Source organism: Girardinichthys multiradiatus, chromosome 13 (genome assembly GCF_021462225.1).
Source record: "Girardinichthys multiradiatus isolate DD_20200921_A chromosome 13, DD_fGirMul_XY1, whole genome shotgun sequence".
NCBI lineage: Eukaryota > Metazoa > Chordata > Actinopteri > Cyprinodontiformes > Goodeidae > Girardinichthys > Girardinichthys multiradiatus.
Window position 1 is genome coordinate 6767064 of NC_061806.1, and position 66939 is coordinate 6834002.

The following is a 66939-nucleotide window of genomic DNA, read 5'->3' on the forward strand; positions in this document are numbered from 1 at the left end:
CTTCCTGCTGTCTCGATCTTTTACCCACAGCTTTCCTTAAGAAACTTTGCCTGTAATAACATCTGATTTAACACAAATAATAAACACGTCTCTTTTGTTAGGTGTTTTCCCCCAGGCCCTAAAAACAGCAATTATCAAACCTCTATTGGAAAAAGAGCAACTTGGACAAGCTGCTACTACAGAACTACAGGCCTATATCAAACCTATAATCAGTAAGATTATTGAAAAAGCTGTGTTTCAGCAGTTAAACAACTTCCTAACAACAACCAACCGCTTCGATGTCTTCCAGTCAGGCTTCCGTGCTCACCACAGTACAGAGACTGCTCTTGTCAAGGTGTTCAATGACATCTGTATAAATGCAGACTGTGAAAGAACCACAGTGCTGGTATTATTGGACCTTAGTGCAGCATTCGACACTGTTGATCACTCCATTTTATTAGAGTGCCTGGAAAACTGGGTCGGCCTTTCTGGTACAGCACTCAACTGGTTTAAATCCTACTTGAAGGACAGGGACTTTTTTGTGTCAGTAGGTAACTTTACATCAGAGAGCACAAAAATCACATGTGGCGTTCCCCAAGGGTCCATCTTAGGGCCCCTCCTATTCAATATCTACATGCTCCCCCTAACTCAGATTTTAATAAGCAACAACGTAAGTTATCATAACTATGCAGACGACACACAGCTATACGTTACGATGTCACCAGGTGACCATGAACCCATTCAAGCGCTGGGTAAATGCTTAGAAGAAATCAATGCATGGATGGGCCAAAATGTTCTTCAGCTGAATCAGAACAAAACTGAAGTAATAATCTTTGGACCAAATTAAGAGCGTTTAAAAGTTAGCACACAGCTTCAGTTAATACAGCTAGAAACCATCAGTCAGGCTCGAAACCTGGATGTAGTGATGGACTCAGACCTGAACCTTCAGAGGCACATAAAGGTAGTAATTAGGTCGGCCTTCTATCACCTAAAGAACATCTCCAGGATTAAATGACTAATGTTTCAGCGGGACCGTGAAAAACTAATTCATGCGTTCATCTTTAGTAGAATTGATTACTGCAACGGTGTCTTCACAGGTCTGCCTAAAAAGTCTATCAGACAGCTGCAGTTGATTCAAAACACTGCTGCCCGTGTCCTCACTAGAACTAAGAAAGTGGAGCACATCACCCTGGTTCTAAAGTCCCTACACTGGCTCCCTGTAGCTCAGAGAATAGAGTTTAAAATACTTCTGTTAGTCTATAAATCACTGAATGGCTTAGCACCAAAATACATTACAGACTTGTTGTCAGTGTATCAACCACCCAGACCTCTCAGGTCATCTCGCTCAAATCTACTCTGCATACCCAAAACCAGAACTAAACATGGAGAAGCAGCTTTTAGTTCTTATGCTCCACTAATCTGGAATAAACTGCCAGAAAACTGTAAAAGCGCCAAAACCCTAAGTTGCTTTAAATCAAGATTAAAAACTTATTTGTTTAGAGTGGCCTTTGACTGTGCCATCTAGGCATGATTATTTGCGTTTCAGTCCAATTTTTCTTTAATTTTCTTGTCCATCATTCTATTCTATTCTATTTATTTTATTTTACTTTTTTAAATTACCTGTTGTTTGATTTTATCATTTGATTTGTTTTTCTGTGTCTGTATCTGTGTTTATTTGCTTTGTGATTGTATTGTAATTGTATGTACAGCACTTTGAGTGTCTCGTTGCTGAAATGCGCTATATAAATAAACTTACCTTACCTTACCTTAGAGAACTTCCAGCTAATCATTTATTGTCTCATTCCCATACAAGGGTGAGCGATATCACTGCCTACTTTTGAAAATGATTGGGAATGGCTATGGACTACAAGTATTTCGCTGTCGCGCCGGGTATGCTGCCGTATTCCGATCTACCGAAAGTAACAAAAATTACACTGTGAAGGCGATGAATGATAAAACTGAAGTGGTAAAAATGGTGGCACTAAAATCAAGACAGTGAATGAAAATGTGCAATGTTAAATCTAATACACTAAAAGATAAATCTAAAGTGATAAAAGTGGAGGTGCTGAATCAAGGCAGTGAATTAAAACAGGCAACATTAAATTTGATAACCTTAATATTTATAACATTAATATTTACCATGTTATCATTTTAATGACTTCCAAATTCACAGATTTTAATTTTCACATAGGCGATATTAATTACAATTTCAAATTAATTTTTGTTACTTTGACCCCTCACACCTTTCAGTGAAACTGAAAGGTTGACTAACCAGATCATTAAACCCCTTGGTCCTGTCCCCCCAGCCCCAGAAAGGTTTGAACCAATAACCCCCCCGACTTTCTGGAGTAGACTGTATGCCAGCCACTCTTGGACAAATCCCCATGACTAGGTGTTGACACTTTATTCACTGTCCGATTCTCCATGAGAAGTCCTCACTGTGACTCTTTGTGGAAATAACAATTGGACATGCACAGTGTAAAAAATAAAAACAAAACCCCAACCAGTATTCTTCAAGGAACTCCGCACTAACAGTGTGTCCACAGTGCAGATGTAACCAGAAGTCCAACACCACCAGTGGTTGGCTCCAGCCGACCAGTCACCAGGTCACGGCACCAGTTTTGTAGCGTAGTTGATTCTGCATTGTGTCTTGCGAGAATAATAGCCAAACAACAGCTGACATGAAGGCACATTTAATGCTCCTGCATTAAGGTACCCCTCTAGGATATGGAAAAAGCCAAGTTACCTGAATGAATATGTAACGGATGAGGAAATTGAAGACCAAGTATTGACAAATATTGATTATTGTTACAGACTTCTATGTGATGTACCTCTAACATTTGAAGAAGCTGTACATTCCCAAACTTCAAAAGAATGGAAAGGAGCAATAGATGAAGAAATGTTATCGCTTAGAGAAAACAACACATTTACTCTTACAACCCTTCCTGAAGGCAAGCAGGTAGTGGAAGGAAAATGGGTTTATGCTGTGAAAAAGAATGCGGATGGAACTGATAACTTCAAAGCTAGACTCGTGGCAAAGGGGTATAGTCAGAAGAAGGGTCCCGATTATGAAGAGACTTTCTCTCCTTCTGTAAATTTAACTAGCATTAGAGTTCTGATGCAGAAAGCAGCACAGAAAAACCTTATCCTCCACCAAATGGATGTTAAAACCGCTTATCTTCATGCACCTATAGACTACAAAATATACCTGGAACAACCAGAAGGTTATAAAGAGGAATCAAATGACAATGAACAGCTGTTGTGTAAATTGAACAGATCATTATACGGTCTGAAACAGGCTGGGAGAAATTGGAACAATACCCTGCATGATTACTTGTGTGAAAACAATTTTGTACAAAATCCAGCAGATTACTGTGTGTACACCAAGCAGGCAGTAAATGATAAGGTCATACTTGTAGTATGGGTGGACGATCTGATCATCGCTGCTACTGATGAAAAAGTATTGAATGATGTCGAAGAGGTTCTAACGGCGAGGTTCAAAATGAAGGACTTGGGAAAACTGAGATATTTTCTTGGTATCGATTTTGAACAGAGTGAAAAGTGTGTAAAATGTCTCAAACAAGGTATGTAAAGAAAATACTCCAGAGGTTTGATATGCAGGACTGCAAACCTAGAGCTACGCCTTGTGAACAAAAACTGGACTATAATGATGATACAGAAAAAATGGCCAATGTCAGAAAATACAGAGAAGCTGTTGGCAGTCTTATTTATTTGACTACCTGTACAAGACCTGACTGAAGTGTTGTTGTGAGTAAGCTGTCACAGTATTTTGCAGAACCTACAGAGGAACAATGGACTACTGTGAAAAATGTGTTAAGGTATCTCAAAGGTACTTCTGAAAAGAAGCTATGTTACAAAAAATGTGAAGAGGAGAATCTCGGATCACATGCATACAGTGATGCTGATTGGGCAGCCGATGTTGATGATCGTCGTAGCACAACTGGTTATTTTATCAGTTTTGCGAAAAAGGGCCACTGATTTCATGGAAGACTAAAAAGCAGCCTACAGTCACATTGTCCACATACGAGGCTGAATATAAGGCTTTAGCTGCAACCATTCAAGAGTGTTTATATTTGATGCAGCTACTTAAGAGTATAGACTGTTTTGAATATGCATCAACTAAGGTTGATGAAGATGACCCGGGTTCTATAGCAATTGCTAAGAAGCCTGTGAAGAGACAGCGTTGTAAACATGTTGACATAAAGTACCACTTTGTCAGATCAACTGTGAAAAATGGAAAAGTCTGTTTGAGCTATTGTCCCAACGGACCAGATGGTTGCAGACATGACCAAGCCTGCAACACATTTAAGTTGATCAAGTATGAACATTTTGTTTTCGGAATGTAATAACATGATCATTTTGTTCATGAAGTTAACAACCTCAGAGCAACTGGGGGTCTTAAGGTTTATGCTCCCAGTTGTATAAATATGTGTAAGCTTTTATTTCCATAATTCAGTATAGGAGGTGATATGTTAATTGAATAACCAATGAAGCCTGTTGTTGTTCTGTGACGTGTGGTAGTTAATAAAATGGAGTGAGTGCAGAAGGAATTTCTCCCCTTCTCCACTCTAAGCTTAAGTTCGAGTCTGTATGAAGTTATTTCTTCATCAGATAAAGATCGAATAGCGGGTCAAACTACTGCTGTGAAGTTAAATCTGCTAACAGAAACACAAAGTTCAAGTTTACAGTTGTGGTTTATTCTTTATGAATACAATATGCTATAACAGTTTGTGAATACAATTTATTTTCTATGAGAATATGAATTTACTGGTGATGTTAACCCTAGCACCGAGGCTTCAAAGCACGCTTCAAACCCGACAGGGTAGTTATGGTGAAGCAGTAGGCCAGAGCTTGCTTCATGTGACGTCCCTGATGTGTCACATTCGGGGTTTGAGGCGGACCACAGTGCAGACAAGAGCTGGGAAGCAGCATGTAAAAGGAAGGCTTCATCTTTATTCAAAAGGTCTTCCAAAAACATTGCCAAAATCATAGCATAAGTCATAGCAGCACTTGACATGAGTTGAGCTGACAACTTACATGAAACTCAGAGCAGGAGCGAAGCACAAACTGAACATAGTTATGGTAGGGAACGGGGTAGGGAACGGAGTAATGAACGGAAGGAACCAGCAAAGAACGATGATAACCAGAGAGCTTATAAACAGAGTGAAGTGGAGTATGGACCAATGAGACTGAGAGGCAGGAAATCAGAGGAGATAGGAATCAGGTATGGACCAGGCTGCAGAGAACTGAGAGAATATGAATAGTTGCTATGGTGACCAGACTAGAAAACAAGGGAACACGAGAGGACCTAGACTATAACATAACCAAAAGGAAACTGACTTTAAAAACAAAACTATGAGTAAGGACTGAATAACAAAACTCAGGGAAACAGAACTAAATGAAACTATGGACAGAGATAAATAACTAAAAGAAACATAAGAACCTAGAATAATCATTAACTAAAGTAAACTGAGAACTAAAGGAAATAGAAGAAACACCACAACCTAATAAATAACAAGGAACCCATAAAGAAACCCTGACCGCACAAATAAACAAACCTAAACCAACACTGACTGAAGTAACTGGAAAGGAAACAAAGAATGTGAGAACTAAAATATGTACAAACCAAAAGTAAACATTAACTAAAGCTAATCTATAAGGAAGAGCTGGAACTATAGAAACTAAACCGAGGAACTAAACTAGGAAAGAACTACACCACAGAAGGGGAACCAAAAGACAAGAGGAGGAACAGGAAAAAATAAACTAATAAACTAGAAGAGTGGAAAGAGAACAAATACCTAACCATAAATAAACACAGATACTAAATGAGAAACTAAACTAGAGAATCCAAGGAAGACAAAGAACTATAATAATAATAATAATAACAATAAGAAAACCATACAAAGTAATAAGAAAGCAACCACTAACAAACTAAGAACGAGAGGAGAGAAAACAAAAAAAAAACACTAGGAGGCAGTAGAAGGAACAAAGCTATCAAGGGCAAAAGGAAATAAACAAACAAACAAACATGAGTCCAAAATGTCGCACCCCAACACGATGACGTGTGAACCACTTCACTGCTTCATTTATTGCGTTAAAAAGTTTATATATGTCAATGTTGTTAATATATGCTCTTGGTCCGTCAAGATGACGGACCAAGAGATGGCGCTAGTGCTGCTGCTTCTTCTTCTGCTGGTGGTACTGCATGCCGTCACCTACTATACATCATTGTATAACTCCATCCTTACCATCCACTATATTCTATGTTTTAGTTGTGTATTTCATAAAAATAAGAAGAATGCTTTATTTATAATACTCCCCACACCGTCCCCCTCCCTCACCTGTCCCTTATATTCCTTTTAGACTGAATTATCTCCCATTACTTTTTTCGTTTGCTGGTGGTGACGAGTGTGACAGCGCATGCGCAACGCGAATCGACTAACTGTGCTCGACTAACCTGCCTGAGATCACGTGACGCCAAGTCGCTGATGTAAATTCGTATTCTCATAGAAAAGAGATCGTATTCACAAACTGTTATGGCATATTCTATTCATAAAGAATAAACCACAACTGTAAACTTGAACTTTGTGTTTGTAATTTCTTGAAGCTGTAAGATTTTATTTTGTATTCTTATAGAGAAAATATACAATACCTCTTTTGGATTTTACTTATGCACAACTATTGACTAAAATGCACACATTTCCGTCTTTACATACACATTGTTTTTGACAGCGTTCTTAAGAAAGGTAATGAGTTCCAAATTAACTGAAGTGTAGTGGATCATTACAAACGAAGATGGAACCTGAGGACAAGAGGGATGAAGGAGATAATATGGGGAAACATTCGGCAGGACCTGATTCAACTCCTGGGGAAGATTGTTCCAGAAATCGGCTGGGTGGACGGATAAATATGTTGATACTGTTCATGGGCTGGGGAAGATAGCGGAGAACTGAACCCGCCAGATTACTGCACAGTTTACCAAGCGGCATCATAGAGATGGCATATGGAAGATGACCAAAACCTAACCGGTTTGCGAGTCCTCTGGTGTCCAATCTGACGAGGGATCTGACGAAGGAGGAGCGGCTGGAGTGAGAGGAAGTGTGGCCACAGATTGTTCAGGTGAGAAAGGCTCCGCGGCCCCTTCAGATACATTAACGGCCATCGCATTTATGCCTAGGACTAAAAGAATTTGAAGGTATTGTCTAAAGAAGCTGCTGAAGATAGTTTTACAACGCGGGGGAAATTTGTTTTAGTTTAGATAGTAGAGGGACGTACACACTATTCATTTTCTACTTAAAAAAGAAGTTAAAACGTATTTACTTAAATATTTTGTCTTTTGTTGTATATTCTGTTATTATCTTAAGCTGTTACCGTTTAAACAGTATTGCTAATGCTTGAACAAATCTGTCTTATATTTCTTTGAATGCTCAGGACAATGTGAAAAGAAAAGCATTGTTTTATTTTGTAAAGGGCAAGGGGTACACTGCATTTTCTGCAAGAAACTCACTCATGTGACACAGACACCAACTTATGGTCAAACCAGTGGGGAGAATACATCTTGTTCAGCCACGGCTCTAATCGTTCTGGAAAGGTTGTTACCTGTAAAGTTGATAAGCACGATTCCTGGATGACAGTTGTGTTAAATGTTATTTCTGAACATAAGGTAATATAGAATTCAGATTTAACTGTGGTTATAACCTGACACCAGATGACGGGCTAGACAGATGTTCCTGTAGATGCTCTATTCAGAACTTGAATCTTACTTTATTTGAATTCATAAATTCCAATAGTCTCATAGATGTATGGAGAGACAAAAATCTTGGTGTTTGTCAGTTCACATGGATCAAACCAAACAGTAGCATCAAATCTAGGATAGATTTATGGTAAACCAAACCAGTTGTAGTCAGAGATATTTCACGTTTCCATCTCTTTTGCTCTTTTAACAGACCACTGTATTTTATTCCTTAAAAGAATCCCGACTAATTGGAATAAATAATTAAAAATATTGGAAATTTAACACTGATTTATTAAAGGATGAGGGATATGTCTGAATAAGAATCATATAAATAATTAAAATTGATTAAAAAATAAACAACAAGAAATTGTACAAAATAATTATCAGACTATAGGCAGCATTAGTAAAAGATGGAAATATTTAAAATTCAAGGTGTGTGAATCCTCAATTACAAAACATAAATACTTTATCTAGTATATGATCTCGGAATAATCGACGAGTCACTGGAAAACGATAAGAAACTACAACCATTAAGAGAAACAAAGTGTATCCACTCTCTAAAGTTGTGCACATTTATTTTTAAACAGAATCCTAAGTTAAAACAAGACAAGGTCGAATACAGCATTCCTGATACCATACGTGGTGGAAAAGAGATACAAAGATTTTTTCTTTAAAATTCCGTAGGTTCAACTGTTAACTCGGCCATGGCAATATTTAATGCAGGTCGAACCCCCTTTATCTCTTTGCCCCCATTTCCTGTCTGCCTAATTTGAAAAAATACTGTAAAAATAAAGGCCACTAGAGCCGCAAAAACAAAAAAAACAAACTAAGTTTATTGTGGCAGGCATTAGTACAAATTGATTTTTAAGTTTCACCACTTGATAGTGCCAAAGGTTAACTAAGCAATTTATCTGACCTTAAATATCCTTTTTTCCTTCATGAGCTGGTACGGAGCAAAACTGGAATGTTGTTTATTTGTGTCTTCTTTGTGTATATTAATAGTGGAACCCATAATGTACAATTATTATTATGTGTCGTGAAATGAAGAGGGCGAAAAAATGCTGATTTCGCTACCCAATTTTTAATTTTTGTTCTAGTTTGATTCTTGTAATGGGACAGCTGTATAATCAACTTATTTATTTTTAGGTTTTGCAGGTCACAATACTCAGGAGTTGATGATTTTTCTGGACAGGTTAATGAAGAGTCGTCCCACAATATATTGTCTGCTGATGTGAGCAACAACTAAACATATTCTTCTCCTAGGTGAAGAAGGCCTAAAAAGGTAGCTAGGAGAAGCCTGACAAATGGGAAGATTGGGGTTGGAGGATGAAAACAGTGTGTTTGAGCACGGTGTGACAGGAATGAAAAGGTGCAAGGTCTGAATGATGTTTTGATATGAGCCACATGAGTGAAAGGTTCATGAATCGAATGGTATGTTTTAATTTCTGTGAGCTCATTATTTGTTTTGGGTTTTGATTCATAGTTGTTTTAGGATAACCGATGAACGTTTTGGAGTGCACCAACATTTGTTTTTTCTGTAATGTCGGTGTTTATAATATGTGTTCTAATCCTTGCAAGTTGAAACAATTTTCTGGGTTTTAGTTTCAGAGGGTGACAACTTAAATTTCTTATGGATTTTCTTAAGGTGAAATTGGATCTAAATTCTCTTTGGGGTGAGAACAACACCCAATAGAACCTCTCATTGTGCCATAGGTTTCTGATTGAATAATTTGATGTTAAAAGATTTGGCCGCCCAATCTTCTTTAAGAGGGGAATCCGAAGCCGGTACGTGTTGTGTGTCTTAAGTGTTTGTCTAAATTTCTGCTGTCTCAACATTTGTCTTAAATGTTTGTCTGACTAACCTTTAAACTTCAGATTGAAAAATAGTGATAATAATCCTAGGATGGAAACAGGAAAATGGAGAAATTGGGGTAATGACTGGTTACAGTGATCAGATGTTTAATAGGAATGAATAACTAAATGATGGTATGATTGAGGTTTTCCAGAATATGAAAATTACTTTTATCTAGTATTGAGGGTAGATGTAACGGGGAAAGACAATAAAAGTCTAATTTAGGTGGATGTAATCACATTATTAACGGGCCTGAAAAGTTGTTTTTCCAAAAAACTAGCCACCTTCATGGAAAATTATGAGATCATTTTGTTCTCGGGATGATTTCAAAAATTATTATGAAAATGAATGGTTTGGACATATCTAACACTGACTAGGGATTAAAGGACTATAAATTATCAATTGATTGGTCGGAAATAAATATAATTCTGGTTAAAGGTGAGAGGATGACGCTATTAGATTATTCATATATAACAGTTGACATTTTCACCAGCTGGGTTGAGAGAGCTGAAAGCAGAATCAGAGACCAATTGGCTAAGCATTTGTGCTGATACCATCATTACATGACTGGAGGGGCTGCCTTGGTGATGTGTTTTATGATATTATCACCCGCTGAACGCATGGGTTTAACACCACATGAGCTGCTGACAGGAAGAACTGTGCAAGTCTGGATTCCGAGTGAGAGGAATTAATAAATTAAGCTTCACAATTGTAATCTCGCTGTGAAGTTTTTGTTTCATAACACACAGGAGGCACTGAACAAAGAACCAAGGGGAGAAACCTTGGAACAAATTGCACCTGGGGGCAGATACACAGAAAGGTGTTCCACAGATTTTGGAAGGACCCCAGGTGGATTGGACCTTTTTATAGAGGTAAGCTCCACCACATACAGTATGAAGGTTTGGTTGGATAAGTGTCAAACAAAGGGAGAGCCTTCCTCTAAAAGAAACCTGAGAGAAATTAGAAAGGAGCTGAGGAAGTACATGTGAATAGGTTCAGTTGGAGATCTTTGGACCTAGGGGCTTGATTACTTCATAAGAGGAATCGTCATAAAGGAGTAAATACTAAAAGTTCTATTTGTTGAGTTTAAAGGAGCGTGTGCCAGTAAACCTGAAAGAAGGTCCCTGCTTTGTAACCTGGTGGAATGAAAATCAGAGGAGGAAGAAGGATTTCTGAAGTGTGAATAATCACAAACAAATGTGTATTTCTGTGCGTCAGTAAATACTTGAGGAACAGTTTGCGTGAGGGGTTAAAGGAGTGCTCAACTATAGGTCAATATGAACAACTTCATGAAGAAAAAATTGTAAATTCCTGTTTGCTTCTGAGTTACTTTTTCATAGATACAGTTGTTTGCAACTTAGATTGTAGATTAGTTTGATATGAGGTCTTGGATGCTATTTGTTGTTGGACCTTTTAAAGTGATCATTCTAGGGAGTGGCTGCATGTTGACTGAACAGGAAAGATGTGCCCTGGTTACCCTCTCCATCCAGGATGCCCTGACACCGACTGGCCCACTTTGTCAGGGGGACTTTTTCAGAAAACGTAGTTTTTCTATTTGTCACATTTGTCACGGACGGCTCTTTAGCTTACACTGACTGTCCTTTACTGAAATCCACACTTCCAGATCCAAGAAAAGGAGCACCCATATGGATCAAAGAATTTCTGACGGCGGTTAGTGGATAGGAAATGGCAATTGGTGATGTGAGAACTTGCTTAGCAGCTCACCTAGAGCAGCATGACATACTTAACATAGAGGTGACTGCAATGACCTGACATTGTCTACCCCTTTAGCTCCCGTGTCACAACAGTTTTGGGCTGGCTTTAGGACAGCTTTTCCTGTTAGAACGAAAAACTCTGACACAAATCATCTGATCCAAACCAGTTTATGATGGATGACAACAATCCATGTGTTTGGTGGGGACATGCTGTGCATGGACAGCTCTCAGCACCGTCTTAGTTTCTTTTCAACAATAGAACAGCTTTGGGTGTGTTCCTAGCAAAAATATGGAAAGGTGTGTAATATTATTGGAGAGGCTTGTTCTTTTATTCCCAACCATATAGCACCTGAGGGATCACTCATGAAGGCCCTAAGAGGATTTTAACCATTGTCATTAAAATTAAAATCGCGCTCAGGAGTTGATGAACCCTGTGTTTTAATTGACTCATTTAAGGTATCGCCCCTAATGACGACAACCAATCAGCAACCACGGTTACGCCCCCTTGGACACACCCCCTGCTTGACCACGTCTCCTGCCCACATGGCCCCCCACCGGAAGTCCCGCCCTCACCGGAAGTCCCGCCCACCTGTCAAAATGTTTGATGAAAGGGTGCACTTAAATTCTCTCATGCACATATAGCTTTGATGGGGTTTGATTTATGTCCACTAGGCATGTCACCTGTTGCTTAGACACCACCAAGAGTCTACCAGAAAGATGGCATTCTGCCTTTGGGTGGAGGTTGGACCACGTGACAGCTGGAAGATTTCCTGGTCATATATAGGTTTAGCACACACTCACAGAGTTGGGAGATTCTTTCTGGGGGGAGGGTTACCTGGTTGCAGGTGTTCCACAGCCTACTCAGTGCCTGGGGGGTTAACTAGTTTTAAATGGTGAGGTGGCTTTAAATGACACCTCATCAGGGAGATTGTTATTAATAACCTTGCTTACTATTACTTATAGATGAGCTTTCGCACACAGACCAGAATGATAAAGTAGGAATGCTAATGATTTCACTTTTCTTTGATTAGGATAATAATCCTCAGTGACATACAGTTTGACATAAAGTTTAGTGCATTGGGTTGATTGTGATACATACTGTAATAGGAGCGATTAGATTGCTGCAGCCACACTTAGATTTAGGGTTGGACACCTGCTATTACACACTCTATCAGATAGACACCAGAATGGTGACACATAGTCTACTGAAACACTGAGTGAGTGTACATCTCTTGGAAGGAGTACCAGACATAATAACCATGTGTGACCTTCTTTCGGGGCTGTTTTGTCACTTCAATCACTGAGCGGTTTAAGGATGGGAGCCATCAGCACGGATCTCTGTAAACATTCCGCTCCCTTATTTAGAACAAAAGTGTTAAGAGTATAGAACAGTTTGAGAGTCATTCATTTTAAGAGAAAGTAATTGTAAGTAGAGGTGACGCTTCTGGGGAAAATAATTTGGGGAGATCCGAGGCGTCTGTCCAACAACAGGGTGCAGTAGCTCGGACGCAGTTCCACTTTATGCAGACCACATTTGAATGATTTAAGAAAACTCTGAACATATATTATTACACTGTGCATTGTATTCGCAGGAAAGGGGAAGGTTATTCGATAAAGTCAGGGGAGCAGGGCACTCTTAAAAATTTTTAAAAGATGTCGGATTAATATAATAACTAGAAACGTGATGTTGAACACTCTTGTACAGTAGGTGGCGGTATGCACCTCAAAGTTGTTTGCAATCCGCCATAATTCGAGAGAAGAAGAATTAAAAAAAAGAAGAAGAAGACGACGTCTCTTTGTGTGCTAACCACGTATTGGGTGCTCTTCATACATTAAATCTGTTTAAAGCAGTTCTCTGTTTTTTTTTAATTTAATATTCAAGACGTCGTACGCAATGAGGTAATTGTGATTAAATTCTCATCGGATAGTTGATGGTTTAGGAGCAGTTTGTTTACCTGATCTTGGTATATGTGTTTTGGTGGCCCAGCTTGCTTTAGCTGCCGCAGCTGAAGGCTAACATGAAGTTAGCGGCGATGTATGAAGCTGCTTGAAGCTAGAGATACTCCTGAGAAAAGAATCAGTTATCATTGATCCTTTGTTTTAGGCTGTTCGGCTGTTTATCTGTAGGTCTTCCATCTGGGCAATATGGGCACATCTTTTTTGGGTAACGTTTGTTGACATTGCTTGTTAAAGTAGTTTTTAGCCGAAAAAATGAATTCCCCTTTTTTTCTTTTTTAAAAAAAAGTTCTAAACAGAATTAGCTTAATGACAGCCGTTTTCTTAAAGTGAGCTGCCATGATTTCTTTATGTCTAATGTTGAGGTCAAATAATTCCACCAGATATAATAATACAGCCTCAACACCCCAGTCCGGATGTCGTGAGAAAGAACAGATGTAGAGCAGGAAATTAAGATTAACACAAGTTTAATTTGGTAAATGATGGTGCGAACTGAACTAATAGTATGAAAGTAAATGCTTTTAATTCTCAACACTAACATCACAGCGTGTGTTCGCTGTAGATCTGTCCCTAACATGTTTCTGTCTAAATACAGAGGAGACCGCGGCAGGGGCCGAGGGGGCCGCTTTGGGGGCCGTGGAGGACTGGTTCAGGGGTGAGTGTGTTGTAAAATAACAAGCGGCAGTCACTATAGTCAATAACTACAACTTTACATTATAAATATCCTTAAAAAAACAGTGAACTGAATCAGATACACTGAAATGCTGAAGGTTTGCACCAGACATTTTAAGCTCATGTAAAGTCGGACAAAGGGTGAAGCAGTGGCAACGCAGTGAAGTTAGTTTTAGAGATAGCCCAAATGTTTTATTTATTATTTTGGCAAGCCAAATAAAAATGGTTTCTTTAGTGGAATGAAGGGCTGGAAAGATGGCAGAACAGAGCAGGTTCATGAAAGAGTGAACATGTTAAGAGAAGCTCTCAGCATAATTAGAATAAATAAATAAACGTGTTCTTAGGATCTTACTATTTTAATAAGATCTAATAAAATCATATACCAGTTTCCTTTTATGAAATGTAAGGAATTATGATCACGGAGCCTCAGAAGTGGAACCCTTTTTTTGAGTGTGTAAAATTTAAAAAGGTTGCTTATGTAGATCAGAAAAGAAGCACATTTATTAACCCATAGTAAACATTGTTTCTCTGAATTTAAGAACAACTATGTCAGACAGAATGAGCAGAAATTATGAAGAAGGTTATTCTAAATATCCCAAAACATGACATTATCTACTTCAGCAATTTTTTTCAATAACTCCTAAATTGTTTCTCTTCATCCTTCACTTTAACTATTAAAATGGAAACAAACAAGTAAAATTACTGTAAACGTTTTTTGTTAGATTAACAATAATTTACATTGTATCAAAAATTGGTACAACATGTCCTATATTGTTTTAATTTGAAATTACTTATAAACTGAATGGGTGTTTTATGAAAATTAAACTATTTTGGGCTTGGCCAAAGCCCCCAATGTTTCAAGACCCAAAAACACCCCTGTGTTCCAAAGACTAGCAACCCATTGTTGCTAGTCTTTGGAAGATGTGCTCTGATGTTTACTTCTGCTGCGAATCCAAAACCACTAATTCTTATTTCTTCTCTACTGTTCAGGTACCGACCATTTGTCCCACACATCCCGTTTGATTTTTATGTGGTAAGTTATGATATTGTCACATGAGGTGCTTTGTGATAAGGAACAATATAATTTAAGAATATTTAAATGTAGATTGCAAAGCTAGTTGTTTTAGATGTGGAAGGGTTCTTTCTAATGTCTTAACATCTTGACATCCTGGGTTACCATATCATTTAGTTGTGTGATTACCATTAATCACACAATAATAACTGTCTTCTCCAACAGTAACAATAGGCTGTTAGTTGAGGCAATGATAAGCTGCTGTAAGTACTGAAGCAGATTTTTGTTTGCCACCAGTGTGAGATGGCGTTCCCCAGAGTAAAGCCTATGCCTGATGAGACTGCTTTCAGTGAATGTCTGCTGAAAAGAAACCAGGACCTGAGCCCCACACCCGCAGAGCAGGTCCGCCCTCTTACTGTACTATTGTACTTTTTAATCAAACATTATTCTGTCTATTAATAATTTCGGTTTCCTGTTCTTTTTCCACCGTAGTCCTCTATCTTGTCTTTAGTTACAAAGATCAATAATGTCATCGACAACCTGATTGTAGCACCTGGGAACTTTGAAGTGGTAAGTCACATATCTTACATTTAGACCAGTTGCATTTTCCAAAAAGTAAGTATAAAGTCCTGATGCCATAAACAACAATTTACTTATGATCTTAATAATCGCTATGCTTTATTTAATAGCAAATTGAAGAGGTCCGTCAGGTCGGCTCATACAAGAAAGGCACCATGACAACAGGACATAATGTTGCTGACTTGGTTGTCATCCTCAAGATCCTCCCAACATGTGTGTAAAGGTTATAATAAAGGAAATTAATATTGTAATTAAACCTTAAAGCCAGTCCTCGTTGATGATTCAGTTTGTGTCACTGCTTTTGTGGTCACCTGAGTCATTTAGTCTTGTTTTCTACACAGTCTGGAATTTGATTAAGTATTTTCCAGGTCTCTATATATGGAAAAATATTTGCATTTCCACACTTTATCCTATTGTCTAAATGTTGTATCTATCTTTGGCTATTTCTCTATTAATCCATCTGTTAGTCTGGCTCTGGAAAAGTATGAAATTTTGACAAGAAATATGTTTCACCCTAAGGCATTGATGATCCAACATTTTGCTGGTTTTAGCTAATGAAGCGTGGGGAGAAATAAAAGTGATGGATTAGTTTAGTCGACAAAATTTCCGTGCTTTATACGATCCTTTAATTAACTTCATATGGTAATCAAGAGTTTCTTTGGAAATCCATTGGTAATTTGATATAAGTTTGTGTGTTTTAATCTTTAACAGTGGAGGCAGTAGCTTCTCTTGGGAACAAAGTTGTGGAGACCCTTCGCACCCAGGACCCTACAGAAGGTAAAGTCAGTGGGAAAGCATGAGAAGATTGTATTCAGTCACTGTCTTTGCCTACAGTCCTTTCCCAGGGTTTTTATGACATTTCAAAGAAGTTGTAGTGAAGTCAGGAAGCTCATGTTAACACCACTGTAACAATCTGATCAGATTTTTCTTACATATAAAATTCTCAATGGATTCTAATAGAGATAAAATAAAGAACGCCTTGAAGCACCTTAAAAGCTAAGAACTTTAAGAATTGTGGTGTGTCAGTATAGATAAAGGCTGGCCTAAAAATGATATTCCAAAATGTGTGTGTGTGTGTGTATAATACACTGCTCAAAAAAATAAAGGGAACACTTAAACAACACAGTATAACTCCAAGTAAATCAAATGTCTGTGAAATCAAACTGTCCACTTAGGAAGCAACACTGATTGACAATCAATTTCACATGCTGTTGTGCAAATGGAATAGACAACGGGGAAATCTTTGGCGATTAGCAAGACACACTCAATAAAGGAGTAGTTCTGCAGGTGGGGACCACAGACCACTTCTCAGTACCTATGCTTTCAGGCTGATGTTTTGGTCACTTGAAAGTTGGTGGTGCTTTCAAACTCGTGGTTTCATGAGACGGACTCTACAACCCACACAAGTGGCTCAGCCAGGATGGCACATCAATGCGAGCTGTGGCAAGAAGGTTTGCTGTGTCTGTCAGCATAGTGTCCAGAGCCTGGAGGTTCTACCAGGAGACAAGCCAGTACAGCAGGAGACGTGGAGGAGACCGTAGGAGGGCAATAACCCAGCAGCAGGACCGCTACCTCCGCTTTTATGCAAGGAGGAATAGGAGCACTGCCAGAGCCCTGAAAAATGACCTCCAGCAGGCCACTAATGTGCATGTGTCTGCACAAACGGTTAGAAGCCGACTCCATGAGGATGGTATGAGGGCCCAACATCCACAACTGGGGGTTGAGCTCACAGTCCAACATCGTGCAGGACGCTTGGCATTTGCCAGAGAACACCAGGATTGGCAAATTCACCACTGCCGCCCTGTGCTCTTCACAGATGAAAGCAGGTTCACACTGAGCACATGTGACAGACGTGACATATATATATATATATATATATATATATATGTACATGTATATATGTATACATGTACATGTATATATGTATATATGTACATGTATATATGTATATATGTACATGTATATATGTATATATGTACATGTATATATGTGTATATATGTATATATATATATATATACACACACATATGTGTGTGTGTGTATATTTAATATCCCTAGCCACACTGAGCCATCTGTCGATCTCCCACTCCATTCTTCCCCTCACTCATGAACAAGACCCCCCCAAGATACTTGAACTCCTCCACTTGAGGCAGGAACTCCCCTCCAACTTTAAGAGGGCAAGCCACCCTTTTCTGGTTGAGAACCATGGCCTATAGAACTATAAAAATCAACTTGGCTCCTTGTTTATGAACTCGGCTTCTCTATTTGGTGCCTTTATATCCATGTTGGCTTCAGCCATGCAGCCTCCAATAGTGTCCTGAGTTTCCTAACTTGTTTTTACCTTTTTTTTAAATTATTCAACAAACTAGCCAAGAACCGATGCAAATTTAAATGAGCTCGCATCTCTCTCCTCTACGATGACTTGGGAAAAAAGTCCTGGTTGTTTAAACTCTTGTTTATAGAATCACCCCTCAATTATTATTTTTTTTGTAATTAAGTCCTTTGTTTACTGATTAAACATATGTAACCCAACACTCTGTAACTCTGGTCAGGCTATTTAATTTTTTTCTGCTGATGCCAGAATTGGGCCGCTCACTTGAAACAAACTGTGTGCTCAGTTTATACTCTTAGTAGCATTAGGGAAAACAAAGCTCCCTGCTATTTATATTTTTAAGGGTAAAGATGCTAAGGAATATTTAAATCAGTTTTAGCGATCAAGTGTTTTTATATCCCATGTAGCATAAATGTTCATTTTTGACTTAACTATCTAAATATTATCCTGTCCACTTTAAATGAAATACTGTCACCTACTGCCAGATGGAATGCAAATACTTTATTGTACAATACTGAGAATAATGGTTAATTTTCTAGCATATACTGCGTCAGTTAAGAGTTTTATTTCCTAAAACACCGAAGTATAATTTTTGTGTTATTGCTTTTTATCGTGGATAAAGCTTAAACTAGCCCTGTGAACGTTTTGGCCAGGTTTTAGTAAATTGTTGTTTTAACACTGTAAATGTCTTGCCTGACCGTGTGTCTGTTTTCAGTGCTGTCCATGCTGACCAATGAGACGGGCTTTGAGATTAGTTCATCTGATGCTACCGTTAAGATTCTCATCACCACCGTGCCACCCAATCTGCGCAAGCTTGACCCAGAACTGCACTGTATGACTATATTTAAGACTGAACACTAGACTAACATAAATTATGACACAAACGGTTCATGTCCAACACATGTCTGTGAGGGCGACTACCTTGAGCCATGGCGTTGGAAATGAATGTGGTTCAATCCAAGTTGGCACCTTGCTGCTTATAATTGGGATACAATGTTTGTGCTTAATAATTTTAAGCAATTAGTTCTTTTTATCATTTTCATTAAGAAGAAAACATGCCTAAATTTGTATGTTTCTATAAATTTGCAAAAATCTGTGCCAGTAGGGTATAAAATTTGTCAATAATTGAAGACAGTTTCACACAGTATACCTTTAAATTTATTGTTTTTTTTTCATGGATGTACCCTGGTAAATGTGTTTAATAAAAATTAAATGTTCCTTGTCTCCTTAGTGGACATCAAGGTGCTACAGAGCGCCCTCGCTGCCATCCGTCATGCTCGCTGGTTTGAGGAGAATGCCTCTCAGTCAACGTGAGAGCATTTCTTGCTGCTGTATCCTGTTGCTGTGCTGGCTCTTGAATTTCACCACCACTCAACTGACTTTCCTCTTTGTTTCTAATTGCTAGAGTCAAAGTATTGATCCGCCTCCTAAAAGACCTCAGGGCCCGTTTCCCTGGCTTTGAACCTCTAACTCCATGGATCCTGGACCTGCTCGTAAGTTCCATTGAGCTGATATTTATCTATAAGGTGTATTGTTCAAAACATATCCAGTAGTACATGTAGACCAATGAACAATTATGTCACAGACTCGGCCTGTGAAATTTAGCCATACGAGAACATACATGTAGGGGTGGCTGATATAAACTTAAAGTTTTATCACAATATTTTGGGGTACTATTGTGATACTGATAAAAGTAATGATAAACTATAAGTTGTTTTCAGTTTTTGGCATGTTTAGGAGTCATAGGAGTGTGAGAGGCAAGGTAGATTCAACTGGCTTTATTCATACTTGAATGATAAACAAGCCGCCTGTCAAGTGGCAGCAGTGCTCAAACAAATCAGCAGGCTTCCTGTACCTAGGGTGACCAGATATCAAAAAACCGAATGCATATGAGGGACATTGTGGGACACATTACCAACACTATGATGAAGTCATAAATTTTAATTTAACAAAGATCTCAAATTACATTATTCAATCTCTGCCTGTTAGTGCACAACAACAAATTAGCACAAGTTTAAAAAAGCTTTTAAAGTTTACCACTGGTAATCTTAGGCTGCTACCTTGTATGTCTGGCAGGCATCTCTGGGTTTGAGTAAAAATTAGTTCATAGATCAGCAGGTGGCTTTTTCAGCTGTGCATTTCTTGTGCAACTCACTTCACATCGTGTGAAATTGGAAAAATAACTTCACAAAAATCAGAGATCACCATTCACGAAGACGAAGTAACAAAGCGAGCTTGGCAATAGAAAGGACTTACGCTTAAGGGGAAAAGAGTAATAATGGACCAGTATTATGCCTCGGATGTGCTGTGAAGGCGACGTGAATACACTGAAGTAAAGTGGGTCCTCAGAGAAGAGAAGATCAAATTCCAGACCCCATTCCCGACCAAGCTGAGGGCATATTATGTAGATAATACAGCTGTCTACAATTCGGCGGTGGAAGCGACAAAAGACATGGCGAGTTGAGGCTTCTCAGTCACTGTCATTAAGCCTCCCCAAATATGGGCGGACATGATCAAACTTACTATGTGTACCAAACCGAAAGAGATGGACAAGGGGAATCCAAAGAACGTATTGCGGGAGGAATATAAGAAGAAACTGGGCGCCTTCAGATGGGAATAATAGGCAAAACTAAAATAGGCAACATGTCAATGGCTCAGGAAAGTTAAGTATGGGAGAAAGGATCAGATGGGACACTTGTATCCCATTTTTGTTGAAGAGCTTTGGAGTCGGGGGATCACAAAAAAGAAGTGCACACTAAATGCACTGCATTAATCAGGTAACATCACCAAAGGGCCCTTCCCAACCCGAGAGTTGTGAAGGCCTCCCTCAAAGTCACTCACCAACTATTACACCCTGGTTGATGATAAGACCAAGATAAAAGAAGTCTTTTATAAGTGGGCTTGTGTTAGACCGATTTACAAAGTTAAATGTTCAGAATGTTCAGTGTTTTTCTTTGTTTGAGTGGCAAATAGGGGTCATTTGTCATACTTGATCATGATGTTAATCTATAACTCATTGCGTTGTCAGCACTGATAAGAATCATAACATACAATGTAAAAGGAGTTCTCAATCCAATAAAAAGGGCTAATATATTAGGGAAAATGAAAAAAGAAAAGGCAGAAGAGCTATTCCTTCAGGAAACGCATCTCTCTGAGACAGAGAATAACAAATTGATAAGACGAGGCTTTAGTCGGGTATTCAGTGCATCACATAAATCAGGACGTAAAAGGGGGTAGCAACTTTAATTTCTAAAAAAGTGGTATTTGAAAAAGTTTCTGAACATAAAGATAAGGAAGGTAGATACAGCATGGTGATAGGCAGACTCGAAGGACAGGAAATTACCTTTATCAACAACTTTTTATAAGTGCATTTTTGACATGATAACGAAAGCACGCGGTACTGTAATCTGTGGTGGTGACTTTAATGCAAGATTGAATCCACCCGAAGAACCATCTAAACAAATTATATCTAATAATAATAATATTGGGAAAAAGTGAAAGTTAAGAGAATGTTAAAGTAGTTGGGGATAAGTAATGTTTGGCGTAAACTAAATCCCAGAAAAGTGGACTACATTTTACTCGGCAGCCCATCGTTCCTATTCAAGAATAGATTATTTTTCCATATACAACAAGGATGTAGGTGGAGTGGAAAAATGCCACATTGGGCCGATTGATCTTTCAGATCATTGCCCTCTTAATATAGAAATAGATGTTAATAAAACAAAGACTCCATTGTTCTGGAGAATTACCACAGGCATACTCAAGGGGAAAATTAAAGATGAGGTAAGACAAGATATTAAAACATATATACAAGACAATGACAAGTCTCTACTGTAATTTTATAGGATGCCTGTAAAGCAGTCTTTAAGAGGCAAAATAATTGCAAAATCAGCCCTTCTAAAAAAAAAAACTAGACAAAAAAAAAATATCCTTGAAAATAAACTGGCCGAATTAGAGGGGAAAAAATAAAAACAAGGCGGATCCAGAAACTTAACAGAAAATGGAAAAGTCAAAGATGAAATAAACCAAGAATTACAGACAAAATAAACTGCTATTCCTAAAACAGAGCTACTATAAAATAGGTCCTAAATCAACAAAGCGTTTAGCCTATAAATTCCAAAAACAAGAGGAAAGAGTTATATACAAAATCAGAAAACAAAATACTAAAGAAGTTACCTATAAAGGTAAAGAAATAAGAGAATGCTTTAAAAAATCCTACCAAAGATTATATGCTTTAAAAGAACAAGAAGTCAATGAACCCAATTTATTATTAAATAAATTGTTGTTACTTACCATATCAACTGAACAAAACAAAGTTCTGACCAAAAATACATCAGCTCAAGTATTAGAAAAAGTTGTAAATAATTTAAATTTAACAAATCACCAGGAGCTGATGGATTCAATACTGAATGGTATAAAACCTACCTGAAAGAGCTCTTCCCCCATTCTTTTAAGAACATTTAACTGGGTTATGAACGAGGGTCTGACTCCACCTTCCTGGAAGGAGACAATAATCACTGGTACAATAATCACTGGTAAAGACAAATTGGATTCTTCAAAGTATCGCCCAATCAGTTTACTTAATCAGGACTACAAAATATTTACCTCCATATTAGCTAAAAGATTGGAACATATACTTCGAGAGATAATAAACCTAGATCAGACAGTATTTATTAAGGAGAGATGGACCAGGGGCAATATTAGAAGAACATTACATGTGATCAACCATATTAAGACAGATACACAAGCAATCATACTGGGGTTAGACACACAAAAAGTGTTTGATACCGTGCAAACTGGAACGAAATTGAGTGTGAGAGTGATGATATCCCCATACAAGGGGCAATTGGTAACATAGATTTAATTAAAGACTTGAAGGAACTTAATCAGTGCACAGAAACGGCACTTAGGACTTGATCAAAACTGAAAAAAAATATATATATATATTTTGTACCAATCAGATGGATATCTTACGATCAAAATTTGACCCCTAACAAAACTGACAGCAACTTTAAAAAAAAAAAAAAAAGGTCTGAGAATGGCCTGGTGAAATATAATGATCTTTACCATAAAGGCTGCCGGAGCAACTTTCAAGAATTAAAACAGAAATATAGCCTTGACAATAAAGACCTTTTCCATTTCTTACAAATTAGACACTACTTAGAAATAACATACAGAGTTGAACCGGACAGGCCTTTCCTAAATATTTTAAATATCTTTCTCTAAAGTCATAACAGTCAGTTTTCATGAACAAATTGATATCAAGGATATATAATGCATTACAAAACATGGAGGGAGACGATACTGGAAGAGGATTACACGCTTCTTTTAAACACCAGCCCAGACGGCCACAAATGCTGATAAATCATGCTGTAGGTCATGTGGGTCTAAACAAGCTGATCATTTTCATGTCTTTTGGAAATGTACCATGTTACTTTCCTACTGGGGCAAAATCAAGGAGTGTTCTCATAAAGTCCACCATCATCTCCACAGTCTTGAGTGGATTAAGTTCCAAGTGGTTCTGACAACACCAGTGTACCAGCCGATCCACCTCCTGCCTGTATGCAGGCTCATCACTGTCCTGGATCAGTCCAATAACAGTGGTGTCGCCTAAAAACTTCAGGAGTTTCACAGATGGGTCCGCTGAGGTTCAGTCATTTGTGTAGAGAGAGAAGAGGAGTGATCCTTGATCCACTGACAGGCCGGGACTTTTAAGTTGGATAAACTTCTGGTGGAGGATATCTGGGTTGAAAGTGTTAAAGGCCGTTCCGAAATCCACAAACAGGATTCTGGCGTACATCCCTGGGTGGTCTGGGTGGTTCAGAATGAAGTGTAGTCCCAAGTTGACAGCATCATCTGCCGACCTGTCTCGGTAGGCAAACTGCAGGGGGTCCAGCAGGGGGCCTGTGATGTCCTTCAGGTGCCTTAACGCCAGTCACTCAAAGGATTTCATGACCACAGATGTCAGGCCGACAGGCGTATTATCATTTAATCCTGTGATGGTAGGTTTCTTGGGTACTGGGGTGATGGTGGAGAGTTTGAAGTGGGAGGGAACCTCACACAGCTCCTCACACAGTGACTTGTTGAAGATCTAAAAGAAGATGGGTGCCAGTTGGTCGGCGCAGGCTCTCAGGCATGATGGGAGACAGGCAGGGGGTCTGAAGGTAGGGGGCTGGTTGCTGCATGGCAAGAATTTGTGTCTGAATGGGATGTGGAGGAGTTGGGTTGAGGTGTAAACTGCTGCTTTTCATACTTGCAGTAGAAGTCATTCAGCTGATTTGCCAGGTGAGGATTCTGTTTAGAGACGAAATCCACTGGTCCCCGAACCTCCAAATCCACTGGTCCTGCTGGCCCCCTCTAGCCAAGACCTACAGCATGCGATGGGGCGGTTCGCAGCCGAGTGTGAAGCGGCTGGGATGAAGATCAGCTCCTCCAAGTCCGAGACCATGGTTCTCGACCGGAAAAGGGTGGCTTTTCCTCTTCAGGTTGGAGGGGAGTTCCTGGATCAAGTGGAGGAGTTCAAGTATCTCGGGGTCTTGTTCATGAGTGAGGGGAAAATGGAGCGGGAGATCGACAGACGGATCAGTGCGGATTCCGCAGTAAAGGGGGGCACTATGCCGGTCCGTTGTGGTGAAGAGAGAGCTGAGCCGAAAAGCGAAGCTCTCGATTTACCGGTCGGTCTACGTTCCTCCCCTCACCTATGGCCATGAACTTGGGGTCATGACCGAAAGAACGAGATCCCGGATAAAAGCGGCTGAAATGAGCTTCCTCTGTTGGGTGGCCGGGCACTCCCTTAGAGATAGGGTGAGGAGCTCGGCCATCCGGGAGGGGCTCGGAGTAGAGCCGCTGCTCCTCCACATCGAGAGGAGCCAGTTGAGGTGTCTCGGGCATCTATATTGGATGCCTCCTGGACGCCTTCCTCGGGATGGGTTCCAGGCACGTCCCACCGGGAGGAGGCCCAGGGGACGGCCCAGGACACGCTGGAGGGAATATGTCTCTTGGCTGGCCTGGGGACGCCTTGGGCTCCCCCCAGAGGAGCCGAAGGAGGTGTCTGGGGAGAGGGGCGTCTCTGCTGAGTCTGCTGCCTCCGCGACCCGGTCCTGGATAAAGCGGAAGACAACGACGACGAGTACGGATTCTGTTTAGGGTTGGGGGAATGGCTTCTGTAGGCAGTCAGGTTTTTCAAACCATTTCAAACAGCAGACGTGTCTCCGTGTGAGCAGCTTTTCTTTAGCTTCCCACTGTAGCTTCTCTTCACTGCTTTGATCTCCTTGGTCAGTTTTTTCCTCCGCTGTCAGAGCATCGAAAGCACATCGGCTCTCTTCCCTCTCTGCTGTCTTCGGCGGTATAGCTCGTAGAGAGCTGCTGCTCCACTTGCCAGGATATTTGTGAAGCTTTCGTCAAGGAGTGATGGTAAAAAAGTGCCAAGAGAAGACTGTCTGATGTTCAGAAGTTCCTCTCTGCTGAAAGAGATCACCAAATGGTGCCAGAAAGCACCACCAAAACACGCAGAAAATGAGAGCAAAGCTGCGAGGCTGCCATCAGCAGAGCCATCTGGTATCTATCATGGACATGGTCACAATCATGCTAGATGAGAAAATTGCCAAAACACTGAATACTGTCCCTCTCTCCAATGACAGTGTCGGTAGAAGTATAACGGACATTTCAGACGACCTCCAAGAACAACTCACAGAATATCTGACAGACAATTGTTTTTCCTTGCAAATGGACGAGGCCACTGACAGCAATACACTGTTTATTGCCTATGTCCATTTTGGAAGTCAGGATCAGTGTGTGAAGACTTGCTCTTTTGTAAATATGTGAAAGCAAGAGTTACAGACTCTCCAATGAGCTCTTTAATCTGCTGGATGGTTACATAAATGAGCATGGACTGAAGTGGGAAAACTGTGTCTGAGTTTGCAGTGATAGTGCGCAGACCATGGCAAGGTCAAGTAATGGGCTGCTAGCCCTTATCAGGGGGTCTCTGTAAATGCAAAGTGGACTCACTGTATCATACATAGGGAAGCACTTGCATTACGGCAGCTCAGCCCAGAGCTAAATGAGGTTTTAACTGACATCACCAGCGTTATCAAATTCATTAAAACAAGGCCACTGAAAGCAAGACTCTTCTCTGCTATATGTGAGGACATGGGTGCGGACCAAGGTTGTGCTGTTTCACAGTGAATCATGGTAGCGGTCCTGAGGAAATGTTTTGTCACGAGTGTATGAACTTAGAGATTAAATCAGTTTTTTTTGGAGCAGGAGCACATGAATGTAAGAGCAACTAAGTTTGGTGATGAACAATTTCTGCTGAAACTGCCTACCACAGTGATATATTTGGAAAGCTAAATGAACTAAATCTACAGCTTTAAGACAGAGACAAGCACCTCCCTGACCTCATGGACAAAATCAGTGCCTTCACTCTCGTACGCTGGAGACGTGGAATAGGCGACTTGACCAGGGAATTGCTACTCCATTTGAGGAAATGAATGAGTTTGCTGGACTTAACGACGATGAGGGTACCACAGTGATTCCATGTCTGAAACAGCACATCTTAACACTAAATGGATTTAAAAAAAATATACTTTCCTAATGACAGCTCTAAGTTTGACTGGGTGAGGGATCCCTTTAGTGTGACACCTCCTTCTGAATTCAGATCTGCAGAAGAGGACCAGCTGATTGACCTGTCTTCTGACTCCACCCTGAGGCTGAGGTTTACTTCCCAGAAACGTAGTGAGTTCAGGCTGGGTGTGGCAAGGGGGTATCCATTCACTGGATGGAAAGCTATGAACATTTTACTACCTTTTGCAACATACTGTCTCTGTGAAGTAGGCTTTTAACCTGTTTCTGCACTAAAAACAAAATACAGATCCCAGCATAAAATTGAGCAAGAGTTAAGAGTATCAATATCAAATTTGAAGCCCAGATTTGAAAGGATGTGCAGTGCAAAAAGGGCTCATAGGAGCCACAAAACACACCAAGAAGCCTCCTAAATCTTTGCACATCACTTTTTGTTCTTGAAGATTTACTGTGCTTTTGGCCAGAGTGATTTTTCAAATAAAAGAGATACATTTGACTAGGTTGAAGTTGCATAAGTTGTAAAAAATAATGTGAAGATTAATTGCTTTTAAAAATGCTCAATGTAATGTTGACAGTTTGAAGTGTTTCAGGATTCAAGTGCCTTTTACTGTGTTCTGGATATGTTTAGGGTAGAGGTCTCCAACCTTGGTCCTCAGGACCTACAGTCCTGCATGTTTTAGGCGTGTCTTTGCTCCAGCACACCCGAACCAATGATGGTATCGCCTCCTTAGCAGCCATCAAGTGCTGCAGAGGCCTGTAAATTACCCATTTATGGAAGTCAGGACAGGGGTCATGAGGACCAGAGTTAAAGACTTCTGTTTTAGGGAAATGCAAATGTTAGGCACTTGAGCCTACACTCAACGGCCACTTTATTAGGTACACCTATCCAACTGCTCCTTAACGCAAATTTCTAATCAGCCAATTGCATGGCAGCAACTCAATGTACAGGTCCTTCTCAAAATATTAGCATATTGTGATAAAGTTAATTATTTTCCATAATGTCATAATGAAAATTTAACATTCATATATTTTAGATTTATTGCACACTAACTGAAATATTTCAGGTCTTTTATTGTCTTAATACAGATGATTTTGGCATACAGCTCATGAAAACCCAAAATTCCTATCTCACAAAATTAGCATATCATTAAAAGGGTCTCTAAACGAGCTATGAACCTAATCATCTGAATCAACGAGTTAACTCTAAACACCTGCAAAAGATTCCTGAGGCCTTTAAAACTCCCAGCCTGGTTCATCACTCAAAACCCCAATCATGGGTAAGACTGCCGACCTGACTGCTGTCCAGAAGGCCACTATTGACACCCTCAAGCAAGAGGGTAAGACACAGAAAGAAATTTCTGAACGAACAGGCTGTTCCCAGAGTGCTGTATCAAGGCACCTCAGTGGGAAGTCTGTGGGAAGGAAAAAGTGTGGCAGAAAACGCTGCACAACGAGAAGAGGTGACCGGACCCTGAGGAAGATTGTGGAGAAGGGCCAATTCCAGACCTTGGGGGACCCGCGGAAGCAGTGGACTGAGTCTGGAGTAGAAACATCCAGAGCCACCGTGTGCAGGAAATGGGCTACAGGTGCCGCATTCCCCAGGTCAAGCCACTTTTGAACCAGAAACAGCGGCAGAAGCGCCTGACCTGGGCTACAGAGAAGCAGCACTGGACTGTTGCTCAGTGGTCCAAAGTACTTTTTTCGGATGAAAGCAAATTCTGCATGTCATTTGGAAATCAAGGTGCCAGAGACTGGAGGAAGACTGGGGAGAAGGAAATGCCAAAATGCCTGAAGTCCAGTGTCAAGTACCCACAGTCAGTGATGGTCTGGGGTGCCGTGTCAGCTGCTGGTGTTGGTCCACTGTGTTTTATCAAGGGCAGGGTCAATGCAGCTAGCTATCAGGAGATTTTGGAGCACTTCATGCTTCCATCTGCTGAAAAGCTTTATGGAGATGAAGATTTCATTTTTCAGCACGACCTGGCACCTGCTCACAGTGCCAAAACCACTGGTAAATGGTTTACTGACCATGGTATCACTGTGCTCAATTGGCCTGCCAACTCTCCTGACCTGAACCCCATAGAGAATCTGTGGGATATTGTGAAGAGAACGTTGAGAGACTCAAGACCCAACACTCTGGATGAGCTAAAGGCCGCTATCGAAACATACTGGGCCTCCATAAGACCTCAGCAGTGCCACAGGCTGATTGCCTCCATTCTACGCCGCATTGAAGCAGTCATTTCTGCCAAAGGATTCCCGACCAAGTATTGAGTGCATAACTGTACATGATTATTTGAAGGTTGACGTTTTTTGTATTAAAAACACTTTTCTTTTATTGGTCGGATGAAATATGCAAATTTTGTGAGATAGAAATTTTGGGTTTTCATGAGCTGTATGCCAAAATCATCCGTATTAAGACAATAAAAGACCTGAAATATTTCAGTTAGTGTGCAATGAATCTAAAATATATGAATGTTAAATTTTCATCATGACATTATGGGAAATAATGAACTTTATCACAATATGCTAATATTTTGAGAAGGACCTGTATTTAGGCATGTAGACATGGTCTGCAGTTCAAACCGAGCATCTGAATGGGGAAGAAAGGTGATTTAAGTGACTTTGAATGTGGCATGATTGTTGGTGCCAGACGGGCTGGTCTGAGTATTTCATAAACTGGTGATCTGCTGGGATTTTCACGCACTACCATCTCTAGGGTTTATAGAGAATGGTCCGAAAAAGAGAAAATATCCAGTGAGCGGCAGTTCTGTGGGCGCAAATGCCTTGTTGATGCCAGAGGTCAGAGGAGAATGGCCAGACTGATTCGAGCTGATATAAAGGCAACAGTAACTCAAATAACGACTCGTTACAACCAAGGCATGCAGAAGAGCATCTCTGAATGCACAACACGTCGAACCTTGAGGCAGATGGGCTACAGCAGCAGAAGACCACACCAGGTGCCACTCCTGTCAGCTAAGAACAGGAAACTGAGGCTACAATTTGAACAGGCTCACCAAAATTGGACAATAGAAGATTGGAAAAACATTGCCTGGTCTGATGAGTCTCAATTTCTGCTGTGACATTCAGATGGTAGGGTCAGAATTTGGTGTCTACAACATGAAAACATGGATCCATCCTGCCTTGTATCAACGCTTCAGGCTGGTGGTGGTGGTGTAATGGTGTGGGGGATATTTTCTCGGCACACTTTGGGCCCCTTAGTACCAATTGAGCATCCTGTCAATACCACAGCCTACCTGAGTATTGTTGCTGACCATGTCCATCCCTTTATGACCACAGTGTACCCATCTTCTGATGGTTACTTCCAGCAGGATAACGCGCCATGTCATCAAGCACGAATCATCTCAGACTGGTTTCTTGAACATGACAATGAGTTCACTGGACTCAAATGGCCTCCACAGTCACCAGATCTCAATCCAATAGAGCACCTTTGGGATGTGGTGGAACGGGAGATTTGCATCATGGATGTGCAGCCGACAAATCTGCAGCATCTGTGTGATGCTATCATGTCAATATGGACCAAACTCTCTGAGGAATGTTTCCAGTACCTTGTTGAATCTATGCCACGAAGGATTAAGGGAGTTCTGAAGGCAAAAGGGGGTCCAACCCGGTACTAGCAAGGTGTACCTAATAAAGTGGCCGGTGAGTGTATCTTCACAAGCTAAAATATAACTGGTGCTAAATTTTGCACAAAAAATGTCATATACTTTGTGAAAGAGAAAGAACTGATGGAGCAAGGGTCTAGTGTTTACAATGCTTAAAAAAGATTTGAATATTATTACAAATGCACTCCTAGTGATTGATTTGCGCATTTTTTCTTTGCTATGTGAATCAAACTGTTTTACTAATACAAATGGAGTTAACTGAACCTGGAAATGGTTTAAAGCTGTTGCAGATGGTATATCGTCATGATAATTCTAAATTCTTATGATTAAAAAAAAATCATAATAAACAATAAGATAAATGTCCATACATACATACATGACTCCTGGCTGACTTCTTGACATTATTTTCCAGCCAGTGTTCTTGTGGCTGGTATTCTGTTTGTGTACTCCAACTGGATAAGCGATTTCTTGTTAGTTGTATTGGGCTTTAATCTGATTTGTACATGTTTATTTACTCTTACTTGTGGATAATGAGAATCTATTCACTTGTGCAAGATTAAGATATCAACTCTCCTAGCAAGTTTCTTATCAAACCTTGTGCATGAGGTTGTGGTTCCGGTTTTCAGTAGAAAGATATCACATTTAAAAACCTTTCTCCAGCAGAATATCTCTCACTATAAAGTCTTCAGTTGTTCATGTGTAAAAACAGTTTCTATTAGTTCATATTGATGATTTTATGTCCACTGTGTTCCAGGGTCATTCTGCTGTGATGAACAACCCATCCAGGCAGCCCCTGTCCCTAAATGTGGCCTACAGGTCTGTTCTTACTCCAAAGTTCTTACATATTTCACAAAGTCAAATTCAACTACTTTTTAAGCATTTTCAAGGTAAATGTAAAAATTACCAGGAGCTAATAGTGGCAATAAATTGAGGTTATAATACAACTTGCCATTTATTTACGTCTTTTTGTTTACTGTTGTATACGTCACAGGTATGTGCAAAAGTTTTAAATCACCCTTTGTGGCCAGACTATCTCTACAAGTTAGGTTCTGAATGTTTTTTAAAGTTTCTAGTTGGACTTGCTAGGTTTCTGGTCTTGTTCAGTCTATTGGCTGACCACTTTCAAAAGAATGGTTTAAAGAATGTTTTACTAACATTTCCTCTGACCAATTATTAAAACAGGAAAAACAAACTTATGACAAATCAGTGATAAACATTATTCTATTTCTTAAAAAAACACCAAAGATAACAGTTTGACTTGAAATATTCTTGCTCAAAAGAGCTATTGGTTAAAATTTGGCAGGCATCTCTTAGGTCTTCAACTCAATATTGTACAGACGCAAAGATGCTACCAAGTAGCACACCTTTGTACCATGCATTTGTGAAACATTATTTCTTCTTTAACAGGACACAAGCACATGGAGCTGTGTGATATTGAACTGTAGCAAACTATCAACCTTTGTGTCTCACTTTGTTTATTTAGAAATGGTGGCATCCAAGTTTTTATACCCCAGGGTATAGAAGGCTGACATAAAGAACGGTGCAGATATCGTTGAACAGGATTAGCAGGCCTTGCTGAAAAACATTTTTCAAAAGCACTGACCCTCTTCCATGAGCTGCTCATCTGTACATCTTATGAACACTAGATACTGTGCATACTTGGAAATTAGAAATTGCCACCCTCCTTGTCAATTTGTTGAAACTACTGGAAGTACTAAGAGACTTTGTAGTAAAAATTTGTGTCTGTCTCTAATTACTTCTGAATAAGAAATAAGAATTGAATTGAATATAAATGGAAAACCACTTAAGTTTTAGTTTGCAGCACCTTTATAACACCAAATTAAAATGTTAACATGAATTCCAAGCATTGGTGCTAACTCTATCAGATCACAAAAAAGTCTTGACATTTCCTACATATTTTCTGAATTTGTTTAGGCGTTGCCTTCAGATGCTGGCTGCTGGTCTCTTTCTTCCTGGCTCTGTGGGTATTACTGATCCCTGTGAGAGTGGAAACTTTAGAGTGCACACAGTCATGACTCTGGAACAGCAGGTATATGCTTGGCCCTCTGAATTATTGCAGGTCATACATGTTGCTGGTTTATGATTTGATGATTGTGATTCATTTTGTCTTTATGTGGGATTCAGTTTAATAATTTGCAAAACAAAACAAATTAAAAACTAGCATTGAGAACTGTCCTTGACAGCTGCACCATAGCAGCTGAAGAAGTAAAAATTGAAATTTGACATTGTGATAATGTTTCTGTTTTTTTTTCAGGACATGGTGTGTTTCACAGCCCAGACATTAGTGAGGGTGCTTTCTCATGGAGGTTATAGAAAGATCCTCGGCCTGGAGGGAGATGCCAGCTGTGAGAAAAGGCCTTTTCACTACTGTCCACTGAAAACCAGCTCAGTTTGTCATTTAAAACAGAACAATGAAAAATGTTTTTCAGATCGAACTGCCCCATAGGCAAACCAGAAATGTTTTTTTAAATATTTTTTTGCGGCACTAGAGGCCTTTATGTTTTTTATTTTTCGACAGTAGGTAGACAGAAAAGAGGGCAAAGAGAGGGGGAGACATTTGGCAAAGGTCGCCGGGTCCGGGACTTGAACCCTGGACAGCTGCATTGAGGACTATAGCCTCTGTACATGTTGGCACACTTAAACCCTACACCACCAGCGCCGCCCTATCAGAACATATTTTGTTCAGGTGTATGTACGGATGGGTACCAAATTTGGTACTTTTGTAGGTACGGACTGAATTCCGTCGGTACTACAGAGTACCGTTGCACGTAAAATCAATCCATGTACCATTATTTCAGTACCTAAACCCATCATTGTGACCCTGAGGGAGTGGAATAGTGGACGATTTTCCATGGCAGACACGAACACAGCATTGCACGCACAAGAGCGTAATGATATTTGTAGCCGATGATACAGTCAACAAAGCATGTCTGATAGAAAACGCTCGAAAGTATGGCTCCACTTTTCCAAATGCGATGCAGATTACGCACGCTGCAATATTTGTGATGCGAAATGCAAGGCCAGCAGCAGGAATACTTCTAATCTGAGGTACTTGGTAAAGCACAAGATTTTTCTAAAGGCTGAAGAGTGCACAATTTCCATCTGCCTCACATCTATGGGTACAACTCCTGCATTTGGCACCATTAGCACGCCTGCATCCGTTAGCAACTTGTCGTCTGCAGCCGGCAAGTACCGGTAACGATTCCCAGATACCGTATCGGTTCAAATGCGAAAGGTACCAATCCCTAGGTATATGAGTCAGGTGGTGATCAACTGTGGTCATACTGTGATGTTCAAAACATCAATGTGATCAATCATTGAAGTTTAAATACATAATCTTTAAAAGCTGCACAAAATGTTTAGATGGATGTACTGTTTAGCTAGATTTATCATTAGCATCACCATCCAGATCAGCAGCACTGGAAATCAAAAGCTGGTTCTAAATTCACTGTAGCTCTAGGGTTAGGATAAGTGGCCTACAGTTTGTCTTTTGGGAAAATTTTATTTTTCAATTCATTCTCTCATAAGTTTATTTCCAATATTCAGTCGGATATTTCATATTTAGTTTCATATAACTCATAAAAAAAGATTTCATTGTAAACTGTGCTTTCTCAGACTTGGCCATAGAGATGTCTACATGGGATGGTGTGATTATCACTCCATCAGAGAAGGCGTATGAGAAACCCCCAGAGAGGAAAGAAGAGGACGACGAAGCTCTGGAAGAAGGAGGAGATGGAGAGGATGAAAGCATGGAGACCCAGGAATAAGGAGGTTAGAGCAACTTGACACATTGCTGCCGGTGTGATAGATTAACTGGTGGCGAGATTATCTTGTGGCGGCAGCTGGGAGAGGCAGATGTTTTTGTGGGTGTGGCTTTTTAGGACCCTTTTACAGAACCAGGAAATAAACAATGCGAGTTCAACTTAAATAACTACAAAGGCTTGCAAAATACTATATGATTCCGTAAGTTATCCATACAGATCTCAAGAATTACTTATTAAAATGACTTTTTATTGCTTTAATTTAGTAACCATATGTATAAATTGTGCAGCCTTCTAATTTCTATGATGAGTTTGCAGCAATATGTCTTTAGTAGCATGAAGGCGCAATTACAGAGGGGCTCCCCTTACATAAACAAAGCTTTGTTCGCATGATAAAAAATTTACCGAATCATTTGTGACGTTAGCAGGGTTTTGAACAGGCAACAACATAGCCACCTAAAGTTTACAAACATCTGATCTTGGTCGGATATGCTAAATACAGTTCCACTGTTATTCTCGGCAGAAATGTGAGCATAATTCACGAACTGCAGATATGGTAAAGAATCTCGCACACAGATCAGTTGCGATTGAAAGACGCGCCATCAAACCGTATTTCCATGTCCTAACCGTTGCATGATGTGTAGCTGTCTGGGTTGTCCCAGCGGGGGTCATGCAGAACTCAGTGTCTGAATTAGTTCCATGGTTGTCATATTTGCACTTGTGTGCAAACATAAGCGGTACGTCTTGAATAATACATGGAGTTATATTTGCATCCAGGAATTTACATTATGGGAGGACTTGTTGCTCAAAGATGTCTGTTTCGCTTTACAGGATATGGTAAGAAAGACACTCCATTGTGAAACAGATTTATTTTTTTATTCACAAGTACATCTGTCACTAAACAAAGAGAATGTCCACTTTCAGTTACCATTACTGCTTATAGATGCATGTCAGCAGTTTGATTCTTGTATGCTTATATATGAGGGAGATCTGTCACAAGTCAATCTGGTCTTGTGAACGACGCTGTTCTTTGTGCAAAAGTCTGTGCACTGAATGTTTTTCTGTGGATATTTGTTCTTTGCCACGTTGTTGTACCCTGCAAAAACAGAAATTTACTCGTCAGATATGATGTCTGATTAACTTTTTGCGAACAGTTTGGTTACGTTGCCAATATTTTGAGCAGGCATCAACACAGCCACCTAGACTTTAGAAACATCTGTGGTGCGCATAGATTTCAACCTGTTAATCTTGCCACCAGTTAATCTATCACACCACCAACACACCTTCATCACAGCAGCTTTTGCTTTAGAAAGTGTTAAAGGTCTGTAATACAGAACAACAGAGTAGGCCATTTTGGCAAAAGATGTTATTCAAACTGGCATTTCTAAAATAAGGCCATCATTGACAGAATTTTTTACCTGTGCAAATTTAAGTGTCACTTGCATGTTTCTTGTCTTGGGTTATTTAGCCCCATTCTCTGGTTGATTTTTTTTTTCTTCCCCATAACCATATTGCCTGATCTTACAGTCACAATGCTGTCCATAGAAGCATGTACAGTACAGACCAAAGGTTTGGACACACCTTCTCATTCAAAGAGTTTTCTTTATTTTCATGACTATGAATATTGTAGCTTCACACCGAAGGCATCAAAACTATGAATTAACACATGTGGAATTATATACTGAACAAAAAAGTGTGAAACAACTGAAAATATGTCTTACATTCTAGGTTCTTCAAAGTAGCCACCTTTGGCTTTGATTACTGCTCCGCACACTCTTGGCATTCTGTTGATGAGCTTCAATAGGTAGTCACCTGAAATGAGTTTCACTTCACAGGTGTGCCCTGTCAGGTTTAATAAGTCGGATTTCAAGTCTTATAAATGGGGTTGGGACCATCAGTTGTGTTGTGCAGGAGGTGGATACAGTACACAGCTGATGGTCCTACTGAATAGACTGTTATAATTTGTATTATGGCAAGACAAAAGCAGCTAAGAAAAACGAGTGGCCATCATTACTTTGAGAAATGAAGGTCAGTCAGTCCGAACAATTGGGAAAACTTTGAAAGTGTCCCCAAGTGCAGTCGCAAAAACCATCAAGCGCTACAAAGAAACTGGCTCACATGAGGACCGCCCCAGGAAAGGAAGATCAAGAGTCACCTCTGCTGCAGACGATAAGTTCATCCGAGTCACCAGCCTCAGAAATTGCAGGTTAACAGCAGCTCAGATTAGAGAACAGGTCAATGCCACACAGAGTTCCAGCAGCAGACACATCTCTAGAACAACTGTTAAGAGGAGACTATGTGAATCAGGCCTTCATGGTAAAATAGCTGCTAGGAAACCACTGCTGAGGACAGGCAACAAGCAGAAGAGACTTGTTTGGGCTAAAGAACACAAGGAATGGACATTAGACCAGTGGAAATCTGTGCTTTGGTCTGATGAGTCCAAGTTTGAGATCTTTGGTTCCAACCACCGTGTCTTTGTGCGGCACAGAAGAGGTGAACGGATGGACTCTACATGCCTGGTTCCCACCGTGAAGCATGGAGGAGGAGGTGTGATGGTGTGGGGGTGCTTTGCTGGTGACACTGTTGGGGATTTATTAAAAATTGAAGGCATACTGAACCAGCATGGCTACCACAGCATCTTTCAGCAGCATGCTATTCCATCCGGTTTGCTTTAGTTGGACCATCATTTAGTTTTCAACAGGACAATGACCCCAAACACACCTCCAGTCTGTGTAAGGGCTATTTGACCAAGAAGGAGAGTGATGGGGTGCTGCGCCAGATGACCTGGCCGCCACAGTCACCGGACCTGAACCCAATCGAGATGGTTTGGGGTGAGCTGGACCACAGAGTGAAGGAAAAAGGGCCAACAAATGCTAAGCATCTCTGGGAACTCCTTCAAGACTGTTGGAAAACCATTTCAGGTGACCACCTCTTGAAGCTCATCAACAGAATGCCAAGAGTGTGCGGAGCAGTAATCAAAGCCAAAGGTGGCTACTTTGAAGAACCTAGAATATAAGACATATTTTCAGTTGTTTCACATGTTTTTGTTCAGTATATAATTCCACCTGTGTTAATTCATAGTTTTGATGCCTTCAGTGTGAAGCTACAGTATTCATAGTCATGAAAATAAAGAAAACTCTTTGAATGAGAAGGTGTGTCCAAACCTTTGGTCGGTCCCTTATTTTATTAATACAAAGGTATGTCTCCGGATCTCAGCAATTGTACTTCTTATAATTCATGTGCTACATATTTTGTTATTAGATTATTTTTAGATAAAATTTAATGTACTGATGTATATATAAACAGATTGCTGGGACAGTTTTAAGAGCCTAGATTCTTATGGTTAGCTTTTACAAAATACAATAAGGCTCAGCATTCATTTCTTAATTATAGGTATGGAACCTAGTAACTCTTTCTTCATCTTAGATATTGTCTCTAGCCAGATCCTTTTCACAGATGCTGCAGTAGAACAGTAGGACACAGTAGAATTTTGTGAAACAGAACCACACTGTAGCATGGCATAGAAAAATTCTAATGCTTTGTTGGAAGGCAATCGCATGAGTGCAGGCAAGGCTAGACTGTCCAAACCATTACAATGACATTGAAGGTAGTGTAAACACCCTTTCAACTGTTGTGTCAGTTTTAGGCACCAAGTGAAACAGGAGGAACAGATATGTACACTCATAAAAATAAAGGGAACACTCAAATAACACATCTCAGATCTGAATGAATGAAATATTATCATTTAATACTTTGTTCTGTACAAAGTTGAATGTACTGACAACAAAATCACACAAAAATCATCAATGGAAATCAACTTTATTAACCAATGGAGGCCTGGATTTGGAGTCACACACAAAATCAAAGTGGAAAAACACAATACAGGCTGATCCAACTTTGATGTAATGTCCTTAAAACAAGTCAAAATGAGGCTCAGTATTGTGTGTGGCCTCCACGTGCCTGTATGATCTCCCTACAACGCCTGGGCATGCTCCTGATGAGACGCCAACTCCTGGACAGTGTGGTGCAACGTGACGTTGGTGGATGGAGCGAGACATGATGTCCCAGATGTGCTCAATCGCATTCAGGTCTTGGGAATGGGCGGGCCAGTCCATAGCTTCAATGTCTTCATCTTGCAGGAACTGCTGACACACTCCAGCCACATGAGGTCTAGTATTGTCCTGCATTAGGAAGAACCCAAGGCCAACCGAACCAGCATATGGTCTCACAAGGGGTCTGAGGATCTCATCTCAGTACCTAATGGCAGTCAGGCTACCTCTGGGGAGCACATGGAGGGCTGTCCTCATGGAGTCGGTTTCTAACCGTTTGTGCAGACACATGCACATTTATGGCCTGCGCATTTATGCATGCGCTTCAAAGAAATGCCACCCCACACCATTATTGACCCGCAACCAAACCGGTCTTGCTGAAGGATGTTGCAGGCAGCAGATCGCTCTTCACGGTGTTTCCGGCGCCAGTGGTGAACTTGCCAATCTTGGTGTTCTCTGGCAAATGCCAAGCGTCCTGCACGATGTTGGACTGTGAGCTCAACCCCCATTTGTGGATGTTGGGCTCTCATACCATCCTCATGGAGTTGGTGCCTAACAGTGCAGACACATGTACATTTGTGGCCTGCTGGAGGTCATTTTGCAGGGCTCTGGCAGTGTTCCTCCTGTTCCTCCTTGCACAAAGGCAGAGGTAGCGGTCCTGCTGCTGGGTTGTTGCCCTCCTACGGCCTCCTCCACGGCTCCTGGTGTACTGGCCTGTCTCCTGGTAGCGCCTCCAGGGTCTGGACACTATGCTGACAGACACAGCAAACCTTCTTGCCACAGCTCGCATTGATGTGCCATCCTGGATGAGCTGCACTACCTGACCCACTTGTGTGGGTTGTAGAGTCCGTCTCATGCTATCACGAGCGTGAAAGCACCACCAACATTCAAAAGTGACCAAAACATCAGCCTGAAAGCATAGATACTGAGAAGTGGTCTGTGGTCCCCACCTGCAGAACCACTCCTTTATTGAGTGTGTCTTGCTAATCTCCAAAGATTTCCCCCTGTTGTCTATTCCATTTGCACAACAGCATGTGAAATTGATTGTCAATCAGTGTTGCTTCCTAAGTGGACAGTTTGATTTACTTGGAGTTATATTGTGTTTAAGTGTTTTCTTAATTTTTTTGAGCAGTAGATATCATGAGACATTTTGTAATTGTATCTAATAGGATTATTCTATGCTGTTTGTTTAGCATCAGAAAGTTGTTGTGGTGCAGTTATTAAAAAATAAAGTTTGTTTACTGCTCTTCTTCTGTCCACAGTGAACTTAGCTGAGCTTAAGATGACATGTATCCTGAGGAACCCATCAGAGGAGCTCCCTTGGAAGTCATTTTCTTAAAAATGTTACTTTTGTTGTGTTTTTCTCTCCCTTCGTTTGGTTTTCTATTTCTTTGTAAAAGTGAAATAAACATGTTTTCAGTTTGGGTTATGTGTTTTGATGCAAAGACAAGTGGGTTTAGATGATGAATGACTGGAGGTTTCTCTGTATTTTATAGTCTCAAATTTCTTGAACCTGTTAACGTTAGCTTTAATTACTCCCATCTAGTTTACAGTAACATCCCATTATTCCCGTATCCAACAACTTTTAAATTGCAGAATTGAAACATGAGGAATTACAGTGATGGCACTGGGTTCCAAATTGAAAAATTGGTATTCATTTGCTTTTACATATTGCATGGTGATCAATAAAATAATTTGGGTATGTAAAACGTGAGCTGAAAACCGTGTAGAGACGAACATCTAATTTTTAAATTTGAACATGAATTAATGTAGTTCCTGATCTGTTTTTCATGTTAGCATTAAGGCTAATTAAATGTCTGTTCTCTCAAATGTAATGATTATTTAGAGGTGTATGTCTGGTCTCTTTTGTGAGCCTGATTCGAAATGCAGTGGGTGCATCCAAGACTTAGGCACTGCAGCATATCAACAATATTTTCATGTCTCATTAAAATGTCAGTCTTCAAAATTGTCTATAGAGCTGTTTTCTGTAATCTAATAGCAAAACATCCCATAGAAATTATTTAATGAGTAACATGTGTCCTAAGACTAAACTATATTCTAGAAAACCAGAAACACCCTATTATACTTGGTTAATATTTACAGTGGGGAAATTAAGTATTTGAACACCCTGCGACTTTGCAAGTTCTCCCACTTAGAAATCACGGGGGTATCTGAAATTTTCATCTTAGGTGCATGTACACTGTGAGAGACGTAATCTAAAAAAAATTAAAAATCCAGAAATCACAATGTATGATTTTTAAAATAATTTTATTTGTGTGTTACTGCTGCAAGTAAATATTTGAACACCTGCCAGTCTGGTATATACACAGTATATACAAATGCTGCACTTGCAGCATTTGTATATACAGTGATATATATGAGGTGCGTTCTAATGTGGATCACACTTTGGGAGACATCTTGGAAGGTGGAATTTGGATCAAACACCATAATAGTGTTGCCATAAGTAGCTAATATTTAAACTGCAGCTTAACAATGTTAACATTAGCTTATGCGATCCTGCATATTTACGAGTTTACTCTAGCAGATACAGGTGCCTTACTGTTATTTTTTAAATTGTTGTAGCGCTAGCATAGATAGCTTCAGCCTTTTCTGTTCATTTGCCCTTTTAGCCAAGACAATGTCCAAGCAATGCTTTTGCATTTGCCTTTTCAGCCGAGGACAGCTAGAAATGCTTTCTCTGGAAGTTCTTGCCATGTTCCCAGAAGCAAATTGATTTTCAGCTAAAGGCTTGTGCAATGCTGTTCTGCAAAGTTGTCTAGCTGCGGGTGTTTTTAATAGATCTTGCTTAAAACCTAAGAGAAAGATTAAGACTGGATCATGGGTCAGGGAATTTCACACAAAGATGGTAATCTAAAAATGAAAAAACAAAATCAAACTTTCATTAAAAATATAAAAATTTACAATTTAAAATCCAAGTAAAGTTATAAGTACTTATTGAGGTCAGGCAGTGTCCATCAGTGGATGTAGCTTTGAAATCCTTTTGTTTTTTTTTGTTTTGATTAAAAAAAACCCAGAAAGAAAATCCTGAGGGGAGAGTAAGCGCTTTGCATACTACTAAAACTTGAATTCATGTCACATTTAAGAAACACAACTAGGTAGAGAAATAATAGACGGTGCATCCTGTCAGCATGCTTTAGTTGCATCTTGCTGAGTTATAGGTTATAGAGCATCATTGAGATCCATGTGGAAAAACAGGATCCAAGATGTTGCTCCTTGACATCAGTGCCTGATAATTCATCTTCTGACAAACTAAATGTGAACTGCAACATCAGGGGGTCAGATGCATAAACTACATTACCAACTAAGCCAAGCATACACCTTTCTCAGCACACAAAGATATTTATAAAGAGCCAGTCACATTTTACACAAAGACCAATTACCGGTCGTGAAGAAAAGAACAAACTCCTGACTACATCTGCTGCTAGGTGCATGGACAGTTAGAATGGGGACAAAATTTAATTATCTTTCAGATTTTCCGTCTCGAGTTATGAGATTTAGACGAAGTTTAATTTTCAAAAAACATTACTAAAAGAGGAAACAATTTTAAATTGCCAGACGCATGTGTGCCCATAATTTTAATGACATACTATTGTTCATTTCTTTTTAATGCATTTGGTCCCCAGTGGATGCAAAGATTGGTCTTTAAAGGCCTTCTGTTGTATTGAACCATAATGTGCAACAGAGACAGCAGAACCCACTTTCTGTCACAGAACTCAGTGTGATGACCCATTCTGTGTTTTTTGAGCTCATGGCTTAAGTTTCAGCCATGGGTGGAGCATGGTGACTATAGATAGGACTGATGAGAGCACTCCACAAGTCCCAACAAAGCCTGGGCCCGTCCGATAGATACCCAGTTTGTCCAGTGGGATGAAAATATCACAGCCGTTCTTCAGTAGGTCCAACAACAGTGGTGGGTTGCTGTACAGGACAGTTACCACTTGATGGATATGTCTGCAGAGCCATGCCCACATAAGAGCAGGAGAAGATGATGAGGAGGGGGAGAGGTGGTGAGCAGGAAGGGCACTGCTGGGATTGGATGAGCATTTGGCACTTCTATAACGATCCTCAGAGTCCAGAAGAAGGCAGAGCTCATACACATCTCGAGTGACATTGAGGATCAGAGCAAATAGGTAGTACCTGTCAAGTTCAACAAATATTTCAATTATCAACTTTCAGGTCTTCACTTTCAATCAAGCCTGCATCAATACTCAACCGGCCAACAAGTTATCTATCAATGGGTAAAAGACTTCAATTTTAAAAAGGTACTGATAGGTTTTGTCTCAACAAACTGGCAACAACATCTAAGACTTTTGTTTAATATTCTTTTAGTCATTGGAAACATTGAACTTAATCCTGGTCCGAGTAAAGGTGTTTTTATGTCTATTTGTCTGGATTTCCTGGGATTTTATACATATGTTTTTAAAAATAATTTTGACCTGGGTTTGCACACAGGTGTACTGAATGTTAATCCAATACAGGTCCTTCTCAAAATATTAGCATATTGTGATAAAGTTCATTATTTTCCATAATGTCATGATGAAAATTTAACATTCATATATTTTAGATTCATTGCACACTAACTGAAATATTTCAGGTATTTTATTGTCTTAATACGGATGATTTTGGCATACAGCTCATGAAAACCCAAAATTCCTATCTCACAAAATTAGCATATTTCATCCGACCAATAAAAGAAAAGTGTTTTTAATACAAAAAACGTCAACCTTCAAATAATCATGTACAGTTATGCACTCAATACTTGGTCGGGAATCCTTTTGCAGAAATGACTGCTTCAATGCGGCGTGGCATGGAGGCAATCAGCCTGTAGCACTGCTGAGGTCTTATGGAGGCCCAGGATGCTTCGATAGCGGCCTTTAGCTCATCCAGAGTGTTGGGTCTTGAGTCTCTCAACGTTCTCTTCACAATATCCCACAGATTCTCTATGGGGTTCAGGTCAGGAGAGTTGGCAGGCCAATTGAGCACAGTGATACCATGGTCAGTAAACCATTTACCAGTGGTTTTGGCACTGTGAGCAGGTGCCAGGTCGTGCTGAAAAATGAAATCTTCATCTCCATAAAGCTTTTCAGCAGATGGAAGCATGAAGTGCTCCAAAATCTCCTGATAGCTAGCTGCATTGACCCTGCCATTGATAAAACACAGTGGACCAACACCAGCAGCTGACACGGCACCCCGGACCATCACTGACTGTGGGTACTTGACACTGGACTTCTGGCATTTTGGCATTTCCTTCTCCCCAGTCTTCCTCCAGACTCTGGCACCTTGATTTCTGAATGACATGCAGAATTTGCTTTCATCCGAAAAAAGTACTTTGGACCACTGAGCAACAGTCCAGTGCTGCTTCTCTGTAGCCCAGGTCTGGGGAATGCAGCACCTGTAGCCCATTTCCTGCACACACCTGTGCACGGTGGCTCTGGATGTTTCTACTCCACACTCAGTCCACTGCTTCCGCAGGTCCCCCAAGGTCTGGAATCGGCCCTTCTCCACAATCTTCCTCAGGGTCCGGTCACCTCTTCTCGTTGTGCAGCGTTTTCTGCCACACTTTTTCCTTCCCACTGAGGTGCCTTGATACAGCACTCTGGGAACAGCCTATTCGTTCAGAAATGTCTTTCTGTGTCTTACCCTCTTGCTTGAGGGTGTCAATAGTGGCCTTCTGGACAGCAGTCAGGTCGGCAGTCTTACCCATGATTGGGGTTTTGAGTGATGAACCAGGCTGGGAGTTTTAAAGGCCCCAGGAATCTTTTGCAGGTGTTTGGAGTTAACTCGTTGATTCAGATGATTAGGTTCATAGCTCGTTTAGAGACCCTTTTAATGATATGCTAATTTTGTGAGATAGGAATTTTGGGTTTTCATGAGCTGTATGCCAAAATCATCCGTATTAAGACAATAAAAGACCTGAAATATTTCAGTTAGTGTGCAATGAATCTAAAATATATGAATGTTAAATTTTCATCATGACATTATGGAAAATAATGAACTTTATCACAATATGCTAATATTTTGAGAAGGACCAGTACAACTACAGAGTACACAGCGACCAGTATTACAGCCTGATGAGGTCATAAATGCCCGTTACTGCAGGTAGAAATTGTAAGTTAGTGAAAAAGCATAAAAGATCATATTGTAGAAGTTTCCAAATCTGTCATCTTAATATGAGAAGTCATGCACCTAAACTGGACAAATTTAAAATTATACTTGCTCAAACAAAAGCTCATGTTACGGCAATATCAGAATCATGATTGAACGTCTGTCATACTGGACTCTTATTTCAATTGAAAATGATTTGTATCAGAGTTGTATCAGAGAGACCACAAGTATAAGATTGGAGGTGATGTTGCGGTCTATGTACATAAAAGATATTTACATCTCTTAACAGAGCTATCAACCGAATCTGAATCTTTGCATTTGGTAATTAAGCTCTCCAATCAATTCCAGATGACTGTTGTTACATGCAAGCCTCCTAATGTCAATTCAGCTACATATTTAAACGCAGGTCTCTGACATTATAAAGGGTTTAAAATAAAAGGAGCTTGTGATTCTTGGCAACATCAAAATGAATTGTAATCTTCCATGGCTATCCATGGCTATAAAGCCGGGAGTTCAACAACTAATCAAGGTGCCAACCAGATTTGGTAAAACATGCAATTCCATTTTTGATCTCATATTTATAAACCGGTCAACCAGGTATGGTATATCTGGAGTGATAAATACGCATGTTTCAGATCATCATCATTCACAACATTAGAAAAAATTTTAAGCAATTAACATGTCATATACAAAATTCTCTTGAAAAGATTCCAAATTCAAAAATAATCCAGTTTAATGCTGAAATTCAAAATACTGATTGTAGTGAACATATTTCTTTGTCAAATCCTGATCCTATTTTATCAAATAGTTATAATAAATTCGATACTGTACACCAAAAATATATTTTAATGTGGAAAATTCGGATCCGGCTAAATAAAATACCATGGTTGAATGCTTCAATAATACGTCATCTAAAAGGTAAAAGCTTCCTTCTTGAAAGCTTACAGATTATCAAAAACACATGAAAATAGGTTGTGCTTTCATTATCGAAATAAATGTAATGCTTAATTATGTAAAGCTAAACAACTACCTCAATACGGCTAATTATTTCAGTTGGCACTAATCCAAAAACATTGTGGCAAACAATTAACTCTGTAACAGGGGAAAATAATAATAAAACATTCAATGACAATTTGCAAATTTCAATAGGTCTATTTATCACGAATTTGTTTAATGAGTATTTTATGTCCCCTGTCCAGAAGTTGTCATTTGGACATTTCAACATTTTAAAGCGATCTATCTTATCCAATACTCCTCAGCAGTTCTCCTTTTCTGAAATTTCACAGACTGATTTATTGGATATATTACAATCCTTAAATTGGCTCCCATGCTGGTGACATATACAAGTTAAATACAAACGTTTTGAAAACGCATGCCAGCAGTTCTATACTATTATTTAATCATTTACTTAATCTATGCATTGCGCAGTTGACATTTCCTATTGGCTGGAAATTTGCTCAGATCACTCCTATCTTCAAATCTGATGATCTGAACTAATGTGTCAAACTATAGGCTAATTTTGGTTCTTTCAATTTTCTATAAATTATTTTAAAAAATACTGTTTAATTAACTACTTCATCATTTGGAAGTCAACAACTTGCTAAGTGATAGCCAACATGGTTTCCGACCAGCGCGGTCTACCATGTCAACACTAATATTTACTGAACAAATACATGCTGCATTAAATAAAGGTCATGTGACTGGCACTGTATACACTGATCTTCATAAAGCATTTGATACAGTTAATCATCACATTCTCCTACAAAAATGTACTTCTTTTCAACTCTCATTGAATCTATCAATAGTCAATTATATGAAGATCTTCAGCAACTACATTGCTGGTTACAAGATAATCATTTACATTTAATGTCAAGAAAACTGAATATATGTATTTTTCCTCATCTAGAAGACTGAATTATTTTGGACTCTCACTTGACCTATAGTAACCATGTGCAAGCCTTGTCTACTAAGCTGAAACAAAAAATTGTTTACTCCAGAATTAGTTGAAAGTATTATGGGATGAAGAAAAGTGTTTGAAACTGAAGCTGTAAAATTCGATCTATGTCATAATATCCCTTTTCCCATTGCCTGTAGAAAGCCCCAGGCTTTTGCAAAGCCCAGGTCACATTTTGATACAACTTTACCAAGGTATTTTCTTTTCACGGGTAAATGCAGCAGGTCTTTTCAGCTTTCCCCACGATTTGTTTAAGGAGCAGGGTTTTGTGCAGCGAGGCATGGCACCATCAGCTTCAGTAATGTACTAAACAAATTAATCATTTTATTACATTAATTTGTCATAAAATGAAATTTTAAGATGTTCGTTTTTCGTCTGGGTTCGGAGGCTGGGAGAGGGAGCGGGCCTTCTGGTCGGGATCTGGTGTTCGGGTCTTGGGGGTTGTCTGGTCCAGGGGCCGGCGTTTCGGCTCTCTCGGGATCACTTGGATTTCCTTGGCTCTCGGCCCCTGGCTTCAGTCTGTCAGTTGGGGGTGCAGCAGGCTCTGGTGAGGGGGCAGTGTGCAGCGTCGATTGGGATGTGGCTTTGCTTTGGTGGAGGGGCTAGCCAGCCGGCCTACTTGGTGCAGCGGGGTGTGCCGTGCAGGAGTGTGCGTGGTCGGCATGCTGGGGAACCTCCGGGGTTCGGGTGTGGAATTGGCGGGGTGCCCGGCTCTTGGCGTGCTGTGGTGGCCTTCCTCCAATGCTTCCTTCTGTGGCTCTGGCCCCTTGCCGGGCGCTGGGCTGGGGTTCGCAGTCGGGTGGGTGGGGCACTGGAGGATGTCTTATGCCAGCACTGGAGCCCATGCGGGTTGTGCTTGGCCTGGAGCGGTTGGTTACCTGGCTGGTGCATGTTTCTCTCTCATGGACCGGCAGGCTGGGGCTACTGGAGCTGGCCAGGCTTGGTGGTGTGCTGCTCTGCTGGCTGTCGTGTCCATTTTGCATAACTGCGCCTCCTCAATGCTGCAACACCTCAGCAGGAAACATCCACTGCATACATCAAGCTCACCTGTTGGGAGCTATGGATGTAGCCTCCAACAGGTGATGTTTATTTTCCCTTTGCAATCTGTGATAGCCAGCATCTGGCATGTTATAAATGTACAAGGAAATACATTTTGGCAAATGTTATGTACTCGCTGATTAAGAAGAGTGATGACCTTGTTTGTGGTGGCTACCTGGCAAGAAGAAAAGAACATGAAGCACTACTGCTAGTGTCCGACATAGTTGAAGATAAAAGCACAGCTACAGATGAACGGCTTGAGCTAAAACCAGTTTATTTGTTGATGTGCTTCAGCCTTCATTTATGAGATACTTAGAGTGAATATTGCTAGTTAAAAAATAATTTTAGTTATTACTATGGTTTATTTACCAGTTGCTAACATTACATAGATCACATTTACTTTTGTAATCTGTAAAAACAACATGCAAGATTTAGATCATTTTGTAATGTTAAAACGCTTGTATTTAATGCAACTTCGAACCTCACATATATACATAAAAAAATCAAGTAATTGAAGCTTGCATTAATGCATTTCTCACTTATTTACTTTTAGTGCAGTAGGGTCATCAGCAGGGGTAAACAACCCCTTCACAAAATTAAATAAATGTACAAGTTTTTTCATACTTCAAACTTAAGACTTGAAGTCTAGTGTAATATCTGTAAAAGGCACTGTTTACTAATATGCTTCAATACTTTTTAAGTTAATATGAAATGTTTTATTTCTCATCTGTTTATTTTTATGTACTTATAATGTTTTACCCATAATGTTGTGTGCATTTCAATATTTTGAGCAAAACTGTGCTCTTACCCTGCTAATTGAACCTTCAGACTCTGCTCTTACTGGTGCAATGTGCAATCAATGAAGACTGGCTACCAGGCTGGTCCAATTTAGCCTTGAAACCTCCCACACTAAAATGACAGGTGTTTCAGTTTCATTGTCCAACCCCTGTAGGTATTCTTTTAATCTTTTTCTGTTTTAAAAACTTACATAAATAAATATCCTGAGAACTGCTAAACTGAAACAGCTGAAGCTGCAAATAAGCAGCCACCATGCAATATTGTTCTGCTGTACTTAAAAGAATGGTGATCAGGGAATCTGAATTCAGGTAGGAGAAACAACCTAAATGTATGAAACAATGGGAGGACCCTTTATCATAACCCCACAGGTTTTAGTGTTTATACCTATCCTACTATACCCAAAAGTATATGCTACTATAAGGACCAAGAACCAAGTAAGGGATTGAACATAAGTGAAGCTTCAGTTTCATTAGCAAGGCATGTTTTATATATCGGCTAATTATAGTTGTCAATAGACTGAAAGGGACTGTGTTGAAATCAATTTTTTTGAAATCCATTATACAAATTATTGACTGAATTACACTGTATTTAATTTAGCTAATTTGGCTGCATATATACCAACTGAACTAAAAAGATTTACAAAAATAGTTAGGTTCAACATTCCCAGTCTTTCAATTCGCACCCTAATTTTTACAACTAAAATAAGGCAAAGAAATTACTCCATTACATTAAACATTTATGAATTGATATTTTATTCAGAGTTTGGAGGAATGTCTTTGTCAACACAGTCTGCAACTATGGAAACCCTGAAACTGCCACAACAACCAATCAAAAATTGAAAGAACATCTTCAGTTGTGTTGTTGCAAAAGATTTTAACACTATTGCTGCATGTGTTTTCTTTGACCATTGATAGAATTGCTTCTTAAACATTCTATGCACACAAACCATGTAGTGAACATGGCAAACTCTGCTCTGGTCAGCTCAGACCAAAAGTTAACCAAAAGTTTACCCAACATGCAAAACACTATATGTGGTGGAAAATACCCTATAAACACACCATCCCCACAGAGAAACAGCAATGACAGCATCATGCTCTATGGATGTTTTCTTAACCTCAGGGGCAATTAAGCTACTTAGCTGATAAGACGTTGGATGGAGCTAAATACAGGGCAATTCTAAAACATTTCTATATAAATTTAACTGGGTAATTTCACTCTACCTGGGCTTTACTTTCAAGGGTCTTTCCAGATTTCCCCGGGATTGTTAAAGGGACAGGGTTAAGTGCAGCGAGGCATTGCACCACCAGCTACAGTAATTGCAGCCCACCAACATCCGCCTGTTCCCGGCTCGGCACGCTCTGATTTGCCGCTATTTGTTTGTTGCGACCAAAAGTGAATATTAAGCGTTTAAGCAGGTTTTTGGTGAATAACTGCCAGAATAAGTACCAAATTTTAAAAAATATATATACAGGTCCTTCTCAAAATATTAGCATATTGTGATAAAGTTCATTATTTTCCATAATGTTATGATGAAACTTTAACATTCATATATTTTAGATTCATTGCACACTAACTGAAATATTTCAGGTCTTTTATTGTCTTAATACGGATGATTTTGGCATACAGCTCATGAAAACCCAAAATTCCTATCTCACAAAATTAGCATATTTCATCCGACCAATAAAAGAAAAGTGTTTTTAATACAAAAAACGTCAACCTTCAAATAATCATGTACAGTTATGCACTCAATACTTGGTCGGGAATCCTTTTGCAGAAATTACTGCGGCGTGGCATGGAGGCAATCAGCCTGTGGCACTGCTGAGGTCTTATGGAGGCCCGGGATGCTTTGATAGCAGCCTTTAGCTCATCCAGAGTGTTGGGTCTTGAGTCTCTCAACGTTCTCTTCACAATATCCCACAGATTCTCTATGGGGTTCAGGTCAGGAGAGTTGGCAGGCCAATTGAGCACAGTGATACCATGGTCAGTAAACCATTTACCAGTGGTTTTGGCACTGTGAGCAGGTGCCAGGTCGTGCTGAAAAATGAAATCTTCATCTCCATAAAGCTTTTCAGCAGATGGAAGCATGAAGTGCTCCAAAATCTCCTGATAGCTAGCTGCATTGACCCTGCCCTTGATAAAACACAGTGGACCAACACCAGCAGCTGACACGGCACCCCAGACCATCACTGACTGTGGGTACTTGACACTGGACTTCAGGCATTTTGGCATTTCCTTCTCCCCAGTCTTCCTCCAGTCTCTGGCACCTTGATTTCCAAATGACATGCAGAATTTGCTTTCATCCGAAAAAAGTACTTTGGACCACTGAGCAACAGTCCAGTGCTGCTTCTCTGTAGCCCAGGTCAGGCGCTTCTGCCGCTGTTTCTGGTTCAAAAGTGTCTTGACCTGGGGAATGCGGCACCTGTAGCCCATTTCCTGCACACGGTGGCTCTGGATGTTTCTACTCCAGAGTCAGTCCACTGCTTCCGCAGGTCCCCCAAGGTCTGGAATCGGCCCTTCTCCACAATCTTCCTCAGGGTCCGGTCACCTCTTCTCGTTGTGCAGCGTTTTCTGCCACACTTTTTCCTTCCCACAGACTTCCCACTGAAGTGCCTTGATACAGCACTCTGGGAACAGCCAATTTGTTCAGAAATTTCTTTCTGTGTCTTACCCTCTTGCTTGAGGGTGTCAATAGTGGCCTTCTGGACAGCAGTCAGGTCGGCAGTCTTACCCATGATTGGGGTTTTGAGTGATGAACCAGGCTGGGAGTTTTAAAGGCCTCAGGAATCTTTTGCAGCTGTTTAGAGTTAACTCGTTGATTCAGATGATGAGGTTCAGAGCTCGTTTAGAGACCCTTTTAAGGATATGCTAATTTTGTGAGATAGGAATTTTGGGTTTTCATGAGATGTATGCCAACATCATCTGTCTTAAGACAATAAAAGACCTGAAATATTTCAGTTAGTGCGCAATGAATCTAAAATATATGAATGTTAAATTTTCATCATTACATTGTGGAAAATAATGAACTTTATCACAATATGCTAATATTTTGAGAAGAACCTGTATTTGACAAGAAAACTTGGACATTTTAAGCTAATGTAGGAATGAATTTAACACCGTTTCACCACAGTTCTGGAGGAAAAATATTTTAATGCAGTGCTGATGAACAAACCAAAGCACTTACATTTTTCCTTGTACATAAAAAAACACATTTCCCTAAGAATGTCTTTTCATGTAAACCTAATTTAGAGTGTTAACTCTGTTCTTTTCCATTTTTCATAGTTTTATGCCGACAGCTCTACAGGAAGAGAGACCATTGTTTCAGGTTTGATTGATGTTTGCCAAAAGCTCCTCTTCACACTAGTGTGCTTCCATATTCAACTCCACTGTCTATGCATCTTCTACTACATACGAATAATCAGGACTGCAGAGAGAATAATCAGGGCTGACCTTCCCTCCATCCAGGACTTATACAGGTCTAGGGTCAGGAAAAGAGCTGCTAAAATCTCTGCCGACCCCACACACTCTGCACATAAACTGTTTAGAGCTTTACCTTCAGGCCGCCGCTACAGAGCACTGTTTACTAAAACCAGCCGCCACAGAGACAGTTTCTTCCCCCAGGCTGTTTCTCTGATGAACATTCAATAGAGTACAGAACAACAGCATACAGATGTTGCCAATGCACCTTTTTATTAGATATGTGTATATTGTACATTGTAAATTGTAAATTTGTATATTCTGTAATGCAAAAACAGAACAAAAGAGCAAAGTGTACCGGAGTCAAATTCCTTGTTTGTATGTACGAACTTGGCAATAAAGCTGATTCTGATACATAAATATGGCATATTGGCAAAAAATAAATGTAAAATAATGATTTAAACTGTTGCTGCTTATCCAACAAGGAAAAGTAGAAGGAATTAATCAATTGTATAACTCTAAAGCTGCTCATCATCTATTGTCATTTATCAGTTGAAACAAAAACGTATTTATTAACTAAGAATCTTTTAAAAAGAGTTAAGGAGTATAGCCATCTGATGGACTCAAGGTGTATTGCAGTAATCTTCACAACTTCTCTATGAGTCATTAGGCTGATTTAATTTGGCCTTTTTGAGCAATGAAAGCAGAATGTACTCAATTCCCTGGGAATCCTTTAACCTGGTTTAAAACAAATCCTTGGATTTATAATCTCGGGGCCTTTGGTGGAAAAGGGGCTTATGTCTCTAAACAAACAGCCAGTACTATGCCTTACAACGGTGTGGAAATATTGTGTGATTTTAAATGGCTGTAACCATCTTTATTTCTAACCTAGAAACATGCATCAAATTAATGTTTTGGCTCTGTTGTTGAGACAATACCAATTTCAGATACTTTTGAACAGCGAAACTGAAGCATCCAGAGTAAAACTCACAGCAAAGTAAATAAATGTAACTTACCTGAAAGACCTCTGACTCCATTTCTGTTGATCCAGTTTGGAAATAATGCCCGTTTTTCCTGCCCACAGCACATTGTCACAGGCAAAGTACATGGCTCTGTTCAGGTGGCCGATGGTCAGGCAGAGCCTCAGCACACTGTCAGAAAGGTGGATAGCCCTCTTGGCTGCCTGCAGAGCCTCCACAGAGTTCCCCAGACGTAGCACTGTGGGACATTCGATATCAGTAACAGCAGAGCTTCGGTACTCAGAAGAACTCGCACTGGATTTTTACACTTACACTTTCTTGTCAGGCTCATATGTGCTTCCAAGTCACTAATAGTTCTGTGGAGGTCAGTGGCTACCCTACTTTTGTGCAGAGTGTATCCCAACAACATGCAGGCATATTGTGCAGTCCTGTGAATGAACAGTCAGTAAGCAGAGTAGATAGGTGTACCTCAGGAGAGAACTGCTTCACACTAAAACTGAAAAAGGCAAATCAAAGATCAGACTGAGTCAAATGTAAATTATCAACAGGATTTTTTAAAATACCTAACAGTTTTAATATTTATTCACAAGCATATAAAGAAAATTAGCTGCTACTCATTTCTAATGGATATGCGTAACTATACAATTAAATGAATTACTTTACTTTAAAGTACAGAGAAAGTGCCAAACAATTCACTCAAACTCCCACTTAAGTGATATTATTAAAGTCCTCACTTGTAAATGTACTGAAAGTGTAATAGTACTTTTTATTCAGTAAACTCAAATGTGTATTCACTCATTCTGACTTACGGTCACAGCAAAACCAAATGATTTCAAACCTAAAGCAGCCTTTGTAAAAACAAGAACAAAGTAAAGCACAGAAGCAAAAAATTGCTTTAACATGAAAAAAATCACGTTCACACTTTGGAACAGTAGCGTTTATTTCTAATTTAATTTCTGCAAAATGTCTTTTAAACTGGGTTTTTTGTCTAGGAAAGAAGAGAATCATAAATAGGGATCTGTCACCATTTATCACAGAAATTAAGGCAGAAGATGCACTGAACCAGGCCCACCTGGAACAGCACATGCAGCTTCGTTTAAGGGAGGCATGAGAGCAGATGCCACAGAATGCTGCATTTAATGAAGCATTCCTTGGAGTACTATGAGAGCTCGTACATGCCATGGGTCACAGATATGTCTGACTGATTCCCCTTCTCCCGTTTTTCTTTTATATAAGAGACTTTTTAAAATCTTTTTAAGTGCTTTGTATTTTGCAGCTGACGGCAATAAAATAATACTTATATGCTTGCATCATAAAGTCCTATTTTATCTGTGCCTACACTGATGGGAGGAGTGAATAGTACAGTTTTATCTTTTGTAGCTTTTGTCATTGACATATGTGCATTGATGGCTCATTTTTAAGAAAAGGTTACCGAAATAAGTTAATTTTGTTATTGTGTGACTATTTTTGGATGTATCAGTGCAGCGAGAGCACTTTTATAGTATGGAATTCTGTACCATAATGGTATCTGTATTTTCTGATACTGGGGTAATGGTTAATGGGTTTTAATTTATGGTTATAATTTATTTACTTCTTCATGGTTCATAATGCTGTTGAGCAAGTCATATATAATCAAAAGTGATTTATCCAAGTGTTGGATTATTCAGTTTTTTTATTGTAGCATTTCATTTATCATCATTAATTCAGGTAATATGTACAAAACAAAGCAGAGGCATTTTAAAAAGACACAAACTTTATTGTCAAAACTCATAACGAGATACAATGAGACATGTTTGGGCTTAGGGCTGAGAAGGCAACAAGAATATTTTTAAATCTCCAGCAGCACAAAATTGCAGCACACAGTTGTAATGCTGAGTACCAAAATATGCCCAATACTGAAAGTCACATCTTGTCATTGCAGAGCTTATTGCAGTTTGTAGCGCAAGACGTTGTTCAGACATCCTGAATTTCTGCAATAGTAATGTGCGAGTCCTGAATTAACCATTCAAAACTCGTCTCTTTACTGACTCTGGATTAATGATTTATTGTCTTTGTTAACTCATCCCCTGATTATTCTCTGCTATTGTATGCTAGCCAACTTCAAAGGAGAGAACTTAAACAATATAGAACTGTGCAACTGCTATTTGTAACTGTGTCACATTGATACTTCAACTTAACCGCTGCATAGGCGCTATGGACAAACCAACTCAACTTGTAGTTTCCCTCCCTGCAATGAGCTGTGAAAAAAAGAATTGCTCAGTAGCTTAGCAGCACAAACGGAAGAATCAGCACATTGGTAACTCAATCCAGCACAACAAATCCTTAACTCATTTCCAGTACAGCAACTCACTGCTCCTGTGGCTGTTTGTTGCTCCCTTTACCTGAGTTTATATTACGCCCCCCAACGCCCTAATTTCCCCGTGGTGGAATAGAAAAACAATTATTCACAATTCATGTTATGTTTCCATCCCAAAGTGGACTGAATAAAAGATGTCCATGATTTCTTCCCACTGCTGCTTCTGTGTGCAGTGTCTTCACTAATCGCATTTGGGTTCTATCCTATCCTTTAAATTAGTGGTTTTAGCCATATGAAGTGGGAACAGGAATTGGGTGGAACTTGTGTTACATTGACATGTACCCCTTTTCCCACCAGCGAGATTCGAATGTTGAAATGGTGACATGTGGTTCCACCAAGGAACAGAGGTTCCAGAACTCTGGTTCAACTCAGGCACCGCAAAATACTTCTTTGCTTCTGTGCAAACCGTAACGTCACCCGTGGGCTGGTCAGCTGCAGACAATTGAAGTAACAAGTACGGTGGTGAATACAAAGAGCATATTATATACAGTAAACATTATTTATATGTTTACAAAATCACACTAAACACGCATGGTATAACTACTCGTTATCGTTACACTTGTGGATGCTGAACATATGCAAAAAAAAAACAACTTTGTACATACCATTGTTCTTGGCACTAAGTCGCATTCTCCTATTCCATACTCAGTGTAGTTTATGGATCCTCTTTTTTTGCATTAAAAGAAGCATGGAGGGGCGCGGTGCTGATGGTGTAGGGGTTAAGCGCGCGACCATATGCAGAGGCTACAGTCCTCAAAGCGGCTGTCCCGGGTTCGAGTCCCGGACCCAGCGACATTTGCCAAATGTCTCCCCCTCTCTCTACCCCTCTTTCCTGTCTGCCTACTGTCAAAAAATAAATAAAGGCCACTAGTGCCGAAAAAATATCAAAAAAAAAAAAAAAAAGCATGGCACACAGCTCAGCCTGTTCAAGAATAGGAGTTCCTTCGGTGGAAAAACACCATCAGTGACTCAAATACCAAACTTAGTTTGGAGGTTGGCTCACAATAACTTAAAAAAAATCAAATTTCTCATCTCTATTCTGCAACCACTGCACTTTTGTAAAACCAGGGACAACATCCCACCACTGGGAGGCTTGGGTAAACGCCTAGACTGATGGTCTGAGGCAATATATTTGCAATACGATAGCCATTTGAAACACACACACAGAATACATATTAAAATAATAACTTGAACCATAGAATCGTTGACTATGGCTTGTGTATATTGCCAGCATAGCAAGCTAGCATTAGGTAAAATTAGCTTACCCTCAAACGTCAGTCTAGCTCGTATCCTACAGTTTGATCCCACTCTATAGCTCCTCTACTTTTCCAGTGTTTTGTCTTGTAGACCATAACATTTTCTTCACAATGCCTGGACCTGCTCCAGCCATTGTAGTATTAATATTTTTGTAGTTGCTTATGAGCTTTTAACTTTTTCCAACACTGTGGTGTGTGATAAAATCTGGGGTCGTTACCTTGGCGAACACTTTCTCATGCTGCCATCATACGGTTGACAACACTCATGGCCAATCAGTGAACAGCCATCTGTTTACATCACATTTCAGCCCAGCTCAGCCTCGATGGGACCTGCTGATGAGCAGATACCAAGAAAGCCAGTACTGGTCTGGAATAGCTAGCAAAAGAAACTGTTCCAAAACGGTCTGAGTGGAATGGAGCCGCCCAAAGTAGGTCCCATGAAAAAACAGGGCATTAACTATAGTGGAAAACGACCTGAACGGTGTAGAGTTGAGTCAAGCTGAGTAGGCACTAATAGAAAAGGGCCATTACACACTTGGGCTGTGATGATTTCAAAAGTTTTAATTTACAGCATAGAATTTAGAGGATAAGCAAGTAATGTGTACACAGCTTTAGACTTGTCACTTTCTAAAACCAAGATGCAAAGTGTCCCCAAATTTAGCATCCTCTGGCAGCTCCTGGCACACTGTGGCATCCTCTGGCAGCCCGTGGCATTCTCTGGGACCCTCGTGGCAGCCTTATGGCCTGGGACATCCAGCGTGCTTTTAAGCATTTATTTATAATTTTCTGTGAGTGACAATTCAGAATAGCCGCTCATGCTGTATAATAAACCGGCTGTTTGTGCAATAAATCTTCGACATCCTTTCAGCACGTCACACATACATATAGTGCTATTTATTTTCCATCTCAAGTAAATACAATCACCTTATGTTATGGGCCTAAAGCTGTTTATTAAATAATAATAATAATGACATCATTATTTAAAGGTAACAGGCTGTAACAACAATGACATCCCGTTTGCCGATAATCAGCATTGGCATCACTTCCGGTGGCAGCTCCACAGACACTATTAACTATAATGACAACCCATTTGCCGATTATCAGCATTAGCTTCCACAAAAACAGCGGCAACCGCCGTGGCAAGCTGTGGCAGAGCTGTCACTGGAACACCCATTTCTGCCTGCCACTGCCAGAAATTGAGTTTGCTGTCTCTCAAAGATCATGCATTAAAAGCGGAAAAACAAAAGTCAAAATCAAATTACACTTTTAGAACAGGTACTGTTTTGGGCCCTGGGCAAAAAGTGTATGTTCAATATAAAGGGTTAATTGTTCTCTCTCAATTGCCTGTAGCTGTGAATGGTTGTTTTTTTCCCCGTGTGTCTCTGTGTTGCCCTACGATGAACTGGCAACGTGTCCAGGGTGTACCCCGCCTCTTCCCCGTAGACTGCTGGAGATAGGCACCAGCTCCCCCGCGACCCTGTGCGGAAAAAGCTGGTATAAAAATTGATGATTGGACGTTTACATCGCATTTCTAAGCTCCATTTTTAACTCCCACCTGAGTTACTTTGTTAGTCCCAGCCTTCTTACGCAAAGATATACAAGAGCTTCTGATATTTTCAGTTAAAGTTAGAATAAACATCTTATATGCACATCTACGAGGTTTATGTTAGACCATAGCAAAAATGCAGCTAAAACAAAGCTAAACATTAAAGCTGAGAATGGACTTGTCAGCAAAAATGGGCGGCCCATTTATGTTGACAACACTAACCGTGTTACCTCAAAACTCTTTCCTTGGCTTGACTCTGGGAATTGAACCGAACCCAGGAGTCCATCCTGGCTGCTGTTTCGGGTTAGGGTTCGAACCAAGCTGGCTGTTAACCCAAGGAGCGGGTAGTGCTACTGGAAGGAGGCTGGCTGTTTTATTATTTTAGCCCTGTTTAATGTCAAGCTCAGAGCAGTCGTCTCTACCGTTTATCCTGCGCTCTTCTTCTTCTTCTTAAGTTTATTGGCACTTGGCAAACAGCTATTTGGTACATTACCGCCACCAACTGGTGAGGAGTGTTAGCCAGAAAGACAACTTAATTCACGTATGTTTAAAAATAAAAAAATAAAAACTATATTCTTCTAATTAATCGTAACCTCACTAGATATTGCAATAAATATTGGTAACATCCATTTCATGAATTCTTTTGTAAGTCAAAGTCAACAATTACCTTGCAGAGATTTTGTCAAATGTCTTCGTTCTTCCTCATACTGCTGGCAGTGCACCACATGTCCCACTGATTGTTTTTGTCCAAAACTTAAACTGTAGAAGGTCCTGCAAGATGGCGGCGAGAACCAACGTATATTAACGTCAGAGCCATAACTATCTGCACAAAAAATTCAAGAAGACGTTCATTGGTACTGTCGATGTAGTAAAACTTCACTGGCCGTCTGTTAACTCTTACATTACTCCTCACCTCTCATCGACTCTTTTTATTTGGCACCACAAAGGACAATCCTCAATCAGAGATCAGTCAGAGATCAGTTGTACGTTTCCACAAGTTTATTAAAACCAATCTGAATTCAGAGAGGGAGACATCACACTTACACTGGTACCTGGAAACGTCTGTGTGCTGTCTGACTGGGCCTGCTCTCCACTCCGTCATATACCCCAAGTTGTTGTCCAGCATCTTTATTTTCAGTTACATATACAATCATTCTATCTGTGTCTATTATGCAACAGCATAAAAAAAGACAGAGATACATTTCATCATTTAGTAAAGAATTGTTTCCCACACGTCTTCAGGAAGCTTCAGGGTGGAATACTTATCAGAAGTTCCGACCAGCATAGAGAGGAGTAGAATGCCTCCCCAATACACCACCGGCTTCTCACGATACAGACAGAAAACACCTGCAAACCTCAACCTTGAATAATGAACACTCAATGTGTTATAATACTAGAGGCTACTGTTAAGGTTTTTTCTAACTATCAAAAGCACAACTAAAATTCCTAATAAAAATCAATCTATAAACAGCAAAGTCCCAAATATATCTTAGTCTTAGCCAGGGGCGTTTTTAGGGTCTCAAAACATTGGGAGCTTTAGCCCAAATCCAAAATATTTAGATTTCAATAAGACAATTTATAGGTAATTTAAAGTTAAAATAATATAGGACATATTGTACCAGTTCTCTGTCTCAGCTGGTTTTAGACTAAATGTACAGTGCCTTGCGAAAGTATTCGGCCCCCTTGAACTTTTCAACCTCTTGCCACATTTCAGGCTTCAAACATAAAGATATTAAATTAAATTTTTTTGTGAAGAATCAACAACAAGTGGGACACAATCGTGAAGTGGAATGAAATTTATTGGATGTGTCAAACTTGTTTAACAAATAAAAATCTGAAAAGTGGGGCGTGCAATATTATTCGGCCCCCTTGCATTAATACTTTGTAGCCCCACCCTTTGCTGCAATTACAGCTGCAAGTCGCTTGGGGTATGTCTCTATCAGTTTTGCACATCGAGAGACTGAAATTCTTGCTCATTCTTTCTTGCAAAACAGCTCAAGCTCAGTGAGGTTGGATGGAGAGCGTTCGTGAACAGCAGTCTTCAGCTCTTTCCACAGATTCTCGATTGGATTCAGGTCTGGACTTTGACTTGGCCATTCCAATACCTGGATACGTTTATTTGTGAACCATTCCATTGTAGATTTGGCTTTATGTTGTGGATCATTGTCTTGTTGGAAGATAAATCTCCGTCCCAGTCTCAGGTCTCTTGCAGACTCCAACAGGTTTTCTTTCAGAATGGTCCTGTAGTTGGCCCCATCCATCTTTCCATCAAATTTGACCATCTTCCCTGTCCCTCCTGACGAAAAGCAGGCCCAGACCATGATGCTGCCACCACCATGTTTGACAGTGGTGATGGTGTGTTCAGGGTGATGAGCTGTGTTGCTTTTACACCAAACATATTGTTTTGCATTGTGGCCAAACAGTTCGATTTTGGTTTCATCTGACCAGAGCACCTTCTTCCACATGTTTGGTGTGTCTCCCAGGTGGCTTGTGGCAAACTTTAAATGAGACTTTTTATGGATATCTTTGAGAAATGGCTTTCTTCTTGCCACTCTTCCATAAAGGCCAGATTTGTGCAGTGTACGACTGATTGTTGTCCTATGGACAGACTCTCCCACCTCAGCTGTAGATCTCTGCAGTTCATCCAGAGTGATCATGGGCCTCTTGGCTGCATCTCTGATCAGTCTTCTCCTTGTTCGAGATGAGAGTTTAGAGGGACGGCCGGGTCTTGGTAGATTTGCAGTGGTCTGATACTCCTTCCATTTCAATATGATTGCTTGCACAGTGCTCCTTGGGATGTTTAAAGCTTGGGAAATCTTTTTGTATCCAAATCCGGCTTTAAACTTCTCCACAACAGTATATCGGACCTGCCTGGTGTGTTCCTTGGTCTTCATGATGCTCTCTGTGCTTTGAACAGAACCCTGAGACTATCACAGAGCAGATGCATTTATACGGAGACTTGATGACACACAGGTGGATTCTATTTATCATCATCAGTCATTTGGGACAACATTGGATCATTCAGAGATCCTCACTGAACTTCTGGAGCGAGTTTGCTGCACTGAAAGTAAAGGGGCCGAATAATATTGCACGCCCCACTTTTCAGTTTTTTATTTGTTAAAAACTTTTGACACATCCAATAAATTTCATTCCACTTCACGATTGTGTCCCACTTGTTGTTGATTCTTCACAAAAAAAATTGAATTTTATATCTTTATGTTTCAGGCCTGAAATGTGGCAAAAGGTTGAAAAGTTCAAGGGGGCCGAATACTTTCGCAAGGCACTGTAAATTATTGTGATTCAAACAAAAAAGGTTTGCAATAATCTTGCTTTTTATTTTTGTTAGAAGCTGAATGAAGGACAAGGAGAAACAGAGTTTAGGCCTGATGAAAAACCATTTTGCTGAAGCAAATAATGACACATTTCAAGGTATTTAGAAAAGAACTTAATCAGAATTTTTGCTGACAAAAGTTTTTCTTAAACCCAGGGATGTTTACTTTGGGCCAGATAAATGTGCTTATTTTGTCATCTGCATAAATTACCTTTTTAAACGTTACATTTTCAAGTGTTTCACTCCTGAGGCTCATTGTCTTTATTCTTATATTTCAAAAAAGGAAAGTGGTATAAAGTTGATTTTCTAAAATCTTAGTCAAATGGTAAAATCCTAAAACACATTTATTTTAATCATGCCAAGACCTTTGAAATATTTTATTAAAATTGTTCCTTCTTTTATGAACCTGTTCTCTTTTGCTGCCATCTTTTCAGCCCTTCATTCCACTTCTGAAGAAATTTGTCCTGCCAAAAATAATAAAAGAAACATTTTACAACAGTCTTTTGTTCAGCACTAAGAAAGTGAGACATTACTGCAGGTCTTACTATTAAACACTTTGAGAGGAAAGGTTGTTAAGTCCTGGTCTATAAAATATAGCATAGGGCCTCATCCTGGACCTTATCAGTACTAATATTACAGTTATTAATAACTGTATACATATGGTATGTCTCACCTTCAGTAAAACTGTATCCTTGTTTAATTAGTTTAGTTTATATAATATTTCATGTGTAATTCAGAAAAATAAAATTGTTAATTAATGGTCCACCTGTGATTAACTATGATTTATTTCTTCATTATACTGCATCTTTAAAGCAAGAGCTGTATGTTTAGAATCAGAACAGAAGATATGAAACAGAAGAGGGAGGCTTACTTTTGCAGTTTCTACTTCGTCTTTCTGGCACCAGGAGATATTTTCCTGGTTTGTTGAGCAGCACTTTTTTCTGTCTACAGGTAGAACTAGACAAGACAGGCTGCAGCAATGAGATCAATGTGTTGATCTGAAGCTTCGGCTCCTTCCCCTCCAGCGAGGTGACATTCCATGTCCCTAGAACCAGCCTAAGCACCCAGAGATTGGACGGCCGAGGTCTCCACCTTCGTCTGCCACCCATCCTATTCGCATCGGTCCCTCATGGTTCCTTCTGCAGGTGGTGGGCCCACGGGGGATGGCCCTGTGTCTCTCGTTTGGGCTTGGCCTGGCTGGGTCCCGCGAGGAGCAACCCAGCCACCAGGCACTCTCCAAAGAGTCCCGACCCCAGGCCTGGGTCCAGGGTGGGACCCCGGCTCCACCGCACCATTAAATTAAATTTTATTTTTTTTGTGATATTGTGGGTCATGCATTTCAAATTATGGAAATACAGATTCAGGCTGAGAAATTCAAACATAGGTCACTGGCCTGGTGGCCATGCTGCTCCTGTGTGTGTACGTGGTGGGCTTGGGATTCCCGGGGTGTGTCGGTCCAGGCCAGGGTCCTGGATTGGCCTGAGGGGTTTGGGTCCAGGCAGGTATGTCACTGGGGTTTTATGCCAGTGCATGCAATGGCAGACTTCAATGCATTGGTGGACCTAGGTGCCCACTAAACTGGGGTGATGGTGGGGACTGCATTCTGTTGGCGGGTTTCGCTTTGGGTCAGTTCTCAGGGCTTAATACCCTTCCCTAGCCTTGGGCTCCATGGGGCTTGGTGTGTCGGTGCCTTCCTCCATTGGTGATTCTTGGCTATTGGGGTCTGCCGGGGAGCTGACTCCTTGGGAGAACATTTTGCACCCCAGTCCTTCCCTCCCAATCCCCCAGACACTTTCCTCCGCCCATTCCATCACACTTCCACTCATGTAAGGCCTTGGGGTGCAGGTACGTCATTGGGGTGAGGGGAGGGTTTTCCATCTCTGCAATCCGATGGCCACCTATTGCATGCTTCTATAAAGGAACTGTGCTGACTCTATTCTTTATCCTTTTTGGGTTTTCTTTTGGTTTTTTAACCATGTCCTGTCTGGCAGACTAGCACTCAGAATTGTTGTTTGAGTGCCAAGAAGAAGCCCAACAGATTTACTTTGCCAAGTGGAGCATTACGGCTAACTCTTTAATGCTCCGCTTGATATTTATAAAATATTAGGAACTGCTTTGGAATTATTTCAATTGTTATGTATACAGAGACTGAAATGAAAAAGAAAAAATAAGAAGCAAGAAAGAGTGACAGGTGGGGCAAAAAGGAAAAAGGGAGATAAGGTGAAAAGAATGGAGTAGAGGATGAAGAATGAAGAGATTACAAGATAACACCCTGCTTGCTTCTACACCTGCAGATGCGTGCCACCCCACCCACCACTGTGAGCAAAGGGAAAGACGCCATCCCAGCAAGCCGATGGGCGCCACAGAAAGGCCACAGCACACACAGCAAAGAGGCTGCGCCCCCTCCCCGGAGACACCACAAGCATCGAGGCCAGCCCACCACAGATGATAGAGCCAAGCCACAGTTCCCCCGAGCCAACGCCACAGCGACACCACACATCCTTCCATACGTCGGTTGGGGGGCGGCGAAGACCAACAACCCCAAGTACACACCACCCACCAGGAACCATCCAGCAGACAAGCAAACCCCACCCAAGTACAAAGCTGGGAAGCCGGATGCAACTGCTGAGCTCAGCGACGCCCGCCTTGCAACACCCAAACTTGGTGGCCAGAGCCGCCGTGCACAGGACCACCACCCCTCCACCACAGCCCACCATACAGCGGAGGACAGAACAAAGCAAAATCTGTGCACAAAGCCCACACTGTGCAAATGCACCCCCACCAGCCTCCCAAAAATAAAGCCCCCCCCGCCAAAGTGCAACCCTGTGAAAAGAAGACCCACAACATCCAAACTCAAGAACACATGCACGAGACACATACCCTAGCCAGAAGTAGCCCTGCGAGAAAACCCACACGGAAGCCTGCAAAAGGCAGAGAGCCCACAGAGCCTAAAACATAACCGACCAAGAAACCCAGACCAGTCCACCACAAGATCAACCCCGCCAGCCAGCCCGCCCACCCAAACCATGCAGACCCCTCCCAAACACAGAATCGGAGCCGATGTCTGGAACCGGAACCAAGACAAGGAACCAGAATCTAAACCAAAACCACCCAGGTCCAAACGATGCCAATCCCCACCCAAGGCTTGATGGCATTTGTAACCCAAAGTTTTTAAGCCTAAATTTATTTTTATTATAGATTGAATTTGTTGATATTCTAAAAATGTTTTCTTATTTATTCCTTCAAATATATGTTCCAGGTATTCAAATCCTTTACTCCTCCAATTTGGACAGTTCATCATATTATTTGTTTGTAGAATGTCAGGGTTGTTCCAGATGGGTGTGCATCTGCATGGGATTAGTGAAGACATCTGGCATTCAAGGACCCGAAGATTGGCTGGGGTGCGAACAGCCTTCTTCCCAGAACTGAACAGGAAGTTCCTGCTCAGTCTGCATAGCAACCACCCAAATGCAACTCTAAGACAAGATGACAATTCTGTTAATAGTTCATAAAAGTACTTCAAAGATAGATATGAAAAGTATCCAAAACAATTCTATCTAGTTTCACCAAACTAAATAAATGAAAATGTCTTTTAATGGTAAATCATAAGGATAAAGAACCTTTTTAAACTAAGCATTAATAATTTATGTACAAATCTTCCAACAAGGCTTTTAAAGCATACATGTCGTTTTATATTTGAACTATTAAATGGTAAGTCTTAAATCTTAATATTGTTGCACAATGTCTGTTCTACCTCTAGCCATGGTACATCTAGAGGACTGTGTTTAAACCATTTTGAGATGTATTGTAGACTGTTGGCTAAGAAGTAATGGTGAAAGTTAGGCAGATCTAGTCCTCCTTTATCACTAAACTCCAAAGAAATTTAGTGATGGAGGAGTCCAGACATTTAAACCAGTCAGATGACGGTTTATTTGGGATCCTTGAGAATAAGGAATTGATTTTTGGCAAGACCATCATTTTTTAATGAAGCAACCCTGCCCTTGGGTGATATGGGTAGAGATTTCCATCTAGCGAGATCATCTTCCACTTTTTTTAAAAGTGGGATGTAGTTTAGTTTTGTTAAATCTGCCAATCTCTGAGAAACATTAATAGCATAATATATAATATTCCCTGATTGTGGTTGTGTAATAAGGGAATTGTGGAAAGAACAATTAATGGGAAGAACTGTCGATTTTAACCAATTTATAGAATAATCTGAAACTCTTGAGAAAGAATTTATCAATCCAATTACCTGAGTGACAGAGGTTTGCAAATGCTGGAGAAAACGTAATACATCAAATGCCCAAAGAATGATTTTATGTTCAATCTTCATGCATTTTATGCCTTTAATATATTTAGTTTGCCTGATTGCTGCTGATGGCGATTCAATAAAAATAGCAAAACCAGGCATGCTTGCCTGGTGCCCCTCTGAAGACAGAAGCTGGAAGATATTGGGTTATTTGTCCTGATACATGCTGGTCGTGAACTGTATAATATCAGTAACCAGTTTATGAAAGAGTTCCAAAACCAAATTTACTCAATGTTGCAAAAAATAATTTACAGCTAACTCTATCAAATGCTTTTTTTGCATTTAGAGATAATATATTAGTCTCCATATTTTTACTGTAGGAATAGTGTATTAAATGAGTAATCTGTGTGAATTTGTGGATGAATGCTTCCATTTCATAAAACCAGTTTGGTCAGGATGTATTATGAAAGGAGTTCCCTTTTCTAGTCTATTTGCGAGAGCTACAGATTATTTTGAGATCAACGTTAATAAGGGGATTTTCTGGTTTTAACAGGAGAATAATGTTCGGCAGAAATTGTATTTCCCGGAAGTGTGCCATTTTCCTCGTTTTCCTGGAACATTCTGTGGAATATTGGTGCCAAAATATTCCACAATTCTATGTAGAACTCTGTTGGGAATCCATCCGTGTTAGGACTTGTGTAATAGAGGACCCCGGAATGCAGACGAGCAGGCAGCATGATGGCAAGTGAACAGATTTAATCTTTTGAGAACCACAAAAACTCACTCACAGGTGGAGGCAGAAGCAGGCATGGACAGGCAGGGAAAAACAGGCTTGGCGTGAACAAAGCAATAAATGGGCAGGCAAGACAGGCATAGCATGATCCGAAAAACAAGACATCATGATTTGAAAAACAAGACATGAGCATGATCGAGAAAATGTTTCCGCCAGGAATAAACAGAACGGAGGTGTATATATGGAGCCTGAACCAGGTGAAGTGAGGAGACAGATTTGCTTAGTGCAGATGAACCGAATAGTTGATTAACAGACAGGAGAGAACAAAACGTGACTGGAGCAAAACAGAGACTCTTGAATACAAACTAATAGAAACTAGAAAAACATGAAACTATAGCATAATCAGATCCAAAAACCAAACTTGACAAAACATGAACTACAAGACAAAAACTAAAGCATGAACAGGAAAATAATAAACAGAAGCATGATTCAAAACTTCAACTGTGAATAAGACCAACAAAACCCAAAAACACCCACAAATCATAACAATCTGAGCCTGGAGCCTTTTTATTGGGCATGCTTGTGAGAGCTTCTTGGATTTCAGCTGATGTCAGTGGTACATTGTAATGGAAAATTCTTTCAAAGTGCTCTGATATTCCCTTCACCTCTCTCATTTGATTCTGTCTTTTATCACCCACAGGTGACCTTCCATCTACCTCTCTCCTCTGACCTCTGTGTTTTATTAGTGTTCTGTTATTTAGAGCAGATGGACTCTAAATTCAAATGCTGGAGAGTTTTATGGTTAACACTTCCTGAAGTGTATATTTCAAGGGAAGGTAGATGGGTGGCCTCATAAATAACTTTGTTAACTCTGACCCGGGGAGGGTCTAGGGGCCATATTTCTAAAACTCTTTGAAGTTGAGATAACACCCTCATTTTTGGTATAAATACTGTTTGTGATTTCTGTTCGGGGCTCTGTTTCACTGACTAACCTCAGTGTCAGGGTCTTCAAACGCTGAATGCCTTTGAATAAAACTTATAAGACAAAGTCCGGATTTTCTCTTGTTATGAGTCAACTTCTACCCACTTTGATAAGAAAATTCCACAACAATTTTAGCGTCACGAACAGGATCTAACGTGCCAGAGGAGACCGCAGGAGGGGGACACGGACGCCTGGCCAGCCTGAGAGTTGTTCTCAGTCCACTTCCATTTTACGGAGGGGAGTCCTGCGGCTTCTGGCTGATTAGATCCGAACTATTTGTCTTCAAATATAT

The 66939-nt window shown here is 40.1% G+C and overlaps 2 protein-coding genes across 6 annotated transcripts; one reads left to right on the forward strand and one right to left on the reverse strand.

Moving 5' to 3' along the window:
* The first annotated feature begins 13047 nt into the window (after nt 1-13047).
* Nucleotides 13048-39308, forward strand: ilf2 (interleukin enhancer binding factor 2). The gene is made up of 15 exons (XM_047382777.1): nt 13048-13201; nt 13854-13913; nt 14921-14963; nt 15240-15344; nt 15435-15512; nt 15632-15734; nt 16233-16298; nt 18569-18685; nt 19085-19163; nt 19259-19346; nt 30808-30869; nt 31989-32103; nt 32329-32419; nt 33690-33845; nt 39147-39308. Exons 1-14 carry the CDS (start codon nt 13197-13199, stop codon nt 33839-33841), a joined length of 1164 nt encoding a protein of 387 aa, XP_047238733.1. The 5' UTR covers nt 13048-13196; the 3' UTR covers nt 33842-33845; nt 39147-39308.
* Nucleotides 39309-40135: 827 nt separating this feature from the next.
* Nucleotides 40136-58275, reverse strand: pex11b (peroxisomal biogenesis factor 11 beta). 5 transcript variants are annotated; one of them, XM_047382784.1, is made up of 4 exons: nt 58020-58275; nt 52507-52622; nt 52231-52432; nt 40136-42042 (listed from the first exon to the last, which is right to left on the reverse strand). In XM_047382784.1, the coding sequence occupies exons 2-4, from the start codon at nt 52601-52603 to the stop codon at nt 41652-41654; spliced, it is 690 nt and encodes a 229-aa protein (XP_047238740.1). In that variant the 5' UTR covers nt 52604-52622; nt 58020-58275; the 3' UTR covers nt 40136-41651. The 5 variants fall into 5 exon arrangements, with proteins under 5 accessions (XP_047238740.1, XP_047238735.1, XP_047238737.1 ...); XM_047382779.1 differs by lacking the exon at nt 58020-58275 and adding an exon at nt 57583-57816; XM_047382781.1 differs by lacking the exon at nt 58020-58275 and adding an exon at nt 57583-57816 and having other exon boundaries at nt 52507-52690.
* Nucleotides 58276-66939: the final 8664 nt, after the last annotated feature.

Excerpts from the sequence above, each read along its gene's own strand:
- pex11b (XM_047382779.1), bottom strand. The coding sequence starts at position 57,638 with ATGGACTCCTGGGTTCGGTTCAATTCCCAGAGTCAAGCCAAGGAAAGA. Across the intron at positions 52,433-52,506 it reads TATGAGCCTGACAAGAAAGT|TGCTACGTCTGGGGAACTCT; the intron begins GTAAGTGTAAAA and ends AATGTCCCACAG. Across the intron at positions 42,043-52,230 it reads TGGAGTCAGAGGTCTTTCAG|GTACTACCTATTTGCTCTGA; the intron begins GTAAGTTACATT and ends TGAACTTGACAG.
- ilf2 (XM_047382777.1), top strand. Across the intron at positions 18,686-19,084 it reads GCTTGACCCAGAACTGCACT|TGGACATCAAGGTGCTACAG; the intron begins GTATGACTATAT and ends TTGTCTCCTTAG. Across the intron at positions 32,104-32,328 it reads TCATGACTCTGGAACAGCAG|GACATGGTGTGTTTCACAGC; the intron begins GTATATGCTTGG and ends TTTTTTTTTCAG.